We start from the raw sequence: 60,948 nt of genomic DNA, 5'->3' as shown, positions 1-60,948 counted from the left end.
TCTAGCTCCGACCTCTCCGTTCATGGCAGTGGATTGGGTTGTGGTGGTTCAAGTGGTACCTAGTTGCTCTGGCTTGTTATAGGAGTGACCAGTTTGGTAGTCGTTAGTCAAGGCGCGTTGTTTGGGTAAATTAAAAACTACTAAACCCACTTCGATGGCTTCCCATCTCTGGCATCCTCCCTTCCTCCTCTGTTCCTCTCTACTCCTTTCGGTGTCCTCTCTTTCTTTCCTCTATTTACCCTCTCTTTTTTTTCTTTTTCTTCTCTCATCCTCTTCATTCTCTCTTTCTCTCGCCTCTCCGTTTGTTAGGGTTTGGTTCTCAAACCAGTTTCAGAAACAAAAGAGAGGGGGAAGGAACAAGAAAAAAAGAAAAGAAAAAAAAAAGATGCCAAAACGACGTCGTTTTGACACATTCAAACCATTCGGGGTAGCCCATTTTCGAGCTACCTAGCAGAACTATATTCTAAGTTCGATTTACGCAGACATCAAATTTAATTTAATCATTTCAAATCTGTCTATCTAATTTAGTTATCATTTGGTTAGGACTTTTTTGAGTTGAGACTTTTTTAACTTTGGGATTAAAAAATTTGTTTGGATTGACTTTTTTAATTTTTTATGAGAGAAAAAAATGAAATAATTATAATTTGAATATAATATTTTATCTTATTAACTTAGCATATCTTGCCTTTTAAACTTATTTAGACAAAAAAAACCCTACTCAATAGACGTGAATTTTTCTTTTCGAAAGATCATATAGATTATTTTAAAAATTATTTAAATTTAGAACATTAACAAAATTCAATGGTAAAAGTAATATATTATTTTAACAAATATTTTAATTTAAGTCATAGAAAAAATATATAACATTTTCACATGCTTTTTATATATATTTTTCTTTTAATTTTTTAAATATTTTTTCAAATTCATAAATCAACTACAACTTAAACAAATTTTTTTTTGTCAACCTCCAAAAATATCAGAATGAATTGGATGGGCCATGCATGGGGTCAAATCCTTGCATTTATTTGCTATCTTCAATTTCAGTTTTGTTTCCACACATTTTTATTTATTAGTCATAAATAAATTCTTCATAAAATTATACTACATTCTTAACCTCCCTCTCTTTCTCTCTGCTCATAAACATCACATACCATTGCAATAACGCCTACAATCCCTTCTATATCTATAGATCCATTAGAATTTCTCCCTAATTTCCACTCTTCTGGTGATTCTCTCTCTCTCTCTCTCTCTCTCTCTCTTTCTCCCTCCATTTATATGTATCAAAAATAGCAGATCTAGGGTTCAGAAATACTCAATTTTTTGCGCAAATTTTCTTCTTCTTCATTGTCTTCTCATATCGCATTTTTAATTTAATGTTGGTTATGCATGCAGTTGAGCTGGTTCGCGCGTTAATTTTGATACATTTCGGAATGAGGTTCGGTTTCTGTGATCAATTATTTGTTTTGCTATGTGTTTTTTTTTTTTTTTGGTATTGAATTATGCGAATTGATAGTGGATTTGGTATTTTTATGGTAGATTGTGGGAGAGATATTGAAGAGAGGGCAATTAGATAAGGGTGTGAAGATGAGTGAGGGTAAGCGGTTTCAGCTGGGGACCATTGGTGCTCTGAGCTTGTCTGTGGTTTCGTCCGTGTCGATTGTGATTTGCAACAAGGTGCTTATTAGCACACTTGGTTTCACTTTTGGTGAGTCATAAATCTTTTCAGCATTATAAATTATTTAGTATTAGTATTAGGCTTATGCTTATCTTTTTATTGTATTGTGTGGTTAATTTGGTTGTTGATCTGGTTTTGTTTGTTTTTCACTTTACATTGGCATTCTACACTTTGTGCAGATAGTTCAGTGTTCCAATTACATCCATATTTCTTTTGTGGCACTTCCATGTCCAGTTAAACAAAAATTTGTGGTTATCAATAAATATATTATACTTGTATGAGCATATTTTTATGTTGATCAATAAGGGATGCCACAGACGATTTTGCCCTTACCAATATGAAATTAATTGACAAATAAAGAAACTCATTTAATGTAAGGGGTATTAGTTTCTGTTATGTACAGTGTTGTTAACAAAATTAACAGAAATAAAAACAAAAGAAATAGGGGAGAAAAGACCCACTTCGAGGGAAAAGACCTCCAACCTGACCTTCTGTTCTTCACAATTGAAGAGTTCTGATAATATTTTTCCTCCGTTCTTTCATTAATAGATATGCTTTATACACAAGGAAACTATAATGCACTAAACCCATGATTGTATAATGTAGGATAACTACCCACTAGTCCACTTTCCCATGACCCCATGACCCCTACCACTAACTACAATAAAATAAAATAAAAAATATTTTTAATAAAATAACATAGGTTTTTGTTGTAAAAAGTTAAAAAAATCTGATGTACGCGTGAAACAGAGGGGACAATTAGCAATTGTGGTCAAGCAGGAGAATTTATGACTAAGGAATAAGGACACACCCAACCTCATGTGGCTGATGATACGAAGACTAGTCTAATTTAGGAGTTTACATTTGAACGTTGATCATACTAGTGAATGCTCTGTTGAGGAGTTAAAAGAGCTTGCTTCCATCATGTGTTTACTTGGTAATGTTTGGTCAAAAGATATTTAATGCTCCTAATTAATATGGAGTCTCACTGAAACTAAGCCTCCAGCTCATCTTTGTTTCCATAAATGAGCTTCAGTAGTTGTTCTCCTTGCATGAGACCATGAGCTTGTTTAGTCTCAAATAGAGTATTTTCAGCATGATATTGATCTTTACAACCTTGAGATACTGCCCTCTCTCTCTCTCTCAATCATATAAGGGGCATTTCATTTTACATTCAACTTCTCTACTACTCCAGCATACAACAATTTTATAGCAATAGAATATCACATTATAGGGGAGATACTGTCAGTGGGGGAATAGTAGATAATTCTCTGTTCACCCACTTCTCTTTTTATAATGGTAGTGCGTCTGTCATGTTGAATTTTACCACTGGCAACATATTGGTGTTTTCTATCATTGTAAACGGGTAGATCCCTTCATTCAATATCATCAGGCATTGAGATAGGAGGGAGAGGGCAACTAACTACCCAATTCCCATCGATGTAGTTGATTTGGTTACCTTCTTTTACACCATGTGGAAAAAATATGATATTTGCTTTCCTCAGGTCCAGTCAACTGAGGCTGCTTATCTAAGGTTATACACATGCAAATTTAATGCTATTTTTTATTCATCCAAACATATACGTTATGTTGTCTTATTATCGACCGGATTGATGATTAGCGCAACTCCCAATAGTGTAGACAAGAGGTGTCCTTGTGATTATACTGTGTACAGTATGTATCTTTATTTATGTTTAACAATTTCTTGAACACAAATTACCATAAAAATATTTTTTTGGCGGGAAAATAAATAATATTACCATAAAAACATAAAAGAAAAAATAACATTACCATAAATTTTTTTTTGACAAAAATGCATGAAACACTTGATACTGTATCATCTAGGGAAAACGAGGTGGACTCTTTATAAGTGATCAAGCTATAGCCAAGTTTGACTGAAGAGGGATGTCATATCCCCAAGTCCTATGTCTTGTAGGTTTAATGTTGACTCACCACTAGCCAATGAAGATTAGACTATTGGTAAATACTATTTTTAAAGGGAAATGATATTCACACTTATGAATATCATTGTCTTTTCGGAATCTAAAAATATTATTAATCAAGGATTTCATTGCATATATGTAGGAACTTTATGTCAATCTAATTTCATCAATGCTTTGTGAAAGCAGAAAGCCTATCAAATTCGCTACCATCCTTAATTATATTTCCCTGTCACCACCCCAATATATGGTTTACATTACACAAGTCAAGGATTTAATGATATTTCTAGCATTTACTTTTGAAGGGTTTTAGCATATTGTGGGCCAATTGTGTGGGACCCCCAGTAACCCTACATCCCTTTCACACAGCATGTGCATTCATATGAAATATATCTTGTGATGTTTGCTAATAGAAATAATATAATAACAGAGTCATGAATCTTAATAGTTTTAGTATAAGCTAGCAAATAAGGAAAGATTTGACAAATTAAATTGGCATATGTCGTACCCATCCAATAGGTTATAGGGTAAGGAAAGGGAATCCTGCAATAGCCACCATGCCATCTTAAAATGGTTATTGAGCATGTGGAATCTTTTGGATCTGTTTTAAAGAAAATTCTGATGGATTCTTGGTTCAAATTGCAGTGGGTGAGTTGAAATGGTTAATCACTTAATTAAATGGTTACTTCACCACTGATTAAAAGTAAAATATAAATATGGATTCAAACCATATTTCACTATTTCGATGTGGGAAAACTTGAAAGCATTGAATGCCGTAATTTTCTAGTTTTTTCTTTTTTCTGTTTTTTTTTTTTTATATTTTTATTGGCAACAACGAAAATTTCATTAAAAAGAAAAAGGATCATGTACAACAAGAGAAGGGGACAGGAGGTCCGCCAAGAAAAATAATAAACAGAGAGGAAGACACATGCTCACATTCTACAAATGATTCTCCAATCCCTAGAAAAAAAAAATTAAAAAAGAGGAACCCCTTTAAGGGAGGAGCCACTGACACCCAAAAAGATGCCAAAAAACAGATCCTCTCCAAAATGCATTAAAGATTGTCTTCCCTAGCTTCAAAATTTCTAGCCATAAAATCTATAGAATTGCACAAACCACACATTTCCAAAGAGCCTGTGCCTTTGTTTGAATGAAAAACTCTAAAGTCAATGCATAGCAAATGCTTACAAGAGGATGGAACAACCCAATCAACCTCCGCCAAATACAAAACTCTCCACCATAAAGAAAGATCTAGATTTTCATCTAGAGAGATTACATTTTGTAAGGGATGATTTCCTTTAAATAGCATTATGAAACCTCATAGTGCCTTTGATTATCCAAAATCATTGATAGATTATACTTTGGATTTAGGAAATCAGCCAATTCATTTGAGGTAATTGCTTCCAGACTTTTTTTAATCCTACAATACAACCTTTTAGATTACAGAGGTCATTCCATCAGGACCCAATTTCTGATGATTTGTTGACATGGGCATGAATCTTTCATTATAACTTCCTTCTTTGATGCTTCAGCTTCAACTTTGACAAGCTGGCATCTTCTGGTCACATTTTGTTCCCTCCATGTGGCTTTATGGATGAAATTATTTGAGCACAAGCCTTTTGATCCAAGAGCCGTGATGGCATTTGGCATCCTGAATGGGAGTTCCATTGGACTTCTGAATCTTAGCTTGGGCTTCAACTCTGTTGGTTTTTACCAGGTAAAGTTATCACTTGAAATTTTGTTTTTATTGTTGTACTCATTGATTATTAGATGGTGTTATAACCTGAATTTTTGCTGGACAACAATTACTGTTTTAATGTCTTTTTGGATTTCATAGCATTGGTGACTATATTTGCTATACAGAAACTATTTTTACTACTAGATTTGAGAAAGGCATAACATGTGCTAGATGTTATTCTGAATCACATGAACTATTCTGTGTTGTTTGAATGGTTACTGCTGATAGTGAAAGATCATTGATGTTAGGCTAATCATCTAGTTGAGATTTTGCAGTTCAGGATTACAACAAAAAATCAAATCATGCATAAAAGCTGTCTTGGATACGTTGCCATTAGATCTTTTTCTGTTCGGATTGTATTCGGTCATGTTCAATTTCATATCCTTCAAGCCTGTGGTTCATCTGTTAAAATTTCTATTTGAAGTGTTAGTTTCTGAAACTCTCTTGGTTTTTTATTTTAGATGACAAAACTGGCAATTATCCCCTGTACAGTTCTCTTGGAGACCATTTTCTACAGGAAGAAATTCAGGTAAGTTTTAGTTACACTCTCCCTAAATATGTCACTATGCTTCTTTTTTCCAGTTTCTTTTGTTCTTAAAGAAGAATTCTGTCTATATAAGCGAAGCACTGTGTATCCTTGAGTTTGGAAACTGTTTCTTATTTGTTGGTCCCAAGTGACAATAATGCTTGCAACTGTGAAGGGCTTCCATCGAATAAGCTGTGTCTATCTTTGCAACTAATGAGGATCCTATCCATTTTTTTTTGTAACTTCTCCATATTAGCCTGCATTCTATAAAATGCCTGTTCCGATGTAATCTAAAACTAGTAACAGGAAGTGCTACTTTTGACTTATTTATACTAGTGCTTCAGATCAAGTTCCTGTTCATAGTGAATTTGAGAACTGGAATTGAAATGAAGGACAAGGGGTGAACAAAGATGTTTCAGCTTGATTGCATTGACCACTAAAAGTGCTAGCACAAGGAAAATGGTAATTAATTATCTTCAGTTATTCCTACAAGCTGCTAAATGAGTGACGGAATGAGATTACTATAATGTAAGAACATAAAGGAGAAATTATTTCTGGAAACCTTTAGGTGAAGGCCTTTAGATACACAAAAGCATGCATTTAGCAGCTTCTTTGGCGATGAAAAGATTCCTTTCACCCCTCCCCACAAAAAGCCACGAATATAATTGTAGGGAGTTTCTCAGTTCCAAGCCAGCACATCAATCGTGAGCTTGTCATGCTTTCTTGGTGAGGAGAGATGGTTCTGTTAATATTCATGTGTCGTCAATACTCCGAATTTTGAATATCTTCAGTTATGATCTCCCATGGTTCTTGATTTTATTGGTCACTCATGCATGGGCCAGCTAGAGAACTCTAGACCTTTCATTTCAGTACTTTTTTTTTCTCACTTACCTATCAACTCTATGTGAACCAACAATTTTTGTGCCTTTTAGTTAAACCTGCAATTCTTTGTTTGGGCTTTATATTAGTCTGTTGGATTTCATTCAGAAGTACAATATAAATTACAATTTTAAATTTGTAATTTTGATTTTTTTTGGGGCCTTTCCTTGGTCATAAATTTGTACATTCAATTACAAGTTTGTGTTCTAATACTTTGTTAACAATGATGCACAGTCAGAATGTCCAGTTTTCACTTGTCATCCTTCTTGTGGGTGTTGGGATTGCAACTGTGACTGATCTGCAGCTAAATCTCCTGGGATGTGTCTTGTCTCTGCTTGCAATTGTTACAACTTGTGTTGCTCAGATTGTATCCTGAACTGCCTTTATTATGTCTTGTGCATGTTTTCTTTTTTTGCATGTGTCCTGTTAAATTAAAGCAAATTTAAATTGATCTTAAAAAATAGCAAAAAGCTTGCTTTCCATTTTGCTTGGAGGGCAACTATGCAAAAATTGGTGAGGTATTGCAGTACCATGTTGTTCTCGTTATTAAAATCTCTCTTCTTGTTTTGAGACCTTATCAGTTACTTCTAGATGACCAATACTATTCAGAAAAAGTTCAAAGTTTCTTCAACCCAACTCTTGTATCAATCTTGCCCCTATCAGGCAATCACTTTATTCATCACTGGCCCATTTGTTGACGGACTTTTGACAAATCAGAATGTCTTTGCTTTCAAATATACCCCACAAGTGCTGGTGAGAATTGAACGACTGATACCCCACACACCCTCATCAGTTATTGTCTAAACTGCTATTTACTCTCATTCTGTCTCTGATTGCAGGCGGTCATAGTTCTGTCCTGCCTTATATCAGTCTCTGTGAACTTCAGTACCTTTCTTGTAATAGGAAAGACATCTCCAGTTACCTACCAGGTCCTAGGGCATCTTAAAACATGCCTAGTTTTGGCCTTTGGCTATTGTCTGCTCCATGACCCATTTAGCTGGCGAAACATTCTAGGAATTCTCATTGCCATCGTTGGGATGGTACTCTATTCTTATTGTTGTTCTCTTGAGAGCCAACAAAAGGCCAGTGAAACATCATCACAACTGTCTCAGGTACTTCACATTCTTTCCTTTTCTCCCTAAATGTATTTTCATAACTCATTTACTGATAAGGTTAATTTCACTTTTACCCCCTGAACTATACCTACGTTTTTTTTTTTTTTTTAATTTTTTTTAATTTCATCCTTAAACTATTAATTTTATTTATTTAGTCCTTAAAGTTTATAATTCCCGTAAATTTGGTCCAATTGGAGATGGTTGTCCAAATCAGTAACTGTTAAAGTCTAATTTGATAGGCAAAAAGATCATTTCAAAATTTGAATTTAAACCATACAACCAAACACTCAATTTTCTTATGAACTGTCTTAAAATGAGGGGTAGATAAGAAGATGGGTGTTTGGTTGCAGGGTGTAAGTTATCTAATGTAGTGTTAATAAGAAGATGGATGTTCGGTTATGATTTAGGTTGTTTGAATTGTAAAATCATGTTCTTGCCCATTAGTTTAGGTTTCCGCCATTACTGATTTGAAAAGACTTGTCTCCAACTGGACCAAGTGAGCTGAAATTAGAATCTTTTGGGACTAAGAAGTAGATGAACTTGATAGTTTAGGAATGAAATAGGAAAAATAACGTGGTTTAGGAAATAAAAGTGAAATTAACCCATTTTATATAATTATCACTGCTAAATGGCATAGAGGTGTATCTTTTCCCCTAGCATCTCTCTCTTTATATTCATATTCACTTTTGCGTTTTTTAATCATTCAAGGCCAAGGAAAGTGAATCTGATCCTCTAATAAGCGTGGAAAATGGAGGTAGCATTTTAACCGATGGTATTGCTCAAAAAGCCCCCACGTGGAATTCAAATAAGGACCTGCAAGCATGAAGCTTCCTCAAATAAAATATATTTCACTCTAGTTCAAAATTGATACACAGAAAATGTGCCACAGCGATGAAATTGTCACTTCTAGGATCTCCACGTATTGAATAGCTTGGGGTTGGTCTTTTTTGAGGAGTTGACAAATTATGTTCTAGTAGTAACCTGAGTTAAAAGGAAATGTCATATGTTGCAGCAGTTTTGGTTATTAGAGTTTTGTAAGAGAGTTGGGTATGCAATAGAATGGGTATATTGCCAATGGGCTATTTGTTCTCAAATACATATAATGACTATCCCCTTTAACCACTCCTTTTGTCGATATTGTTTTGTTTCTGTGAAGAAAATGAAGACATGCAGTCTTGATCATGAAGATCAAGTTCCATCCATTTTTATCAGAAATTGTTCCATCTAGATATATCTTTCATAGATGTAAATGGACTTGGCTTGCAGCATTCTTCTGTGCAACCAAATAGTCCTGCCGCTTTATTCCAATTCACTCACAATCATTGGATCATATGAAAATCTCAAAATGTGAAAATCTCAAGACATATCTAATGAATGGTTGTGAGTGAATTGGGACAGAGAGACAGAATTATTTGGAGACAGAGGATCCTTGCACCATTCCTCTCTCTCTCATTGGTTTGATGGCTAAGAGTAAGGGATCTGAGATGTCTGACTTGTCTAGGTAGAGGCGTGCGTGTCTTCATATCAACTTTCCAATCCAAAGAGAGAATAATCTTATCTATAAGTAGTCAACTAACCTCCTTCAACAAGTACACCATTCCTCAATTCTAACAAACTGACATCACCATTCTATTGCCCCAACTATCATTTTATAAAATCTCAGCATGGGGCAGAGGAGGTTCGGAACCCTTATCGCTTCATGTTCACGTGGATATCCACGAAGGATACTTAAGGATGGTCAGAAGCAATCAATCAAAGTGATTCTTTTCAGGATACTTAAGGATGGTCAGAAGCAATCAATCAAAGTGATTCTTTTCCTTACTGATTCTTTTCCTTGCTAATTCTGATTTCTATCAGCTTTTTCATTTGATGGGACTTAAGGCTTTGGTTTGATTTGGTTTAGAATCGGTCATATTTGGTCTATTTTTAACAAGAATTGGTCGGTGTAATTTTTTAGTTTGATTTTTTCGGTTGTCTATTCAATATTAGTTCTAGCATTTTATGCATTGTATTAAATTAAAACCGATCGCTTCAATATATATTGTATTTATAATATATATATATACATATAATTTACTAATATAATAATATTAACAAGTAAATAAATTATAAATTTGGCTTATCTCAAGTTGGTCATCTTAACTTGAGAGTGTGTTTGGAGTTGGTAGGCTCATATTGGGATCGATTTCGATGATTCAAACAAATTTTGTTGTCCATTTTTTAAAAATAAATATGGTTCAAACATATAATTATTGATGTCTAACAATCTCAAATTTTTGCCTAAATATTTTCTTTAATGAGTCTTAAAAAGTGATTGATTCGGATCATCGAAATTGATCCTAATATAGGCGTACCAAGTCCAAATCTCTCAAGTTGGTCATCTCAATTTGTGAGTGTTTGAGCTTGATCGATTTCGGTGATCCAAACCATTCACTTGTTAGAACTCGTTAAGTAGAATATTCATGTAAAAAATCGAAATGATTGGATATCGATAATTATATATTTATATTAGATTTATATTACAAAAAATAAATAATTATTTTTAAAATTATATTTATCATTTATTTTTTAACAATAAATATGATTCAACCAAACACTCTACCTTGTTGATTTTTATTTTTATTTTTTATATATTTTTAACAAATGTAACATGCCCAATGGTTAAAAAAATAAACTGGCTCGAAGGGTTGCACAATAGTGGATTGTGATGAAGACCAACCACAACAATCTCATCAATCTCGTGTTTCACTTATTTTGACAACAAATAAGCACACTTTTTCATGTTTTTGTTTTGTGTGTTTAAATTTTTTTTGAAAACAAATTTTTTTTATATATTTTTAACAAATTTTTTTTTTGAAGTTTAAAAGCAATTACTCAACAAATAAATGAAAAAAGACATGGTGGCGAGCTCGGCCTCCCAGAGAAGTTCTAGAAAATGACTTAAAAAGGTAGATCAAAAATATATATTTGAAATTGTTATTGTGAGTTCATAGCATGAATGAATTTTGACTATTGATAAAAAAATTATGGGTAATGTATACCAGAAAATGACTTAGAAAGATAGATCAAAGGTATATATTTGAAGTTGTTATTGTGAGTTCATAGTATGAATGAATCTTCGCCATTGATTGAAAATTATGAGTAATATTTTGGTTTTTTTTTTTTAGACCAACTGCCGCCTCCAAAGAAGGAACAAACATTGAGTGCAATGATAATATCATTTTATTTGGTATCACTACTCTAACAAAGAAAGAAAAGAAAAAGAATAATAAATGAGATTACATGGATACCCTTTGTCTCTCATTAATTCAGTCATATAATCTCTAATATTGTAATGTGAAATTCCTCATTAATATATCATTATGTAATATCATCATTATACTTAATATTTAAGTGCAGATATATGAGAACATGTAGTGCTGTTATGCTATGTGGGCGGAGGCAGACCTGTAGTGGGACTTGGGGGGTGCCATGGCCACCCCCAGGTTTTGAAAAATTACACTACCACTTTTGCATTTTTAAGTGTTTGTAAAATGTATCATTGGATTGCCGCTTAATTTTTTAAAAATCATTTTATTAATTCTATATTTCATTAATTTTTCACAATGTATAATGAATTGATTTCTTACTATTTCATATGCTACTTAGCATCAATAAGATCTACACAAATTTATTTATACAATAGGTGTATGTCACTTGTTTTTATTTACTAGATATTGTCAATTAATAAAATGGTTTCATTAATATTTCATGACTTTAACATCTCTAAAAAGTGTGAATCATATTTAATGTACAAAATTTAGTATTTTATTTTCAAAAATATTAGAGGTCCAAATTTGTCTACCCAAATTTTGTATCCCTAATATTATTTTTATTATGGAGCCCGTCTTTCACTTTGCAAAAAAAAGATATCACTTTATAGTTGAACCAACTCAATAAAATAATCACATACCAAAAACAAAAAAGGAAAAAGAAAAAAGAAAACCATGTTACTTTCTATACCATGCGCTGTGGTTTTGTCCGGCGGTAACACGTAGAAAATCCTCACGACTTTCCAATTAGACCAGCTGAGAATCAAACCCGGGTTCGTGTCCACAGCTAGTTCCTTATTTACCACAAAACCAAAGGTGTTAGCTGCAAATAATTCCTCACTTTTTAATATTTTCTTAATTAAGGTCGTATTCCCCCCCCCCCCCCTCTCAAGGTTTCTCTCACCTCTTCAAGGTTTCTCTCACCTCTTCAATTTGGTTTGAATAAAATAATTGGCAAAAAAAAAAAACTCAAAGCTGTCCGATTCAAACCAAATAGTTTGGTTTACTTTTCTTAATCTACTATTCAATCAGGAATTTTTTAATTACCGATTCGGTTTTTGGATTCGAATTAGACCATTTGAAAAAATACATATATATATATATAATTTGTACGGGGAGCAAATATTCGTCACTGTTCATACTCCTTGTGTCCAAACTTTGCTTCACTTTGAATAATTTGAGAACACAACGACAGTGAGCTGCTCGGCCGGTGTGATGCCGGAGAGCCCTCCGATGATCAAGTTAGCACCATTTTAGAGAGAGAAAGAGAGAGAAGACAAAAGAGAGATAGAGCTCTGGGTAGCCATAAATTCAGACCTGTTGTATGGAGGCGCCGCTCAATCTATATAGCCTCTGTGCGCGCTATTTTACTCGTTTTTTCCTGGACACGTGGCTGTACTGCCCTCTCTATTCTTTACACTTGTACCCGTTAATACTGCCAAACAACATTGGCCAAACTGTCAAACGGTATTCACGCACACGATTGGCGGATTTCTCTTTTCACACTCCAATTGGACCACCTGGCAATTTCCATTGAGCTGGGCATAGCCAGGTCAGTTTCAGCCTCAATTTCGGCCGACCTTTAGGGTGGAGCTCAATAACTAGCTCAGTTTGTTCAACTCCTTGGACCATCGCTTCACCTAGCTCGGCTTAGCCCGGTCTAACTTCCGGACCTTGGGCTAACTTAGGCGCATGATCTAAAACCTTGGCTAAACTGCTCTCGGCTATGCCAACTCGATCGCGTAATCCAACGGCAAGGCCCAAGTCACAACTAATTTGGCTTGTTTGCTTGGCACAAACTCCCCTCTCATAATTTATTGAAAAAATTTATGAGATATGTTATGATATTTATGATCTTTGGTTATGACCTATTATTGTATTAGTTATGACTTATTGTAATATTTGTTATGCAATTATTTTTGTTATGACCCAAGAGTTCTTTGATTATACTTTATATGGTTTTTGGTTATAATTTGACTCATTTTTTATTTTTTAGTTAGGACTCCCATATGATTGAGTTATGACATTTATGCTAATCAAACTTACAAATGTCATAATTTGCATGTGGTACACACACTTTTGAGTGTGTACCATAGCATTACCCAAAACTGTGATGACTATTGTATGAATGATGATAAAGTTATCAAAAATTATAGTTTCAAAATGAACTGAATCATCTTTTATTAGTTCAATTTGATTAATTAGTTCCAAAATTTTCATGATTTGGTTTAGTTCCAAATTCATAGATTGGTAATAATGGTTTAGTCATTGATTCTAAACCAAACCTATCTAAACTAGGTTGACCCTTATCCTCAATCATCCATGTAAGTGATATGAGTTCTTTTTCTCTCTTTATAAGGTAAAATCCATGATACTCCCCTCAACTATTTTTTTTTAATCACTTTACTGTTTAAATTAAAAGTTGCAAAACTTACCCCCTTCGTATAATAATTTTTTCAATATGAACCTTTATAACAAAAATACTCTTCAACTATAGGATAAATTACACTTTTTACTCTCTTGAATTATCACTCAATATCACTTTACGTCCCTCAACTAATTAAAAAATACTACATTTTACCATCTTAAACTATGAATTTGTATTAATGTAAACCTTCTATTAAAAAATTCATAAACAGATGAAAATTTTATATATGACTTACACATGACATCTTAAATATTATAAAAAAATATATTATAAAATACCTAAAATAACATTATTATTTTTTTTCATTCATTTCTTTTACTCAAGGTAGCAAGAATGGTAACCATAGCATAGACCGCTGTGGTTGTTGATATGGGCAGGGCAAATACTGGGGGAGAAGGTATTTTTAAACAATTTACAAAATTTGAGATATTATGTGCAAGTCACATATCAATTTCATTCATTAATGTAATAAATCCTTAATGAAAGGTTTATATTAATATAAATTGATAGTTTCAAGTGAGAAAGTATACCACTTTTTAGTTAGAGGGTATAGTGATATTGAATGATAGTTCAAAAAGGTAAGGTATAATTTGCCTTTAAAGCTTAAAAGGTATTTTTCATCATTAAGTTCTAAATTGAAAAAAAAAATTAATAGCTAAGAGAGGTTAAGTGTGATAATTTTTATTTTAAGAGAATAAAGTGATATAAAACAATAATTGAAAAAAATAAAATATACTTTAACCATTTTTTATATTAAACTCTTCAATCCAAACATGGTAAGTTTAGCACTCCCAATAATTCAATTTTGCAAAGAAAATGGTGGTGTGGTTTATTGTTGTGGTTTGCCGGAATTTTGTTCTCCTTGGTAAAAATCAATGTTCTCTATTATCTTTTACATCTCCAATTTGCTATAGTGGTTCTGCAGTAGGTTTAAAGGTGTAAGATATAGGGATGGAGTTGATAGAGTAGTAATAAACATCTTTTTGTTATAAGTTAACTTTTCTATTAACACCTAACATTTTACTTTGTGAAAAAAAGAAAAAGAAAAAAAATTGAGTGAGAATGCCAAATCTTTTACGTGGCAAGTGATATAACTAAATTCAAAAGTGATTTGTATATAACAAATATATCTAAAATGATAGTATAAATTTAAATTTAAATTCAAAAGTGATGGTATAAATTTAAATTTAAACTATCTAATTAATAAAAACAAAATACAATTTGTTCATATATTTATCAATATATGATTAAAGTAATTTTTTGTACAAATGATATTCACTGTGAAATTTACGCAATAAACGGTTCAAATTATCATTGTTAATCTAAAATAAAACTCACAAAATGAAGTATAAAGGAATATAACAAGGATAATAGTATGAAGAGCCATCATTCTCCCTCTTCTTTTTTTTTTTTTTGACTGCTTATTTGTTCCGTATTTTAGGATTTGTGTTATTTTCAATTATTTTCAGGGTAAAGTAATAATAAATCTCAAAATATAATTTTATATACTGTTTAGTCTTTTTTTTTTTTTCTTCTTCTTATGCACCTAAAGGTCCCATTAAAGTAAAAATTATACAAAATGATAGTCACTATACGTTTGGATTTAATTTTTAGGAATAAAAATGAATTTTTCTAAATGTGAAATTACATATTTAAGCAATCCACACTATAGAGGTTTTGGATTTTCCCTCATTTGGTAACAAATCCCACATTATAAACAAAAACGTAATACTCAATAAACTAAAAAACTTATTAATGTACTTTTATCAAACGTAACAATGTAGCACTCTAAAAAAATTCCTTAATATACTTTTTCTCAAACGTAACATTCCAATGTAACATACAAAAAAATTTCTTAGTATATTTTTTCTAAACACAACACTTCAATCGATATAATTTCAAACGTAACACTTCAATGTAACAAACACAAAAACATTAAAAAAAACTTTTTAATGTATTTTTTTCAAACATAACATTTATAGTTTGAAATTATACATTTATTCAAAACTTACTGAGGAATTTTTTTACTCCTTTTGGAATGATTTGACGAATCCCACATCATTTTTTTATAATGCTACATTTGGAAAAAAATACCCTAAGGAGTTTTTTTGTGTATTACACTAAAAAGTTTTTTTGGAGTGTTTAGTTTGAGAAAAGTACATTAATGAGTTTTTTTGGAGTGTTACGTTATTGCAGTGTTACAATTTGAAATTATACTTTTGCCCAAACCTTATTAAGGTATTTTTGTACTCATTTTGAAATGTTTTACAAATAAAAAAAATAGCCATATAAAAATTTATCCCAAATTTGATTATCATAGATTGTGTATCTTACCATTCTAGCACAAAAGAAAAAAGAAAAAAAAAAAGAGAAGAAAAAGAAGTAAACATAATAGAAGTAAGAAAAATGTTTGAGGGCCACAAAAACAGTAGCTCAAATGGCTCAAAACTCGTTTTGACAGTTTTGAGCCATTTGAGCTACTGTTTTTGTGGCCCTCTACCATTACTGTAGAAATAAGGGTATAATCACAAATATAATTTCTAAATAATATATTAAATCTACTTTTCCAAAATCAATGGGACTAATTAATCTATGAGAAAATCATTGGGACTAAATGAATCACCATTCCTCAAGATATAATTTATAGGTAAATTTTCTTATTTTTAGGGTAAATTACACTTTGTCCATTTTATGTTTGATCACTTTCTCACTTTCATTCTTAAATTTTTTTTTTTTTTTAACCTTCGGCCCTTTATGTTTCAAATTTTTCATATTTTACTTCTAAAGCTAATTTCTATTCAAAATTAGACATGAAATGCCATAAGAACTATCTCATAACATAAAAAATCTATTATTATATTAGAATTTAAATTTATGGAGTATTAGATATGTGAACAATATAAAATAAAATATTTTTATACCATGTGATTGTTAATTTATCATTTTCTGGTTAATTTTTAACATAAATTAATTTTAAGAGTAAATTTGAAAAAATTTAAAACATTAAGGGCTAAAGAGAGAAAATGTAAATGTTAAGAACCAAAGTTAGAAAATGATCAAACAATGGGACAAAGTGTAATTTATCCCTTTTTTTATATCGAATTCCTTTCTTCTTAAAAATCAAAAAGAAAACAAAAAAATTTGAGAGCTCAGATGCGCTATGATTTCGTCCGATTTAATATCAGACGGTTGTGAAGGACCCATCCATCACAGTGGGCGCAGATGATTCGTCACTGCTCTCAGAGTATTGCACCAGCCGGGAATCGAACCCGGGTCTGTACCGTGGCAGGGTACTATTCTACCACTAGACCACTGGTGCTTTTTGTTTTCTCATCTCACAATATATGATATATCTCTGATTCTAATGCCTTTCACTACATTATTAATAAGTACGTATTAGAGGACTTGTTTTGTGCACTTCACTATAAGTTAAAAATTAATAATAAAAAAATAATTAATTTTTATTTATTTATTTAAGTTGTTTATACTTCATAAGTTACAAACAAAAGCGCCATCAATTAGTTTGATACAAACTCACGTGATAACAAATGAGAAATATTATAGAGTGTGTACCATATGTAAGTTATGTTATTTGTAAGTTTGATTATCACAAATGACGCAATTCAATATTATAAGATTCATAATTAAAAAAAAATTGAGTTATAACTAAACATCACATAAGGTACAATTAAACAACTTTTACATCATAATCAAAATTTTGTCATAACTAACATCACAACATATCATAATTAATAACATGATAAATTATAACCATTAACTCAAAAGCCGTAACTAAAGTTAGATGTGATACACACAAAATTTCTCATGAAATATATATACACATATATATTATAAACACTTCAAATAAGCTATAACAAAATTCAACTATAACTGTTGCATTTTACATTCTAACCTATTCAACTACATTCCTTCACATTGGTAAAAATATGACAATGTCGTGATTTTTTGTTTTCTTGTTTTTGTTGAAAGTGTTTTAATCCCACCTTAGAGCATTTGCAGTGGATATGTTAGTGGGGAAGTTAGTGTCAGATGTTAAATTTTTAGCTAATTGAGGTTAAAAAATTGGCCCAATGAAATTGTTAATGTATTAGTTAAGACTGTCTAATATTAATCAATTGATTAAGCCTCCGTTTGGGAAGTGGGTTGGCTTTTTAGCTTTTTGGTTTTTTTGGCTATTTTAGCCTGGGCTTAAAAACTTGGTTTGGGAAGGGCTTTTTGACTTTTTGGCTTTTTTGAGTTTTTTTGTGAGAGAAGAATGTAATGATTATGGGTTGGATGTGATGTTTTGTTTGTTATGGCTAAAATAGCCTATTTTGTCTTTTGTGGCTAAAATAGCCAAAAAAGCCTCTAATCCACCTTCCCAAACGGTGCCTAACTATGACTGGTCACTTAACAAACAAAATAAGGGGGGGGAGAGAAAGGGCAAATATAGGAGAGGAGTAGGAGTGTAAAAATGACCTACGGTTCGTAGGTGATTCGAAGTTCACCTGTGGCTTGGGATAGGCTTGGCCCGATTAGGCCCAGACCCGAGCCCAGCTCGAGACCCTGGGCTGGCCTGTGACCGTTCAAGACCCACTCCAAACACTATCTGAAAGGCGTGAATATTCTCTAGGTTTGTGCCTAATTTTCTAGCCTACATATTTTTAAATTAACAAACTTTTAATACATATTTTTAAATTTCACTTTTATTATTTTTTGTGATATGCCACATTTTAAAACATAATTTTACTCAATACTCTTATTGTTTCCAGTGTAATTATTTCACCATCCCAACCAAGTGAGTATTTCACATCAACTCAATTGTTGTTTAAGCAACCACAATCTTTATCATCAAACAAGTCCTACGAAAAAAATAATAAATAAACAAATAAATTATAAATATACCTTTTGAAGTTTAATTAAAATACGAATTTCCTTTCATAGTTCTAAAAATTACATTCAAACTTTGAGATTTCTAATTTCATAAAAAATCGTCATTTTTATTAATAAATTATCAAGTCATTTAAGAGTTTTTAATGATATTAGAAATATGTTTCAATTAGTAATTTAGATAATTTTATTATTGAGCAGTTATGAATTTCTTTTTTTAGTTAATTTTGTTAAATAAAAAATTCTGATAAGTGGGTACTATAATTTTCCAAATCATAAGAGATAATTTGTATTTTAAATAATTTTTATAAGATATATTTGTAATTTATTCTAAAATGAAAAAAATAAAATAAAATTGTGAGTTATAACACATATATTTTTTAAATTATATAAATAAAATAGTAAATGATTTAAATATTTTTTAGTACACCCAACTGGATATTAGATTACATATTGTGTATGAGGTGTTAGTGGCACCAAGGATCCTCTAGAGTGTTTTTTTCCTAAAATTTCCTAAAGTGGTGTATTGTATGGTTGAGATTTAATGCTGAAAAATTGATGTGACTTGTCATTAAATCTCAACCACACAATGCACCACTCTAGGAAACTTTAAGAAAAAAAAACTCTAGAGGATCCTTGCTCTGTTAGTGGATGTCCAAAATTGTCATCCACAGAATAGTTTGCTTTAAAAAAGGTGAAAGCAAAATGTTAAGGGTGAGCACCATCTGGTTTGATTTGGATTGGGATGAAATCAAAATTAATTTATTATTTATAATTTTATAAAAATTAGAATTAAATTAACCTATTTTAATTATGGAGTCAATCTGAATTAAACTATTTAAACATAGTTCGGCTTAATTTGAAATTACAATTTCACATAATTTGTTCATAAGAAAAATCATATAATATTTTTTAAAAAAAGTATAAAACTCTCATCAAATATAACATTTTCAACTTAAACACATATATTGTTTCATCATTAATTTAAATAAAGATAATGTCTACTAAATAAACATATTGTTCAACATATAGAAAACATAAAACTTCCATCAAACAAATATTTTGTCTTGGAAAACAACAATTATGGTAAGATTGTATGCATTAGGGTGTATAGTAGGTATATGATTTAAGTTACAAACAGTGCGATTCGATTCCAATCTAGAATCGTGGAGTTAAATCCAAAACTGATTTGTGGAGATCGGTTTTTAAATTTTCCAAACCAAGATCAAACCAAATCTATCAAATTGGATTGTATCGGCTCAGTTTGCAAATTTTTTGATTTTTTTTGCCCTACAAAAGATAATATAAAACAAGTTCTGAATCATTTTTATAGTTGAGAGAGTACAATAATATTTGCTAATAATTTGATATAAATAATCCAAAATTTAATGCAAACACCATACGAATAAGGCCGGGTAAACGGGTCAGGCGAGTTACCGCCTCGTGTTGATCCCAGGGACAATGTATCGGATTATAGGGTTTCAAACGGCCCCTATATAAGGTCTCCCACATTCTCATTTCACTCTCTGCAAAACCCTAGAGAGCGGAAGAGCCGTCGGGCCAGCCTTTGAAGCAAGGGTGTCACCAGAGAATCAGAAGCTATTCATCAAGATGGTACATCTCTTGAATCTTATTTTTCAATTTGATTCATATTTATCATTAGTTCTCATCGATCGATCAAATCCCTGAATCTATGTGTATTCTGTTCAGACTTTCAAGCGAAGGAACGGGGGTCGCAACAAGCATGGCCGTGGCCATGTCAAGTTCATCCGCTGCTCCAACTGCGGCAAATGCTGTCCCAAGGTCCTCTCTCTCTCGCTAAAATGTTTGTGAATCGATGAATATATATATATATATATATATATGTTTAGATCTTTACGAAATGCGATTGATCTGAGTTTCTGTGTCCGTTAGAAAGTTTATTCGATGTTTCTCTAATTGTGGGTTTGATTGTAAAGTATGAAGCTATTTGAAAGATCCATTTCTCTATGTGCATTATGTGCCCTATGGATTAGATTTGTTGGGATTGTTATTTGTATAGCAAACATGTTAGGAGTCTGGCTCCAAACCCTTTGTGTCCTCCTTGCCCAATGTAGTTTGCCTCTTGTATCAATTTCGTCATGGTAGTTCTAATTGCGTCTATTTTACCTTTTGAAATTTCACTTTTTGTCAATTTAGTTCAATTGACAATTACCCTTTTCTAATTGGACTCAAATTAATGGACAAAATAATCTATTCACTTTCAAAGTAATTCAGGTGGGGTTGTCTAATTTTAAATAGGCCTTTCCCTCCTAAATGGATTATTTTGCCCTTGAATTTTGATCAATTTTTAGTGGAATGTAAAAAAAAAAATAAAAAATTAATGGGAAAACTTGATACAATTTAAACTACATGGATCAAATTGACAAAAGAGACAAATTACAGACTAAAATTATGCCAAAAGTCTGATCTTTGCTTTCTTTTTTTAATTAAGCCCCTAGACTAATTTTGGTTCAGTTAAACCCTCTAACTTCTCAAATTAATTAAATTTTGTTATATTTTGGTCACTTTTTGACATTAAATACATAGATAAGTTGGTAAAATTAATCATAAATTCATTTTCCTAATATTTTTTGAGGTTGATAATGGATATGTTTTATACATAACAGAGGGTTTTCGGGTTAATTTTATAAATTTATCTTTTAGGTTTGTCTTATACGATATCCTTAATTGGCAAAAGTGAACAGAATGTAATAGTAAGGGCTAAATTGGACTGATTTAGAAAGTTGAAGGGCTTATTTAAACCAAATTTTAGTTTTGGGGCTTAATCGGAAAAAGTTGCAAACTTTGGGGATTCATGTATAATTTACTCGTCTTGTCTAATCTGCTAAATGGTTTGGAATACTTCTATTATTCAATTAATTTAGGTTGATATGAAGTTATTAACACTAAATGGTGTTCCTTGATTTCAGAAATAAAAATGTGGCTATGCATGTTTGCCCTTGAGTTGGTTGATAGAAACCTTTGGTTTTATTTTGTTTAATCTTGGTCTCTCTTAGGACAAAGCCATCAAGAGGTTTCTTGTGAGGAACATTGTTGAGCAAGCTGCTGTTAGGGATGTCCAAGAAGCTTGTGCTTTTGACAGTAATACTTCTATTTTTCTCTATTTGGCTTTCTAATTTAGAAGTTCATATTATTTTACTGTTTGTTGTGATTATTTACTTGGACAGACAATCATGATTATGATTAATGACTTTTTGTTTTGCCTCTGATTAAGGTTACACATTACCCAAGCTGTATGTGAAGATGCAGTACTGTGTGTCGTGTGCTATTCACTCCAAAGTTGTCAGGGTTCGCTCTCGCACTGATAGGAGGAACCGTGAGCCTCCACAGCGCTTCAGGCGCAGGGTATGTTAACCTTGAGTTGTTATGTACTCTTGCCTTTGTTGGTTTGACTTATTTTCCATTTACACCATTGTTCTTTCTGTAATCCTTATAGTCTGTTACATTTCATTAATTTTGTGTAATATCATATTGCTGTATGAGTTAACTTTGTAAATGATAACTGGCTTGGGATCCTTGTGCATATTGCCTTCGATTTGTATTCAACATAATTCTATTATTCTGCCCCAACATACAACTAAGGTTGGGTATGAGTTGGATTTGAAGTGATGTGGTAGAGAGATAATGTGACTTAAATAAGATGATGTGATTTAAATAGGATAATGATTTTTTGACTTTTTTTGATTATGCCAAACCAAGCCTAAACATGACCTATTTTGCACCAGAACTTGACAGGTTTTGTCTGATTGCCCAACCTTTTTTTTTTGTTTCCATTAAAATTTGACATCATATGCATGGTCTTTTTGGTGAGCTTCATCTTTCATGTTACACAACCAATTTTTAATAGCTTAGGATGTAGTGTAGTTGCATTTTTGGCATACAATGTATTTGTTTAGGTAGAATGTGGGTCATCTTTTACGGTGTCCTTTCTTTGGAATTATATGTATTGGTTACTTGTTTCTCTAGAGCCTACTTATTTCAGTTTGGGATATTAAACTTGGTTTCTCACCCAATAAGGTGGTCCACTCACACTTGAGTGAGCCAATAGGCTCTTCTCTACACATTCATAGTATGGTACATGTCTGTTGTGATCATCCTTGTGCTACTTAATATGCAGTACCTATGTATTTTACCCTTCACTGTCTCCACCGATGCTTTCTAATTAGTCTTGCTCTGATTTAGTAATCACTATTGCTTTTCAACTTTCTTCTGCATCATCTGCTGACTTTGTCTTAGTTGTCTTGGTTTCTCACTTGTGTAGTTGAAAGTGTTGAGTTTTTTTTTTCTCTATATACTGCATTTCTTCTTTGTAATTTTCTTCTTTTTGTTGTGTCAGGATGATATGCCAAAGCCAGGTCAAGCACCACGCCCTGCTGGTGGAGCACCAGCTCCTCCTCGTACCTAAAAAACCACTGCTTGTTTTGGTCTAGTACTGAGCTTTGGTTATATTTAGGTGGAGTTTCATTATGGCTTTTATATGAGAACCTTTTGATCTTAAGCATTACTTTTGTTTTAGTTGTATCTCGGTTAATACCATGCTAAATTCAATGGGATCCACAGTTTTTGCATTTTTAGTGAAATTTTGTCTTTGTTTGTGACTTCCATTCGAATTTATTTGTACAAGCATCATTTCATTGTGAGACCTTGCTTTTTGTGTAATTGGAAGAGTTGGAAAAATTAATAATTTTTGTCGAGTTAGGTTATTTTTGGTTGTTGGCTCATAATCGTTTGGCAAAATACGAGCAATGGAAAGGGTTTGTTCTACAAATGTGTATTTTTTTTGTAATATTTTTTTTTTGGCAGATAGACCATTCACTTTCACAACTTGTTTTTTTTTTCCTTTTTTTTTTTATTTCTTTTGTTTTGTGGTGCAACATTGGCTAAATACTGCAGCTTGGTGTCATGTTTATGTTGTGTTCTGGATTTGTTTGTGCATTCGTGCCTTTTTATAGCAATAATTTAGGGAGGGTTACTCCCCTTCATTTTGCAATATGTAATTTCTCTTTTAATATTCGAATTTTTAAGTCGATATTTCACCATTTATGACACCTGTTTGTTGTTAATTGAACAATAACCATTCTTATAACACCTGTTTGTCGTTAATTGAATAATAACCATTTTCATAATAGACTAACTTGCATTGACAATTCATAGGGAAAAGAAACCACGCTGACAGATTGTCATTACCATCTAACTTTCAATTATAAACATTTGGCATTGGGTATGGAAAAGAGGGAATATTTTATCAACCTTAATACTCTTTTGTTTGTATCTTAACCTCAACTGAGAAAATAAATTAGGCAAAGTAAGTTTAATACAACTGAAATCACTTGTTGAAACAATTTCAACAACATCAGTTTTTATATTGTAACTTTCATTTAAAACTTGAACATTATAAATAAAAATACATAAATTAATGTTCTAAACTGTTTTAAAGTACATTTGACTCCTTAACGTAATTTTGTATTCTTTTTCACTAACAGTAGTAACCACTAAATATATGACACCCTTTTGAATACTTTCAACATTTCCTAATAGTGTATCTTTGTAGTCTGTTCAAATATCAACTGGGAAGAACCGGTTTACAACTTTTATCCCGTGACGAACGTACTCTTTGTCTTTGCCCTCAACAAGCTTGAATCTCATTTTCTTTAGCATTCAAAACTGGTCGGAGTGGTCAGGATCAACAATTCAAGTCTCAGGATTACCCTCGTCAACTTCAATAAATATCTTGTCAGGTGTGGGGACAGAATTTGACGGACTATTATCATTTATGACGAAAAATAATACGTAGTGGGCCATAGTTTCGTCTTTAGCATCTTGTCTCAATTGAACATTCCCAATTAATTTTATACCCTTAACCACGATCTTGTTTGATTGACGATCACATTTCTTATTACCCAACTCAATACCATTAAGTAATCTCGCCATACCTTTATTATCAAATTTAACGTCACTTTATTGTTCATTGTATAGTTATAACTTCCTTACTCTCCTCTTAGTCTTCTCAATATATTGGGGAATATTTTGAACATACCGTCGGCAAATGTACACTGCCTTAAAAGGTGCACGACCACGGTAACTACGCTTATATCCACTGGCTGTCGGTGTCCTTGACCGATGGTACGTAAGGGGAGTTCAATACTGGCTGCTCATATCTCATTCTATTTTTTCTAAAAACATTCCAAATCTTTTATCCTACAAATTCTGTAGATTCTCTTACCTCTACTAACCTTTCTGTTCGGATACCTTAGCTTTGATATTTTTTCCCTCTGCTCCTCGTATCCACGAACAAACTTCGCTGGAGCTGACCGCTGCCTTCTTTCCCACAATCCTATTTGCTACGTCAAAAAATGATTTATACACATCTGAGTGAACTGCTCTTAATTCTAGGGATACTTTTCTAAGGAGTACAACATTGTATACCAAAACAATCAACAAAAGAAAAAAGACTGAAAAAGAGGGACGATACAAGGTACCAAAAAGTAATTTCACCACAATAGCTATCCCACTGCAAAAGTATATTCCTCTCTGCCATAAAATGTGTTATGATACCAAATATATAGCAAAATTGGCCCGCGTGTAAGGACGAAGATTCCCCATTCAAAATAATTCAAACACATTTATTTTCCCGCCTTTGCTTTATGTCTATCATTCTGCAAGAATAATTACTTTACAACCACGCAAACCACCAGAAAGTGACACGTGTATAGCACTTTCTGGCAAAGGAATCAAAAGTAATCACACCATTTACACCTGGGCCCGAGTGTGACTTCCTTTTAACCACATCCATACACGTGTCCATAAGTACAACAATGGACGGCCCAGATCAGCAGGAAGGGGGCTGCTGGTAATATTAATACAGCGCCCCCTCCAGTCACACCACTCATACCAGATTTTTTAACTAATAGGGCGGCCTTGTACGGCTGGTGTGAGTTCATTGTTTACCACTACAAAATGCCTCGCCAAGCTTCTTTCCGTTTCTATGCCAAGAATGTTTGGAGGGAAGACAACCGGATTAGCTTAGGGATACACAAAAATAATATCAACAATTTATATACTGACGAAGAACTCTCATCCTCCTCTGATAACAGGAACCAAAACAGCGGCCCATCCGTCTTATCTCCCTCTACCTCGAAGGATCCTCAAGAATAGGCAAAACTGCATGGGCCAGAAGTCTCAGATGACACAATTATTTCTCCGACAGAATAAGCTTCAAGGATTACGACCAAGACGCCATCTACAACGTCATAGACGACATCAAATACTCGACAGTCTCTACCGAATTAATGAAAAATTTAGTAGGCTGCCAGAGAGATTTCCATGTATTTGTTAAATTTCAACCAGATCTCACTATTAGAGGTGGAATTTTTTATATTATATTAACTAATGGGGACAGTAGTTGGTTAGATGCAATGTTCCCAAAAATGAGAAAATGGTTTGATGTTAATATAACCACTGTCATGATTAATGAAAAATTTTATTAATTTTATTTATAAAACCACTCAAAATTTTATTTACTTACTACATTTCCTTTATCATCAATTATTACATCTTGAGTCACATCATTATTTTTTACACTAATGATTATATTTCATAAAATATTAGAAAATTCTGCTGGATCCATAACCACTGATCTTGTACGATCAATTTGTTCTTTGCTAACACCAACCTCCAAAATCGGTAGACCAGGATCAATATCACTAGTTCCATCACCACCTCTGCGTACATTAATCTCAGACAAACTCAGACGACCTCTGCGTTCATGAATAACTGAACCACTTTCCCCAAAACCTCCTAACAACAAATCTCTTTGCCTCTCCGGTAAACCTATAAAATTAGTCCGTTTCAGAATCAGAATGGCCTTTGTTGGAGCACAATGCCAAACATCAACATTTTCATTAGTATATTTTTTAGATAATATAACAATAGATGGGGCCTTCATTTGCGAATCTTCTGGCATGTCACTCGTAGAATACTTCAGATACCCCTTCATTTTACAATATGTAATCCCCCTTTTAATATTCGAATTTTCAAGTCGATACTTCACCATCCATGGCACCTGTTTGTCGTTAATTGAACAAAAACCATTCCCATAATAGACTAACTCGCATTGACAATCCACAGGGAAAAAAAACCATGCCTGTAGACTGTCATTACCATCTAACCTCCAGTCATAAACATTTACTCTAACCAACCCACGGGCATTGGGTGCGCAAAGCGGAGAATATTTTATCAATATTTTATCAACCTTAATATACTTTTGTTTGTATCTTAACCTCAACTGAGAAAATAAACTAGGCAACACAAGTTTAATACAATTGAAATCACTTGCTGAAACACTTTCAACAACACCGGTTTTTATATCGTCCACCTCTTTTCAAAACCTAAACATTACAAATAAAAATACATAAATTATAATTCTAAACAGTTTTAAATTACATTTGATTCCTTAACGTAATTTTGCATTCTTTTCCACTAACAGTAGCAGCTGCTAAATATATGGCACCCTTCTCAATACTTTTAACATTTCCCAACAGAGTATCTTTGTAGTCCGTCCAAACATTAACTGGGAAGAACCGGTCCACAACTTCTATCTCGTGACGAACGTATTCTTTGTTCTTGCTACTAACGAGCTTGAATCTCATTTTATTTAGCAATCGAAACCGGTCGGACTGGTTAGGATCAACAATCCAGGTCTCAGGATTACTCTCGCCAACTCCAATAAATATCTTGTTAGGTGTGGGGACAGAATCTGACAGACTATCATCACTTATAACCAAAAACAATACGTGGTGGACCACAGCTTCGTCTTTAGCATCTTGTCCCAATTGAACATTCCCAATTAATTTTATTTCCTTAACCACAATTTTGTCTGATTGACGATCACATTTCTTAATACCCAACTCAATACCATTAAGCAATCTCGTCACACCTTTATTATCAAATTTAACGTCCCTTAATTGTTCATCGTATAGTTGTAACTTCCTTACTCTTCTCTTAGTCTTCTTAATATATCGAGGAATATTCTGAACATACCGTCTGCGAATGTACGCCGCCTTAAAAGGTGTACGACCACGGTAACTCCGCTTATATCCATCGGCCGTCAGCGTCCTTGACTGGCGGTACGCAAGGGGAGTCCGATACTGGCTGCTCATACCTCATTCCATTGTTTTACAGAGGGACTTTTCCCCTTGGATGAAAATTCTCCCCATTCTACGATGTCACCTCCTTTCTGTGTATATTGTCGAGTTACTGTTGGAGAATGGAGTTTTTCTATATTTGGATAATAAATCCTCCCGTTCGTTCGGGTGAGATCGAAAAATCTTGGGTTGGAGGTTTGGATCTTCTTTGTGCATTGAACCATGGCATGAAGATGAGGGTTTCCATCTTCGTGGAGCTCCCTTGCAACAAGTGTGTAGTATGGCTGACATGTTAGTTGGAGAAGGGATTGAAGGAGTTCTAAGAGTTGTTTTTGTGGTTATGGGCATTGTGGGTAGGTGAGGAAAACATTCTTGGCATAGAAACGGAAAGAGGCTTGGCGAGGCATTTGTAGTGGTAAACAGTGAACTCACACTAGCCGTACAAGGCCTCCTTATTAGTTACAAAACTTGGTATGAATGGTGTGAGTGGTGTGACTAGGGGGGGCGTTGTATTAATATTACCAGCGCCCCCCTCCCGTTGATCTGGGCCGCCTATTGTTGTACTTATGGACACGTGTATGGATGAGGTTAAAAGGAAGTCACACCCGGGCCCAGGTGTGAGTACTTTTCATTCCTTTGCTAGATAGTGCTATACACGTGTCGCTTTTCTAGTGGTTTGCGTGGTTGTAAAGTAAATATTCTTACAGAATGATAGACATAAAGCAAATGAGGGAAAATAAATGTGTTTGAATTGTTTTGAATGGGGAATCTTCGTCCTTATAATCGGGCCACTTTGGCTATTTATTTGGTACCAGAAAACATTTTATGGCAGAGAGGAATATGCTTTTGCAATGGGATAGCTATTGTGGTGAAGTTGTTTTCTGGTACCTTGTTTTGTCCCTCCTTTTTAGTCTTTTTTTGTTGTTGATTGTTTTGGTATACAATGTTGTACTCCTTGGAAGAGTATCCCGAGAATTACAGGCAGTTCACTCAAATGTGTGTAGATCATTTTTTGACATGGCAAATAGGACTGTGGCAAGAGAGGCGGCGGTCAGCTCCGGCAAAGTTTGTTCGAGGGTACAAGGAACAGAATGAAAAAATATCAAAGCTAAGGTGTCTGAACAGAAGAGTTAGCAGAGGTAAGAGAATCTGCAGAATTTTTAGGATAAAAGAATTTGAATGTTTTATAAAAAATGGAAGGAGGTATGAGCAGCCAGTATCGGACTCCCCTTGCGTACCGCCGGTCAAGGACACCGGTGGTCAGTGGATATAAGCGGAGTTATCGTGGTCGTGCACTTTTCAAGACGGTGTACATTCGTAGACGGTATGTTCAGAATATTCTCCGATATATTAAGCAGACTAAGAGGGGAGTAAGGAAGTTACAACTGTACGATGAACAATTAAGGGATGCTAAATTTGATAATAAAGGTGTGGCGAGATTACTTAATGGTATTGAGTTGGGTAATAAGAGATGTGATCGTCAATCAGACAAGATCGTGGTTAAGGTTAATTGAGAATGTTCAGAATAGAAACGGATGGTTACATATCGTAGAGGAAAACATATCAAGGCAAACAGGGTTGATAGTTCACTCAAATTTGCTAACAAGATTGCTCTTGATATGTTTTCCTCTACGATCAACTTCCTCTTTACGAATACCAACCTCCGAAATCGACGGGCTAGGATCAGCATCACTAGTGTCATCACCACCTCACCGTACATTAATCTTAGACAAACTCAGACGACCTCTGCGTTCATAAATAACTGAACCACTTTCCCCAAAACCTCCTAACAACAAATCTCTTCGCCTCTCCGGTAAGCCCATAGACTTAGTCCATGTCAGAATCGGAATGGCCTTCGTTAGAGGATAATGCCAAACATTAACATTTTCATTAGTATATTTTTTAGATAACACTACAATAGAGGGGGCCCTCATTTGCGAATCTTCTGGCATATCACTCGTAGAATACTTCAGATACCCCTTCATTTTACAATACGTAATCCCCCTTTTAATATTTGAATTTTCAAGTCGATACTTCACCATCCATGGCACCTGTTTGTCGTTAATTGAACAAAAATCATTCCCATAATAGACTAACTCGCATTGACAATCCACAGGGAAAAGAAACCAGGCCTGCAGACTGTCATTACCATCTAACCTCTGATTATAAACATTTACTCTAACAAACCCACTGGCATTGAGTGCGCAAATGGGGAAATATTTTATCAATATTTTATTAATCTAAATACTCTTTTGTTTGTATCCCAACCTCAACTGAGAAAATAAATTAGGTAAAGCAAGTTCAATACAACTGAAATCACTTGCTGAAACACTTTCAATAACACCAATTTTTTATATCGTCCACCTCCATTAATTTGAACATTACAAATGAAAATACATAAAATTACAATTCTAAATAGTTTTAAAGTACATTTGACTCCTTAAAGTAATTTTACATTATTTTCCACTAACAGTAGCAGCCACTAAATATATGGCACCCTTTAAATACTTCCAACATTTCCCAACAATGTATCTTTGTAATCCGTCCAAACATCAACTGGGAAGAACTGGTCCACAACTTCTATCCCGTGACGAACGTACTCTTTGTCTTTGCCATCAATGAGCTTGAATCTCATTTTCTTTAGAATCCGAAACTGGTCAGACTGGTCAAGATCAACAATCCAGGTCTCAGGATTACCCTCGCCAACTCCAATAAATATCTTGTCAAGTGTACAAGGAATTCTAGCGTTGTATAAATATCAACAAGTGGAGCTCCCTTGCGACAAGTATGTAGTATGGCTGACAAGCTAGTTGGAGAAGGGATTGGAAGAGTTCTAAAAGTTATTTTTTTGGGTATGGGCATTGTGGATAGGTGAGGAAAACATTCTCGGCATAGAAATGGAAAGAGGCTTTGCGAGACATTTTGTAGTGGTAAACAGTGAACTCACACCAGCCGTACAAGGCCTCCATATTAGTTAAAAAAACCCAGTGTGAATGCTGTGAGTGGCGTAACTGGGGGGGCGCTGTATTAATATTATCAGTGCCTCCCCTCTTGCTGATCTGGGTCGTCCATTGTTGCACTTATGGACACGTGTATGGATGAGGTTAAAAGAAAGTCACACCTAGGCCTAGGTGTGAGTACTTTTGATTCCTTTGCCAGATAGTGTTATACACATGTCGCTTTTCTGGTGGTTTGGGTGGTTGTAAAGTAAATATTCTTGCAGAATGATAGACATAAAGTAAAGGCAGGAAAATAAATGTGTTTGAATTATTTTGAATGAGGAGTCTTTGTCCTCATACGCGGGCCACTTTGGCTATTTATTTGGTACCAGAAAACATTTTATGGCAAAGAGGAATATGCTTTTGCAGTGGGATAGCTATTGTGGTGAAGTTATTTTCTAGCACCTTGTTTCGTCCCTCATTTTCAATCTTTTTTTTTGTTGATTGTTTTGGTATACAATGTTGTACTCCTTAGAAGAGTGTCTCGAGAATTACGGGCAGTTCACTCAAATGTGTGTAGATCATTTTTTGACATGGCAAATAGGACTGTGGGAAGAGAGGCGGTGGTCAGCTTCGGCGAAGTTTGTTCGTGGGTACGAGGAGCAGAGGGAAAAAAATATCAAAGCTAAGGTGTCTGAACAGAAGGGTTAGTAGAGGTAAGAGAATTTGCAGAAGTTATAGGATAAAAGATTTGGAGTGTTTTATAAAAAATGGAAGGAGATATGAGCAGCCAGTATCGGGCTCTCCTTGCGTATCGCCGGTCAAGGACACTGGCGGGCAGTGGATATAAGCTGAGTTACCGTAGTCGTGCACCTTTTAAGGTGGCGTACATTCGCAGACGGTATGTTCAGAATATTCCCCGATATATAAAGAAGACTAAGAGGGGAGTAAGGAAGTTACAACTGTACGATGAACAATTAAGGGACGTAAATTTGATAATAAAGGTTTGGCGAGATTGCTTAATGGTATTGAGTTGGGTAATAAGAGATGTGATCGTCAATCAAACAAGATTGTGATTAAGGGTATAAAATTAATTGGGAATGTTCAATTGGGACAAGATTCTAAAGACGAAGCTGTGGTCCACCACGTATTGTTTTTCGTCATAAGTGATAATAGTTTGTTAGATTCCGTCCCCACACCTAACAAGATATTTATTGGAGTTGGCAAGGGTAATCCTAAGACCTGGATTGTTGATCCTGACCAGTCCGACCAGTTTTGGATGCTAAAGAAAATGGGATTCAAGCTCGTTGGTGGCAAGGACAAAGAATACGTTCGTCACGAGATAGAAGTTGTGGATTGGTTCTTTCCGTTTGATATTTGGACGGACTACAAATATATGCTGTTGGGAAATGTTGGAAATATTCAGAAAGGTGCCATATATTTAGCGACTGCTATTGTTAGTGAAAAAGAATGCAAAATTACGTTAAGGAGTCAAATGTACTTTAAGACTATTTAGAATTATAATTTATGTATTTTTATTTGTAATGTTCAGGTTTTGAATGGAGGTGAACGATATAAAAACTGGTGTTGTTGAAGGTGTTTCAACAAGTGATTTCAGTTGTATTGAATTTACGTTGCCTAATTTATTTTCTCAGTTGAGGTTAAGATACAAATAAAAGAGTATTAAGATTGATAAAATATTGATAAAATATTCCCCCCTTTGCGTGGTTGTAAGGGTATAAAATATATGGCACCTTCTGAATACTTCCAACATTTCCTAATAGCGTATCTTTGTAGTCCATCCAAACATCAACTAGGAAGAACCGGTTCACAACTTCTATCTCGTGGTGAACGTACTCTTTGTCCTTGCTGCCAACGATCTTGAATCTTATTTTCTTTAGCAGCCGAAACCGGTCGGACTGGTCAGGTTCAACAATCCGGGTCTCAAGATTACCCTCGCTAACTCCAATAAATATCTTGTCAGGTGTGGGGATGGAATCTGACGGATTATTATCACTTATGACGAAAACAATACGCAGTGGACCGCAGTTTCCTCTTTAGCATCTTGTTCTAATTGAACATTCTTAATTAATTTTATACCCTTAACCATGATCTTGTCTGATTGACGATCACATCTCTTATTACCCGACTCAATACCATTAAGCAATCTCGCCACACCTTTATTATCAAATTTAACGTCACTTAATTGTTCATCGTACAGTTGTAACTTCCTTACTCCCCTCTTAGTCTTCTTAATATATCGGGGAATATTTTGAACATACCGTCTGCGAATGTACGTCGCCTTAAAAGGTGCACGACCACGGTAACATCGCTTATATCCACTGGCCGCCGGTGTCCTTGATCGTCGGTACGTAAGGGGAGTCCGATACTGGCTGCATATCTCCTTCCATTTTTTATAAAACACTTCAAATCTTTTATCCTACAAATTCTGCATATTCTCTTACCTCTGCTAACCCTCTGTTCAGACATCTTAGCTTTGATATTTTTTCCCTCTGCTCCTCGTACCTATGAACAAACTTCGTCGGAGCTGACCGCCGCCTCTCTTCCCACAACCCTATTTGTCACGTGAAAAAATGATCTACACACATTTGAGTGAACTGCCCATAATTCTCGAGATACTCTTCTAAAGAGTACAACATTGTATACCAAAACAATCAAAAAAAAAAAAAAAGACTGAAAAGGAGGGACGAAACAAGGTAACAAAAAACAACTTCACCATAATAGTTGTCCCACTGCAAAAGCATATTTCTCTAAACCATAAAATGTTTTCTGGTACCAAATAAATAGCCAAAGTGGCCAGCGTATAAGGAGGAAGATTCCCCATTCAAAATAATTCAAACACATTTATTTTCCCACCTTTACTTTATGTTTATCATTCTGCAAGAATATTTACCTTACAACTACGTAAACCACCAGAAAAGCGACACGTGTATAGTACTATCTGGCAAAGGAATCAAAAGTACTCATACCACACCTGGGCCTAGGTGTGACTTGCTTTTAACTTCATCCATACATGTGTCTATAAGTACAACAATGGACAGCCTAGATCAGCGGGAAGGGGGGCGCTAGTTATATTAATACAGCGCCCCTCCAGTCACACCACTCACATCATTCACACTGGGTTTTTTAACTAATAAGAAGACCTTATACGACTGGTGTGGGTTCACTGTTTACCACTACAAAATGCCTCGCCAAGCCTCTTTTCGTTTCTATGCCTAGAATGTTTTCCTTACCTACCCACAATGCCCATGCCCAAAAGAACAACTCTTAGAACTCCTATAATCCCTTCTCCAACTAGCATGTTAGCCATACTACATACTTGTCGCTAGGGAGCTCCACGAAGATGGAAACCCTCATCTTCATGCCATGGTTCAATGCACAAAGATCCCAACCTCTAACTCAAGATTTTTTGATCTCACTGGATCCAATGGGAGGATCTATCATCCAAATATAGAAAAACTGCATTCTCCAACAGCAAGTCGACAGTATATACAGAAAGGGGGCGACATTGTGGAATGAGAGAAATTTTCATCGAAGGGGAAAAGTCCCTCGAAGAACATAGACGAACTCTGGCGGGAAATACTTGCAGAGGCAGAAACGGAGGAACAATTCTTTGCACTCTACAAAGAAAGATGTCCCACCGATTACGTCACAAAATACCCCCAATTAAAAACATTTTCGAGGGCTAATTACAAAAGAGTGAGGTCCCCATATACTAGCCCCTTTAATTCATTTCCTTTTTTAAATGATGAAGTAAAAAAATGGGTAGAAAATAATATTTTGTTTGTAAGTCGAAATTTCGTTCAATACGAGTTATGTCAAAATTGTTGTCTCTCCGTGTGGAGGGAAAATGACTGGATTAGATTAGGGATACACAAAAATAATCTTAACAATTTATATACTGACGAAGAATTCTCCTCCTCCTCTAATAATAGGAACCAGAATAGCAGCCCATCCGTCCAATCTCCCTCTACCTCGAAGGACCCTCAAGAACAGGCAAAATCGCCTGGGCTAGAAGTCTCGAATGACACAATTACTTCTTCGGCAGAATAAGCTTCAAGGACTACGACCAAGATGCTGTCTACAACGTCATGGGCAATATCAAATACTTGACAGTCTCTATTGAATTAATGAAAAATTTAGTAGGCTGCCAGAGAGATTTTCATGTATTTGTTAAATTCCAACCAGATCTCTCTATTAGAGGTGGAATTCCTTGTATTATATTAACTAATGGGGACAGTAGTTGGTTAGATGTAATGTCCCCAAAAATGAGAGAATGGTTTGATGTTAATGTAACCACTATCATGATTAATGAAATATTTTATTAATTTTGTTTATGAAACCACTCAAAGTTTTATTTACTTATTACATTTCCTTTATCATCAACTATTACATCTTGAGTCACATCATTATTTTTTACACTAATGATTACATTTCGTAAAATATTAGAAAATTCTGCTGGATTCATAACAACTGATCTTCTGCGATCAACTTCTTCTCTGCTAACACCAACCTTTGAAATCGACGGACCAAGATCAATATCACTAGTTCCATCACCACTTCTGCGTACATTAATCTCAGACAAACTCAGACGACCTTTGTGTTCATGAATAACTGAATCACTTTCCCCAAAACCTCCTAACAACAAATCTCTTCGCCTCTCCAGTAAACCCACAGACTTAGTCCATGTCAGAATTGAAATGGCCTTCGTTGGAGGACAATGCCAAACATTAAAATTTTCATCAGTATATTTTTTAGATAACACAACAATTGACGGGGCCCTCATTTGTGAATCTTCTGGCATGCACTCGTAGAATACTTCAAATACTCCTTCATTTTACAATACGTAATCCCCATTTTAATATTTGAATTTTCAAGTCGATACTTCATCATCCATGGCACCTGTTTGTCCTTAATTGAACAATAACCACTTCCATAATAGACTAACTCGCATTGACCCTCGAGAACATGCAATACCATTAAGCAATCTTGGTTCAGCCGCTGTTCTGGTTCCTGTTATCAGAGGAGGAAGAGAGTTCTTCGTCAGTATATAAATTGTTGATATTATTTTTGTGTATCCCTAATCTAATCCAGTCGTCTTCCCTCCAAACGGAGAGAACAATTTTGACATAACTCGTATTGAACGAAATTTCGACTTACAAACCAAATATTATTTTCTGCCCATTTTTTTACTTCATCATTTAAGAAAAGAAATGAATTAAAGGGGCTAGTATTAATTTTATTTATGAAACCACTCAAAGTTTTATTTACTTACTACATTTCCCTTATTATCAACTGTTACATCTTGAGTCGCATCACAATTTTTTACACTAATGATTACATTTTGTAAAACATTAGAAAATTCTGTCGGATCCAAAACAACTGATCCTCTATGATCAACTTTTTCTTTGCTAACACCAACCTCCGAAATCGACGGACCAGGATCAATATCACTAGTTCCACCACCACGTCTACGTACATCAATCTCAGACAAATTCAAACGACTTATGCGTTCATGAATAACTGAACCACTTTTTCCAAAACCTCCTAACAACAAATCTCTTCGCCTCTCCGGTAAACCCACAGACTTAGTCACTCTCATTGTTTAGACTATTGTCCAATCAATTGTTACTGTTTAGTATCAACCATCAAATTAATAGTGTTTTTTAGGAGAATTGCCATTGGAAAAAGCCAATTCCCAACTCATAACCACTCTCATTGTTTAGACTAATGTCCAATGAATTGTTACTGTTTAGTATCAACCATAAAATTAATAGTGTTTGCTAGGAGAATTGCCATTGGAAAAAGCCGACGATCTTGTGTAGAAGAGAGGGTGAAGAAGGCGGTGGTAGAGCGAAATGTGGTTAGTTTTTTTTTTTTTTTTTCAAAGAACAGAGAAACATTACTGGAAATTAGGAAAGTTGTTTGTTAACATGTCTAGCGAGATGTGGGTTGGTTGGATTACAAATGTATGAACTAACTTTAGATATAGATGGGAAATGAAAAAAACTACCACAATTTTTAATATCTGATACTGCGGTTGAACTAACTTTAGATATAGATAGGAAATGATAAAAACTACAACAATTTTTAATATCCGATACTATGGTTGTGGCGCTCCAATCTGGTTTAGATAAATCAATTAGGACACTTACCAAAACTGGAGAATCTGTGAAGATGGAGATAGCCAGCAGCCCTTGACATCGAGCCCACAGTAAGGCATCTAAACAAGCTCTGGCCTCAGCAAGAAAATGAGAAGGCAGGTGAAGCCGTTTTACACTGTGAGCTATCTGGTCCTGATCTTCGTTATAGCACACCCATGCAAACCCAGCCTTGCATCCCTCTGCTCTCCAAGAACCATCTATAGCAATAGTCCAAACCTGAAAATCATCATAGTTAGAAATAGAGTTTGATAAAATGCAGCAGGTGGTATATGTCTTTGCATGGTCTTCCAACAAAGCATCAAGGTCTAAATCATGTGGGGCAGTGCGGTTAGACAATGTATTAACCATATCTTAAGCTAGGCTAATAGCAACAATTGTCGTTAGACCAGCGTTCTAAAAATTCATACTACTCCTTTGTTTCCAGATAACCCACAATAATGAGATGGAGCAAAACATCAGGTCTTGATCATGCACCCTTCTCAACCCAATCTCTAACTCAAAACACCAAAACTCACAGAATTACCACAAGTGAAATCCAACCCCAAAGAGCTACCTCTCCAAATTCTTTGAGATTCAGGGCAAGCAAAAAAACTATGTTCCAAAGTCTATAGCATTACCACAACGGTGGTTAGGGTTTAAAGGTTTTGTTTGAAGGCCGAAGGTGACAGTATTCTTTAAATAGTTTGGGTTATATTCTGAGCAAAATATTAAAATTTAATATCAAGTAGGGTATTATGTATTGAGAGAAGAAAATAGAAGCTCCTTGCCTCATATACACAAAGGTTTGTGTAAAGGGCAAATTAAATCTATAGTTATTACATTTTATCACTTGTGTTATTTTGATTCTTACACTTTCAATTGGTTTAATTTTAACTCTCAATTTTAAATTTTGTGTCAATTTGATTCAATTAATAACGCTATTAGTGTTTTTTTTGATAAAAAATGATCACTGAATTGGTTGAGGTAACTCATTAAGTTAAGCAAATTTATAATTTTGCCTCTAAAAGTATGACATATGTCACTTAAATTCATATTTTTTATTAACAAATATAACAATTGTAAGCAATTGAACTAAATTGAGATAAAATGATAAATTTAAAATTAAAATCAAACCAATTAAATTATAATAACCAAAATGAGACAAAATAAAAAATACATAGACTATCGACGTAAGTTGCCCTTTTGTAAAAGACATGGGATTGATTAATTTTATTTCAATACATTATTTCCGGAGTTTCTTGTGACAGATTGTAATTTATCAACGGAAGGGAAATATTTTGCACATTTATCTATACAATAAAATATGACGGTTTTTAAAAATATCTAAGCGATACAATTGGTTATAATGATGTGGATTGACTTAATTAAAGATTGAACGGTTGAGATTACTTTATTCAAAATAAACATTCCGCCCAAACAATTGTTAACTTTATTTTACACAATCTCACATCGGAAAAAGAAAAAAAAAAGTGATTTATTTATTTATTTATATAATAAAGCGGACTCTTTTTTTTTTTTTTTTCTAAAGATCAGGAAGAAAATCTTCATTGCAAAATCGAAAAAAGATCAAATCAATCTGGTATAGCGGTATTACAAGATCTCAAAAAGAGATAAACAATTTTCATAGAAACAAGGATCTTAGCCTCCATAGAGGAGAAGAAAACGCTCTCACGTGGGAGAGAAACACACAAGAAGAATTATTAACTAAAAATTAAGAAAATCAAACAAAAAAAACCCATATCCAAATCACCAAACTCATCCAAAACTCCATTGCTTCGCAACCTTCAATTTGAAATCTGAAGACCCCACATCCCCTGGTCAAAATAGAATATTGAGGTTGAGGTGGTTGCCTAGTGTAAAACAAACGCGTTCTCCAGCATTAGCTTTTGGACTGTGAGAAGATCTGAAATAATATCTTAAAATTTTGGGCTCGAGGATGGAGAAAGTAAGGCGGTGATGGCTGGACTAGTGAGGTAAATATCAGATCTAGGTTAAGAGGAGGATCTATAGGAGGGAGGGAGATTGGAGAGATGGGGAACCACTGCCGTCTCCCTTTCCCCTAGCTACAAAATCTAGAGAGAAAAGCAAGAGAGATTTAGGGAACCTTATATTCTCATTTAATATTGTAGTGATGTGTATGTTTTAATTCAAGACAGTTTAAATTTTAAAATAAAATTTTTAATTTTTAATTAATTTATTTTTGTGTAAATTGGTTGATCTTTTGACGTAGCCAATTAGGCTAATTCGCTGGTTTAACTGCGATTTTATCAAAATAATAATAAAAATTAAAACTGCTAACCAATATATTTTGAGAAGTTTATTTTGAATAAAACAAATCTAACCAATATATTTTGAAGAGAGACAATAGCTGTTGGTTAGATTTATTTGATTCGAAACAAAATTTTCACTTAAACAATTATTAGCTTTTAGTTTACACAATTCCACATCGGGAAAAAAATGATTGAGTGAATTGTTTCACTTATATAAAATGAATTTTATGCTTCCATTTAATATTGTAGTGCTATTCATATTTCAGTTTAATACATTTTAAATTTTAAAAGTTTCAATTAATTAATTTTTGTATGAGTTAGTTGGTCTTCTAACTCTGCCGGATAGGCTTAATCGTTTTTTATTTGACTTATTTGCTAGTTTAATTGTAATTTTTAGTTGTTTTATCAAAATATATTGGTATTCTTTAGTGTTGAAAATTGGGTCGAGTTTGACCCGGCCTATAACCTATGGAGCGTCCACATGGGTTGTAAATAATTCACACTATTTAATAAATAAAATAATTAAGGAATTATCTAGTGAAGTGTTTGAGTTGTTAAGGAATTAACTCCACTTCTATTTGCAAGATATATATCATATATCTGATATAGAGAAAATATACGTATTATTGTTGTGGGAGTTTACCCAAAAAATCTCTGCAGAATTTCTCTCTGTTCTTCCCTCTTAAGTCACCATTATAGAACCTAGGGATTTGGAGTGTGGATATAACATTGAGAAACTTTGGTAGCTTCTCAATTGATGACGAAGGGTTTTTCGGACAAGGCTCGTAATTCAAGCATCCGATCCAAACCATTTCCTCTTCAGATAATATGATTACCCGCATATTTTCTTTCATTGGTATCAGAGCAATATTGCTTGTTTTAGCCTCATGATTTGCATGTCATAAATTAGATTTATTCATGTTTAATTGAGTATATCATGGCATGTTAAAAAGTTTTTGAAAACCTTAATTCTTATAAAACTCCATTAGAGCAGATATTTTATTTCAAAAATCAGTATAAAAAAATTTGTTTCAGAGACCAAAATTTATAGATTTTAAAAGTACTCTTCGTGAGCTTTTCATCCATATAAAATGGGTTTTGATCAGAGTTAAATTGAAAAAGTTATGGCCTTTCAAAGATTTTTGGGTTAAAATCGCTGTTTTTGAGAAATTTTGAGAAGAAATAGAGATTCTGGAAGTCGGAGTGACGCTAGCATGACGTTAGTGTTGGAAAAATGGTTTAATATAGGCATATTTTTTAGCCCAAAATTGAGTGGGCCCCGAACATCTTTTGGGGCGGGTCCGAAGAGGTGTAGTGTTCCTTGCCACGTGGCAAGTCACACGGTGAAGACGGTACGTCAAAACCATTTATGAGTAAATGGGAAGTTAACGTCGTTTTCGGATCTAACATTAATTTTTTAATAAAATTCATTTGAATTTTTTTAATAAAAATTATTGTGGGAATTTAATTTAATTCTAAATTCAAATTTTGGGTTCCTAAGTGGTTTCCTAAAGTTTGTAATTGTGGGAATTTAATTTAATTCTAAATTCAAATTTTGGGTTCCTAAGTGATTTCCTAAAATTTGTACCTCTCCCTTTATTTATTAAACTATTCGAATAGTTTAATATATATATTCAAATAATTTAATATATATATATATATATATATTTATTCCTAATAGTTTAAATAAATAAAGTTCAAACTGTTCCATGTGCAACGGCTACTTTTCAAATTGTTTGGAAAGAAAACTATTCCATGTGCAACGGCAGAATGTGTTTGAAACAGATTGCATCTATTCAAATTCAATTCACACCTGTTCACTTCCTCAAAGTACCTTTTCGGGTCAGATTTCTTGCCTATATATACCTACTATTCCAGCAGTGTTCGTATCCGAAAAATATTCAGTCTAAAATTTCTTTCTATTTGCTCTCCAAATTATTTTTGTTTGCATTTCTCTACATTCTAGTTTTAGAATTAAAATAAAGAGAGTATAAGAACACAAGGTTTTAGTTCGCCGTACAAATTTGTGTGGAGTGCTACTACAAGTTTGTGAAGATCATTGTATCCTGGGAGATAGACGCCACTCAACTGTAAGAATCGTAGCGGGGCGAATCTGTGTTAAGGACAGAGTGTCACACACTCGACTTGGTCTTTAATTATTGATTCGGTTCAACAAAATAATTTCTGTAAGTTTATTTTATTTTTATTTGAATTATTTTCAGTTTATTTTATATACACAGAAGATTGAACCAACAATCTTAAGACAGATTCGAATTTATTCTGCTTACAGAATTTTTTCGTTTGTTTCATTTTCTCTTTCTTCTTTTAAAAAAATTATTTTCTGTGGATTAACAAAATAATATTCTGGTTGGAAAAACAAATAGTGATTATATACTATTTGACAGATAGTAGTGACATACTGTCTATTTTCTTTGATAACTAGTAGTACGATACTGGTGTCATTAACAATTCAGAATATATTTTTGCGGAATTTTTTCAGAAATTAATTTTGGGTTTTAGAAATTATTTTCTGAGTTTTCATTACTTAAAATTCTGTTTTAATATTTTAATTATTGAAGTGTTACAGAAATTAATTTTCTGTGTGGAACTAATTTGGTTAAATATAATTTTATTTTATTTCCAAATTAATTGAAAAATAAAAGTTATTTTCTTATTTCTTTTATTTTTACAGAATTTAATTTCCTGTGTGAAATTAATTTGGTTGAATAAAATTTTATTTTATTTCCAAATTAATTGAAAAATAAAAGTTATTTTCTTATTTCTTTTATTTTACATAATTTAATTTCCTGTATGGAATTAATTTGGTTGAATAAAATTTTATTTTATTTCCAAATTAATTGAAAAATAAAAGTTACATTCTTGTTTATTTTATTTTTACAGAATTTAATTCTGTGAATTTGGTTTAATTTTCTGTGTAGTGTAAATTCTAATTATAATTTTGTTTTAGAAATTAGAATTGATGGCTACTGAAACTAATGCCCAAACAAGTTCTACTGTGGTGGCTGCAATGACGCTAACCCCTTCTCCTATTGTAACAGTGCTGGTAAATCACGGTGAAAAGCCAGAGAAGTTCTCAGGAACTGTAACGCCCTCAAGATAATAACATTTAAACCCAACAATTTAGACATGCATTGGTATAAAAGATAAATATTCTTCTATTCATCAGAGTAGTTCTTTACAAAAGTATTACATGTTAACAACAAAAGCAAATGCCCTACGGGCTTATAACTTTCCAAGTTAACACTTGGTTACAAAAAAGAAGAGTGCTAACTCAATACATATTAAACCCTTGGCTTGAATTTACATGTAATACATCAAAAAAGCAAATAACGAGCAGTCAGTCTGCCTCTAGCCTCTCAAGCTATGTCCTTGGAGGTGGCATGCTACCTGTACCTGAAAATGATGTCCCATAAGGGTGAGCCACAACCCAGTAGAAATACACTAAACCAGCCATGAGCAATGACTAAAAGGTTAGCAGTTGATACACAGATACATCCACATATATCACATTCCGATTTCATGACATTAAATCCATGTTACATTTCATTTCTCATATCCTTTCCAACTTTGAGTTTGAAAACAAGGCTCAACACCTAGCCAAATAACTTAATGAGATTTAGACTCATCTTTAAAACATTTTCAAAATTCCTGAGGGATACACATTTTAATGCTGTATCAATAACACTTAAACCATTCCTACACTTTGTGAAAGACACATATTTCGGTGCTGTATCAACATAACATAGAATCACTTCTACACTTTACAATTGATAACGATATACATTTTAGTGCTATATCAAATCAATTCAAACACTCCCATAATCAACACTTGATACACATTGTAGTACTGTATCAATGTCACACAAAATCCGGTTTAGAAGTCCATCCCCTATCTTCCCCTAAACCGTGGAGTACATCCCCTATCTTCTCCCACACAACACATGTATATAAACATAAGTCATATACATTCAATCAATACATAGAATTAATGTATTATTCCATTTGCTATATTCAATAGCATACTCAATCGATTAGTTTTAGTTTGCCTAATCATCATGCAGTGTCTACAACAATCAAGACTATCCTCCACCAATAGCCCAAAGCAGTTATTTCTAAACTGAAAATAAATGCACCAAATGGATATATAATCAACATTTCAACTAGGTGAGCTATGAACGAATCAAACTACACCCTTTAATCCCATACACATCCAATTCCAACATTCTCAATTTAATTCTTCTTCCCTTCAAATTAATTATCCCAATTAATTTATCAATGTAATTAGAGCATTTTCCATAATTAACATCACAACCCCAAGGTTCCATTTTTACCAATAAACCAATATTAATCTCATTTCTCTATGCCAAACATGCATACAAGTTTATATAAACAAAACCCCAACTTTTGTAAAAATTACACAAAGGCCCAAACTTTCTCAAAATTACCCAATAACCCCCAACTCATCAAAATGCTAAAATTCAAAGACAAAACTCATGAGAAGGAGTAGGATATCCCTACCTCGAAGTTAGAGCTCAAACGGAGAAGGAGAAGAAAGTGAAAATGCTCCAAACACTACGATTCTCGGATCAACACGAAGCCCTTGACGATCAACACACTTTTTACAAAGGCCGGAGGATAGAGAGACACTCTAACTAGATCAAACCCTAGAGAGAATGGAGTTTCTAGAGAGAGGAGCTCTCAAAATAGCTTTTTAGAAAGTAAGAGAGAGAGAGAGAATGTAAAAAGTGATTTTAAAACGCCCAGCTGCCAACTGATATACGACATTCCTGCTCGAGCGGAGAACACAACGCTCGAGCGTCAAGAACAAGAAACTAGGTACGCTCGAGCGCAAGAAGGCCCGCTCGAGCGCCAAGGCACAAGAATAAAGTACATCCGCTTGAGCGCGAAAACCAGTCCGCTCGAGCGTAGATTTCCCCCTCCCAGAACTTACACCAAAAAGTAATACCCGCTCGAGCGCCACAGCATCCGCTCGAGCGCTACCGATCGAGCGTAAAGAAACCCGCTTGAGCGTAAAAATCACACCTGCAGAAGTTTTGCAGGGACACGAAAAACTGGAAGCGTGCAATCTCCGCTCGAGCGCAACAAGGCTCGCTCGAGCGGAACGACCAAAAACCTGGCAACAAGATTTTAGACCAAGGTTCAACCTACCTGTTCGAAACATGCCCAACATATCCTAGAACTCAAACAAATGGAATTAAAGGATGACAACAAGATAGATACAACTACTAACTCCACGGAACCGAGTCCGGAATACAACAAAACAGTAAAGGGACAACCGGGATCGCTATAAGAACTGACTTTAAAAGATGGCAACAGAAAATGTTGTTCTATCTTACAACTCTGAACCTAGCTCGTTTCCTCCGTAAAGATGCTCCTATCCTGAAAGAGGATGAAACCGATCGGCAAGTGGTTGCTGCGGTTGATGCTTGGAAACATGTCGATTTCCTTTGCCAGAATTACATCTTGAATGGACTTGATAACATATTATACAACGTCTACAGTCCTATCAAGACAGCAAATGAACTTTGGGAGTCTTTGGAGAAAAAGTACAAAATGGAAGATGTCGGCTCAAAGAAATTTGTGGTTGGCAGATTCCTGGATTTTGTAATGGTTGATTCAAAAACTGTGATCAGCAAAGCTCAAGATTTCCAACTCATTCTGCATGACATTCACGCAGAAGGCATGTCTCTCAGTGAATCCTTCCAAGTTCAGCCTTAATTGAAAAATTACCAAAAGGCTGAAAGGAATTCAAGAACTACCTCAAACACAAGCGCAAAGAAATTTCTATGGACGAATTAATTGTGCATTTGAGGATTGAGGAGGACAACCGCAATTCTAAAAAGCGGGCTGGTAAGCATCCGATGGAGTCTAAGGCCAATGTGGTGGAACATGCTTCAAAAACCAAGAAACAAAAGTCTTCTGGAGAAAGTTCATCACAAGGCTCTAAAGGGGGGGATAATAAAAAGTACAAGTTTAATGGCAAATGTTACATCTGTGACAAAGAGGGACATCGGGCCAAAGATTGCCGTAGCAAAGGCAAAAATAAAAGAAGAACAAGCAAGAAGCCTGCTCAAGCCCATATGACCGAAGTGGACAATATTTCCAATAGTGTCGAAGACATTAATCTTTTTGCAGTTGTTTCCGAGGCAAATCTTGTCGAAAATCCTAAAGAGTGGTGGGTGGACATTGGTGCTACTCGCCATATTTGTGCCGGCAAAAAGATGTTCACATCTTATTCTACAGTGGACAATGGTGAACAACTTTTTATGGGCAACTCCTCAACTTCCAAAGTTGAAGGACAAGGAAAGATTGTACTCAAGATGACATCAGGAAAGGAACTCACTCTCAACAATATGCTGCATGTACCGGACATTCGCAAGAATCTTGTTTCCGGATCTTTGTTTAGTAAGAATGGGTTTAGACTAGTATTTGAGAGTGACAAATTTGTACTTACTAAAAATGGGATGTATGTAGGAAAAGGTTACATGTCTGATGTAATGACCGTTGTACCCTCAGTTATTAATAATACTACATCTTCTTCTTACTTGCTTGAGTCTTCAAATTTATGGCATGGTAGACTAGGACATGTTAATTATGGATCTTTGTGTAGATTAATTAATATGGAATGTTTACCTAAATTTGACATTGATTTAAATCATAAATGTGAAATTTGTGTTGAGGCAAAATTATTTAAAACTCCTTTTCATTCAATTGAAAGAAGTACGGAACCACTTGAATTAATTCATAGTGACATTTGTGATTTTAAATCAATACAAACCAGAGGTGGTAAAAAGTATGTAATCACTTTTATAGATGACTATACTAGATATAGTTATATTTATTTAATTCGAACCAATGATGAAACTTTGGAAACTTTCATTCAATATAAGAATGAAGTTAAAAATCAACTTGGTAAGAAAATCAAGAAACTTAGAAGTGATAGAGGTGGTGAATATGAATCACCTTTTGGTGAATTTTGTAAAGAACATGGAATAATTCATCAAACCACCTCTCCTTACTCACCTCAGCAAAATGGAATTGCTGAAAGGAAAAATAGGATTTTAAAAGAAATGATGAATGCCATGTTAATCAATTCTGGATTACCTCAGAACTTGTGGGGGAAACAATACTTTCTACTAATTATATTTTAAATAAAGTATCCCGAAAGAAAATAAATCAAACACCTTATGAATTGTGACATGGAAGAATACCATCCTACAAATACTTAAAAGTGTGGGGGTGTTTGGCAAAAGTGGCTATTCCTAGTCCTAAAAAGACTAAGATAGGTCCTAAGACCATTGATTGCATTTTCATTGGTTATGCTAAGAATAGTAGTGCATATCGGTTTTTGATTCATAAATCAGAACATACCGAAATACATGTAAATACTATTATTGAGTCAAGGAATGCATCATTCTTTGAACATTTATTTCCAAATAAGACTGGACAGGAAACTAGTAACAATAAAAGATCTCATGATGCTATTATTAGTCAGGATCAAGAAAATGATCAAGAATAAGAGTTAGATCAAAATGAGGAAGAGGAACCTAGGCGTAGTAAACGTGCTAGAACCTCAAAATCTTTTGGTCCAGATTTCCTAACATTTTTGTTAGAAAATGAGCCTTTAACTTTTAAAGAGGCTATGTTCAGTCCTGAAGCTCCTTTATGGAAAGAAGCTGTCAATAGTGAAGTTGAATCCATCTTGCAAAATCACACTTGGGAATTGGTGGATTTGCCACCAGGTTGTAAACCTCTTGGGTACACAAGTGGATTTTCAAAAGAAAATTGAAAGCGGATGGATCAATTGAAAAATACAAAGCAAGACTTGTGGTCAAAGGATTTAGACAAAAAGAAGGTCTTGATTACTTTGACACATACTCACCGGTTACTAGAATAACATCCATTAGAGTGCTAATTGCCATTGCATCTCTATACAATCTAGAAATTCATCAAATGGATGTAAAAACCGTTTTCTTAAATGGTGAGTTAAATGAAGAAATTTACATGGAACAACCAGAAGGTTTTTCTGTTCCAGGAAAAGAAAAGAAAGTGTGTAAATTGGTTAAATCATTATATGGTTTAAAACAAGCGCCAAAGCAATGGCATGAGAAATTTGACAAGGCAATGATGTCAAATGGATTTAAAATTAATGAATGTGACAAATGTGTTTATATTAAAAACACTGACAAAGGTTATGCCATTGTATGTCTTTATGTAGATGATATGCTCATCATAGGTAGTAATAATGACATGATTAAAACTACTAAGAAAATGTTGAATAAACATTTTGACATGAAGGATATGGGTATTGCTGATGTAATTCTTGGTATGAAAATTACCAAAACATCAGAAGGATATGCTTTGTCACAATCTCATTACATTGAGAAAATACTTGACAAATTTAGCAAAGATGATGATCATCTTGCTAGAACACCTGTAGATGTTAATTTGTATCTTTCTAAGAATGTACAGAAAAATATTTCTCAATTAGAGTATGCCCAAATTATTGGAAGCTTAATGTACTTGATGAACTGCACTCGCCCGAATATAGCTTATGCAGTAAGTAAATTAAGTAGGTATACGAGTAATCCGGGAGTAGAACACTGGAAAGCAATTATAAGGGTTCTAAGGTATCTCCGATTTACTCGTAATATTGGGCTGAATTATACTAGATATCCAGCAGTACTTGAAGGATACTGTGATGCAAATTGGATATCGGATACTAGAGACTCGAAGTCCACCAGTGGGTATGTCTTTACTCTTGGTGGGGCGGCTGTATCTTGGAAATCTTCCAAACAGACTTGCATTGCTAGGTCTACTATGGAATCATAATTCATAGCTTTAGACAAAGCAGGGGAAGAGGCAGAATGGCTTCGCCATTTCCTTGAAGATATTCCAATTTGGCCAAAATCGGTGCCTGCTATATGCATACATTGTGATAGTCAATCAGCAATTGGTAGAGCACAGAGTCATATGTATAACGGTAAGCCACGACACATTTGTCGTCGACATAACACTGTAAGACAACTACTCTCTAATGGAATTATTTCCATAGAATATGTTAAGTCTAAAGACAACATAGCGGATCCACTAACCAAAGGGTTAGCAAGAGACTTAGTTGAGAATTCATCGAGGGGAATGGGACTTAAGCCTATTAAATAAGAGTTATCACAACGGCAACCCAAGCTAGTTGACTGGAGATCCCAAGATCTAGGTTCAAAGGGACAACCAAGTTGTGATTGACTCAGAAGGATCACTGGGGAGTCAAACTCCTACCCATTTCTATGATGAAATAGTGATGACTGCAGCGTTTGAGGTTAAGTAAAATTTTAATGATTCTTATATCTAGGTAAACCTAGTAGAGTATGGCAGGATACTCTTCATAAGCATTACCTATGTGTGTGTGAACTGGACCGGTTCTGTGAGATTTGTGAAGGGCTACAATTCTCTAGAGCACTCATGAAGACCAGGTTGTTCAGGGCCAAAATGAACACAATAGTGAGAACTAAACTGTGTCTGGGAATATACTGTGTGAGTTCTATTGTCTTGGTTTACACAAACGGTTGAATAGTTCAAGACATCACGTTCACTGGTTAGCTAGTAAATCTGATAGTGTCTCACAAGGGAAGGTTCAAAGCCAAAAGCTACCTATCCTTTGCAGAATATTTCCAATTTCTGTACTCTCTATATTTAGATCATGTTGTTGCATTTTCTCTCCGTCAAATTCCATTCATGTGGGGGATTGTTGGAAAAATAGTTTAATATAGGCATATTTTTTAGCCCAAAATTGAGTGGGCCCCGAACATCTTTTGGGGTGGGTCCGAAGAGGTGTAGTGTTCCTTGCCACATGGCAAGTCACACGGTGAAGACGGTACGTCAAAACCATTTATGAGTGAATGGGAAGTTAACGTCGTTTTCGGGTCTAACATTAATTTTTTAATAAAATTCATTTGAATTTTTTCAATAAAAATTATTGTGAGAATTTAATTTAATTCTAAATTCAAATTTTGGGTTCCTAAGTGGTTTCCTAAAGTTTGTAATTGTGGGAATTTAATTTAATTCTGATGTGTATAAGCCCATAAAGGCCACAAATCACTATGAACAATCCAAGCCCATCACTTGGAGCCCAATGCATAACCCAGCTGGTGAGGTCTAGGACAGTTGGAGTCCAACATGGCATAAAGAGCCAATGACATTCAGACACACGACAGGTGAAGGACGAGCCACATCAGCAGACAAAGATCTGCAAAGTTATTGCCACTGCACATCACCATTAATGCAGCCCATCACAGCATTTATTACGACAGCACCTCTCCATCAGAACAGGACCCCCTTACCCTGAACAAGGTAAGCTACAATATAGACTTTTGGCGAGCAGGGCAGGTCGGAAGGGACATCGAAATGATTACCAAAGGATATAAGCAAACTTTTAAGACAAGAAGAAGGTTAAGCTTTTCTATCTCTAATCTCTCTCTCTACACTCTACTTCTCTCCCTAACTTGCTCGTCGGAGGGTTCACTGGGGGACTACCCAGTTCCCCGTTGAACTTGTTTGCAGGTTATCCTGTGGGCTTGATCATTTGAACGTGGGCTTGAGGAGCTTGGACCAGTCTGATCCATTCACTGGAACAAACAGTATCATTAGTTGGCACCGTCTGTGGGAAGTGGTTCTTATCTGGACGCCAGTTGTGCTCATTGTCGCCAGAGACCTTGTCCTAACAACCTTTTCCTCCTACCCATCCAAGTGTATGGTCACGGCTAGATCCATGGCTTCTCACCATAATGCTGCCAACCATCAAACCGACCCTCCCAATCCAAACAACCCACCACAGTATATCATTGAGCTTACCAACAGCATTAATCGCATGGCCGAACAAAACCAGGCCCTGATAAATGCTTTACTCCAAAGAAACCTTCCGATGCCTCCACCACCACCTCTAGATATTCCACCCAACCAAGAAAGAGCCCCGAGCCATACTGTTCCGTAACCCTATCCACCTAACTTGGAAGGTTTGCAACCTCCTCCCCGCATATAAATCTACCACCTCCACCCCCACACCCTTCGGTCGTGGCACCGGCCCCTGAAGGGGAAGCCAGCAGCGTCCAGCCTCCATTGACTGACCATGGTGACCACATTCCCCTCTAGGACGCTGAACTCCGAGCAATGAAGCTCCAGTTCCAAGGGGTCATGCAAAACATTCAGCATAAACCCTCTACCACGACAAGCTCACCATTTGTTGCCTCTATCCGGGACAAACCTCTGCCCGCCAAGTTCAAGATGCCCACCATTGACTCTTTTGACGGTACGACGGACCCAGTCGACCATCTGGAGACCTACCGTACCCTCATGATCCTCCATGCCTTCCCTGACGAGATCATGTGTCGGGCTTTCCCCGTGACACTGAAGGGGTTAGCTCAACTGTGGTTTAGCCAGTTACCAGCAGACTCTGTCTCCACTTTCTAGCATCTCAACGACTCCTTCCTTAGCTATTTCATTGGAGCCCAGCGCCAACGCCACCCTGCAACCCAACTCCTCAACATTCGTCAGACCGAGGGGGAGTCGCTGTGCAGTTTCGTTACCCGCTTCAACACCGAAGCCCTGCAAGTAGCGGAAAACGATGACAAGGTCATCCTCACGGCTTTCATGGCCGGGCTACGATTGTCCGATTTCCTCTTCTCCCTCTCCAAAAACCCCCCGACCTCCATGGCAGCCCTACTCTCCAAAACCCAAAAATACATGAATGCTGAAGATTCACTAGCCGCTTGGCAGAATCCAATATCTAAAAACCTGACCCCCAGAGAAAAGAGAAAAGACTCAGAACCCAGAAACACCCAGTATAACAGCCAAACACCCCACTATACCGACCAACCTCCTCGCGCTGACCGGTCGGCACTAGCCCGACCGCCTGGTCGGTTCAAGCGGTACACGCCCCTTAATTCTCCCATGGAACAAGTCCTCCACCAGATCCAACGGGACTACCCCTTCAAATGGCCCATACCCTCACGGACCCCTTCCAATCGGAAAGACCAGTCCAAATATTGTCGTTTCCATCAGGACCATGGCCATAACACTGATGACTGCATCAACCTCAAGGATTAGGTTGAGACCCTCATTCGTCAAGGGCGTCTCAGCCGGTTCACGGACACCCGCCCACAGCAGAGGCAAAGAACCGAGCCCCTCAGAAACAACCGCCGGCGTACCCTACCCCGGCAGCCAGCCCAACCTAACCAAGGCCATGATCGCCCCCACAACAACCTCGGCCGCCAGGTAACCCTCTTCCGCCGGTTGGTGAAATCCGAGTCATTTCAGGTGGCCTTGCTTGTGGCGGACCATCCCGCTCTGCTCAGAAGGCAGAACTCAGGAAGATAAGGCAAGGCTCGGACAGAGCAGTTACCATGGTAGACCGACCCTCCAAACAGCCCAAGCAGTGGACAGAGCCCATCACCTTCACGGATGCCGACTGTACAGGCATCCGTTATCCTCATGATGACCCTCTGGTCATTTCTACCCTCCTCTCCAACTATAAGATCAAACGGGTTCTCATCGACAACGACAGTTCTTCAGACATCATATTCCTCAACTGCTTCCGCCAGCTCAAGATTGGGGAGGAAAGCCTGTCTCCCCTCCAAACCCCTTTGGTCGGTTTCACTGGCGACCGGGTGACCTCCATCAGCTCCATCGATCTCCCCCTCACCATCGGCGAATACCCACGGCAGACTACCAAGTTGGTCACTTTCCTTGTGGTCGACTGTCCCTCTGCCTACAATATCATCCTTGGCCGCACCGCCCTCAACGCTTTCCAAGCTATCACTTCAACCTACCACCTCGCCAAAAAGTTCCTTACCGACCTGGGCGTCAGGACAGTAAGGGGAGAGCAGACTGTAGCCAGGGAATATTATGTCGCCTCACTTAAGGAAGTCAAGCTGAAGAAGGCCATGATCATTGAAGGACTTGACGTCCGAGATGAGGACGAGCTGGTTAAAGGAGAACCGGTGGAGGAGCTCGTTGAGGTTCCCATCGATCCCACCAACCCTATGAAGACTACCAAGATCGGCAGCCAAGTATCCCCCCAAGCCAAGGCCAACCTTACCGCCCTTCTAATCGAGCACAATGATGTATTTGCCTGGACCCATTCAGATATGCCGGGCATTGACCCCTCTTTCATAACTCACCGCCTCAGTATCGAACCCCATTTCTGACCTTACCGCCAGAAGCAGTGCATTTTCTATCCAGAGCGCAATACACTTATAGTCGCAGAGGTTGACAAGCTCCTTGAGGCCCAATTCATAAAAAACGTGGATTACCCTAAATGGTTGTCAAACGTGGTCCTAGTCCGCAAGAACAATGGCAAATGGCGACTCTGTGTCGATTACTCTGACCTAAACCGAGCTTGTCCCAAAGACAACTATCCTCTTCCCCGCATAGATCTACTGGTCGACGCCACGGTCGGTCATCAAATGCTTAGCTTCGTGGATGCTTTCTCTGGGTACAACCAAATCCTGATGCACCTGTCCGATCGGGAACATACATCCTTCATTATCGATCGAGGTACCTACCATTACCGCGTGATGCCATTCGGACTGAAGAATGCTGGGGCCACCTACCAACGGTTAGTCAATGCTGTTTTTCATCATCAGATAGGTCGGAATATGGAAGTCTATGTCGACGACATGCTAGTCAAGAGCAAACTCTCTATTGATCATCTGTCCGACCTGCGAGAGACCTTTGCCACCCTACGCAAGTATCAAATGAAGCTCAACCCAGAGAAGTGCGCCTTCGGCGTAGGATCTGGGAAGTTTCTGGGTTTTATGGTCAGTCAGCGGGGCATTGAAGCTAACCCTGAAAAGATCAAGGCTTTGATTGAGATGCAGTCACCCAGAACGGTTAAGGAGGTTCAAAGGCTCACTGGCCGAGTTACGGCCCTCAACCGCTTCATTTCCCGCGCGACAGATAAGTGCCTACCATTCTTCAAAGTTCTTTGGCAAACTTTTGAATGGACAACTGAATCTGAAGAAGCTTTTCAGCAGTTGAAGCAGTTCATGGCAAATCCCCCCTCCTTTCACAAGCAATTACGGGCGAGCCCCTCTTCCTCTATTTAGCCGTCTCAAGCACCGCAGTCAGTGCAGCTCTTATCAGGGAAGACGACTCTGTCCAATGGCCGGTCTACTACATCAGTCGGGCTCTCAGGGGAGCAGAGCAGAATTACCCGCTGTTAGAAAAATTGTCCTTGTCCTTGGTCACCGCCTCCAGACGGCTCTGTCCTTACGTCCAGGCCCATTCCATAGTGGTTCTCACCGACCAACCCTTGAAGAAGGTCATGCAACGACCAGGACTTTCCGGCAGACTCATGCAGTGGTTAGTGGAACTCAGTCAGTTTGACATCTCCTACCGGCCTAAAACAGCAATTAAGGGACAGGCTGTCGTGGATTTCATCCTAGAATTCACTAATCCTACCCCAACCGCTGCGCCCCCACCCCCACCAACCCCTACCGAGCCAGAAGACCTGCATTCATGGACTCTCAACATGGACGGATCATCCCGCAGGGAAGGTAGTGGGGCTGGCCTCATTCTCACCGCCCTTGAGGGCGGCTATTTCAAATGTGCTCTCCGTTTCCTGTTTAATGCCAGTAACAACGAGGCCGAATATGAGGCATTGATAGCAGGACTCCGCCTCGCCAAGGACATTGGAGTCAGCCACATCCGGGTGTTCAGCAACTCCCAGCTGATCGTCGGCCAGATTACGAGGGAATTCGATGCCAAGGAGGACACAATCCGGGCTTACAGGGATATGGCCCTCCCCCTTGTTCGCCTCTTCAATACCTTTCACATCAAGCACATACCTCGGGCGGAAAACTCCAAGGCAGATGAGATGGCTCAGTTGGTCTCTGCAGACCAGTCTGACCTCAGCCACGGTGTCCGCCTCGAATACCTAGCCCACCTGGCCATCTCACCCGACTTACAAGAAGTGCAGTTCCTCCAAAACGAACCCATCCCTTGGGCCTCCGACATCTTCCTATTTTTGACAACGGAGGAACTCCCAGATGACCAACAGCAGGCCGCCAAAGTCAGGGCCCGGTCGTCCAATTACATCCTGGTCAGTGGCGTCTTGTGCAAACGTGGTTTTTTACGCCCATACCTGCGATGCCTCAATTTTGCTCAAGCAACCTATGTAATGCGGGAAATCCATGAGGGAATTTGTGGTAATCATTCGGGCGGCAGGTCTCTGGCCCACAAAATACTCCGTACTGGTTATTTTTGGCCAACTCTCAATCAAGATGCGACTAATTTCGTGCTCAAATGTGATAAGTGTCAACGTTTTGCCAACATCCCCCATGCTCCTCCTACAGAGTTTATCACACTTTGCAGCCCTTATCCGTTCGCCAAATGGGGGATTGACTTGGTCGGTCCACTTCCCACCGGCCGAGGTCAGACCAAGTTCGCGATCGTCGCCATTGATTACTTCACCAAGTGGGTAGAGGCAGAACCCCTTGCCACCATTACCAAACGGAACACAACCAAGTTCATCTGGCAGTCGATCGTTTGCAGATTAGGCATCCCTCAGGCCATCGTCTCCGACAACGGCAAACAATTTGACAACGCCAAGTACAGGAAGTTCTATGCCGACCTCCAGATTCAACCATGTTTCTCTTCCCCCGGTCATCCCCAGGCCAATGGCCAAGTCGAGGTCACCAACCGTTCTCTCCTGAAGATCATCAAAACTAAGCTCGAAGCTGCTAAGGGACTTTGGGCTGAGGAACTACCGAATGTACTCTGGGCTTACCGAACTACAGCTCGGACTCCCATTGGGGAAACCCCTTTCCATTTAACATACGGCACTGAGGCGGTTATTCTAGTAGAAGTCGGTCTGCCTACTCCCAGGGTTTTACATCCGGATCCAGCACAAACCGAAGAGCTCCGTCGGGCAAACCTGGACCTAATCGAAGAACTCAGAGAGACCACCGCTGTCAGACTGGCCTCATACCAACAAAAAATGAGAACACATTACAACCGAAAAGTCCAACCAAGGGAGTTCGCTGTAGGGGACCTTGTCTTGAAAGAAGCAACTCTTGCCACCAAAACTCCGACTGAGGGTAAACTGGCAGCCAAATGGGAGAGACCTTACGTTGTGAAAGCCAGACCACGTCCGGGCACCTACCGACTTCAGGACATGGAAGGTCGAGACCTCCCCCACCCATGGAACGCCGAACACCCAAAACGTTGCTTTCAATAAGCTCTTACTTTTGTATCGCTCAGTTATTGTATTTTCTTTTCGGCAAATTTACACATTCTTGATATCTCCTTACGCAATGTAACTTTTTAATTAACTGGGTTACACTTCCCCTGCCATCAATTATATATCTTAGTTATCTGTATGGTGTCTCAATGACGTTTTGATTGCAGCACTCATGAAAAGCCTCAGCCAGACTGAGCATCATAAAGCCTCAGCCAGAATGAGCATTAAAAAGCTTCATCCAGACCGAGCACTAAAAAGCCTCAGCCAGACTGAGCACCATAAAGCCTCAGCCAGATTGAGCATCAAAAAGCCTCAGCCAGACTGAGCATCATAAGCCAGGCTGAGCACTAAAAAGCCTCAGCCAGACTGAGCATCATAAAGCCTCAGCCAGACTGAGCATGAAGCACTCGGCCAGACCAAGCCTCAGCCAGCCTAAGCATAACAAGTCTCAGCCGGACCGAGCGCCACAATTTCAGGTTCAGACTGAGTTCCTTACGACGTTAGTGAATCATAGCTTGGCCCCAACTGAGCACGTGTGCAGGGCTCGGTCAAAGCCATCTATGCAAACTTCATGCTTGTGGAATTAGTAGACACACTTAGTCATAATTCCAGGTCCAAGTCTTTACACCACTCTTTGCTTAGTCAAATTCCAAAGACGTTCTTACACGTTTTCTTTACAAGTCAGGTTATTTTCTTCTCAATCAAACTCTTACAAGTCAGCCTGTTTCCTTACAAGCCAAGCCTCACTCCAATAAACCACTAATCTACTTCAACAGTGTGGCAAACACAAACTTATAATTTTATTACATTTTAAATTTCAATCTGCATTGAGAAGTTCTTAACTTTACTCTGCATTGAGTCTTTATTACAAGTTCAATTTCACTCTGCATTGAGGAGTTCTTAACTTTACTCTGCATTGAGTCTTTATTACAAGTTCAATTTCACTCTACATTGAGGAGTTCTTAACTTCACTCTGCATTGAGTTTTTATTACAACTTCAACTTCACTCTACACTGAGGAGTTCTTAAATTTAATTCTTATTACAAGTTTAACTTCACTTTGCACTTCACAATGAGTTATACACCCGCTTCACCCACGCCTCATTCATTTCAGCTGCACAAGCACAGACAATCAAACGAAAACATAATTGCAATTTTATTTATTCAGAAATTTGTACATGAGTTCATTACAGCCATTCAAAACAAAAACAAACACAAAAAAAAAAAACTCTTAAGTACAAACTTTCTTCACTTCACTCATTCCTCCTCACTGGAGGCAAGGTCTTCTTCTTCAATACCCTCATCCAGGGGGGTCTGGGCCACATCATCTTCACCAATTGTTAAACAACTGAGGTCTAAGTCTGGGAACAGTTCTTCAGCCCTACGTTTGAACATTTTCCAGCCACTGTCCCAGAACTCAGCCATTTCGTGTTTATAGAAGTCTGACTGCTGGAAGCTCTCAATCACTTTCACTTCAGTTCTGCCCCCAGCAGTCGTCCTCGATGGGCCCACCCCCCCAGACTCCTCCCTCGCCAAGCTGTTGGCGATCGCGGCATCCACTGCCATCTGAAACTCAGTAGACCCCTTGAATTGATCCACTGCTGCCACATACAGATCGGGGTAAGCCGCCCTTTCAGAGGCTGCCTTCGCCCTCTCTTCGTCCAGCTCCTTCTGCAGGGTCGTCGTTTCAGAGGCTGCCTTAGCCCTCTCTTCCTTCTACTCCTTCTTCAGGGACGCCCTTTCAGCAGTTGCCTTGGCCTTCTCTACCTCTAACTCCTTCTTCAAGGTCTCCCTCTCAACAGTCGCCTTGGCTCTCTCTGCCTCCAACTCCTTCTGAAGGCTCTCTCTCTCTTCCAGTGCCTTTGCATGCTCGCCCTCCAGCTCCTTCTGCAGATCGCTAATCTTCACGTCTGCCTCATCCTTCTGCCTGACCAGCTCTTCATTACTGCTCATCATCTCTTCATGTCATTCGACCGCGATCGTGCAGGCTTTTTGGGCCTCATCCAGCCTCTTCTGCTCGCCAGCCAGTTGGAACTCGAGCGACACAACCTGGCGGCGTGTGTTCTCCAGCTCTACCTTGACCGTTTGCAGCTTAGTGTAGGCACTCTCCCAGTTTGAGCTCTCCTTCTTCAACCTTGCAAGTTGAGCCTTGGCCTCATCTGCCTTGAGCTTTGTAGCCCCAGCCTTCCTCAGCAGAGCCCCTGCTAAGGTGGTTACCTCCATTTGAGCGGAGCATAACCCCCTCAGCAGTTCAGCCTCATTGAATCTGGCTGCTGAGCGCAAGGCTGCCTCCTCTACAATCCCACATGGCGGTCTGCCCCTGCCCTGGCTGGGCTTTCTTCTCCCTCCAGCCGTCCAGCCACCGCACGAGCATGGTAGATCGCAGTAGTCAGACTGACTCCCCCTCCTTGGAGTGCAGGAGCCCCCTGGGGCTGTTCTTCCCCCCTTGGCTCAGGGCCAATCGCCCCACCTTCTACTTGCACTTTAGGGGCAACCCTCGCGACCCCCGCGGTGATCGCCGCCACTACTGGAACGACTTCCATGCCCTCTGAGGCAATGTCCACCACTTCTGGAGCAATTACTCTTCCCGGGGTCTCCTTTACTTCCCCTCCTCTGCGCCCTTCGCCATACTGGTCTCTTCTGCCCTCACTTCCCTCTTTCTCTTCTAGACAGGCTCTTCTTCACTCCTCCTCACTTTTCTCTTCTTCTTCACTACGCCCAACACCTCAATCTCTTTTAACGACCTCTCCTTTAAAGGATCTATTAGGGGCGGTTGTGGCACAAATTCACCTAAGTTTTTTTCCCCCAAGGGTTTGGGTCGCGGTTGGATCCTCTCCCTTGCAACCGGCTTTGGCGGTCGGTCTGCCTGAGACTTTTTGAATTTTTGGGCTTTGGCAAGGATGGTCTGATCCTCCGCCTCTTGAGCCTTCCTCCTTGCCTCCAACTCCGTTCGGTCGAGGTCCCCACCACTCGGCTGGGGACCCAACCCCACCTTAAACAAAGCCGACGGCTGAACGAGTTCGTCCCACCTGGCCCCTTCCTTCTCCCTCCATTCTTTTACCCTCTTCACCCTCTCCTTTGCTGCTGCTCCCAGCCTTGGCTCCACAGACTTGGTGGGCACTTTCCAAATGGTGCGCACTCCAACCCCTCCACTAGCAGATACATAGAACCACTGTTGTCTCCACCCCTTGATCGATGACGGCAGCCCCGCCACCAGCCCTTTCCCTGACGCTGCCTGCAGAGTGACCCAAGTCTCTTGTTGCCCTGAGGCCTTGTAACATGCGAAGAATTCATCTACTGTCATGGCCGCCCCTTCCTTCGCCTTCGGCCACGCACTTGCATAGGCCAGTAAGATCTTCCACGCATTGGGCATTAGTTGGCCCGGTGCTACCTCCAAACGATTCAGGATATCTACCACCACTTGCGGCAGGGGCAGCCTTAGTCCTCCCTTCAATGCTTCCTCATAAAGGGCAAACTCCCTTGGCCTGGCGTCGGATGGCCTCTCCATCGACATCGGCAACAACAACTCTATTTCAGCAGGCACCTGGTATTTTTCGCGAATGGCCTCCAAATCCGCTGTAGTAACCGTTGATCTATCTGTCTTTGTATGCTAGTGATCTGGTTCTGCCTGGCTGATTAGCTTTGGAGCTGCTATCATAGTGGAGCCATGGGATCGTACCACCGACTCCCCCACCCTCTCCATCCTATATTGCTGTGCTAACTCTATTGCATCATCATCACCAAGTGGATCCACCCTGACATTCGCAGTTTCTTCTTGGGCCATTTTTGTGGTATGCCTGCGAATCGCTTCGGATGCAGGTGCAAGGAAGTTGAAAAAGTGTTGCAGAGGTGTATCGCGAGCAACAAAGGAATTCACACTTGGAATATTTTGATTTTTCATAAACAAGTAGGTGAATCGAATAATGCCAAAAGGTCACGATTTGCCCGTATTCCAAGGATTCCAATTAATTTTCGCCAGTTTGAAAACTTTTCAAATCATCCGCCAAAACTGTCTTTTCATCACCCATAATGACCTATCGTTTCATTTATGATCTAGCGCCTAATCTCCCCCCCCCCCGCGGGATGTTGCCACGTGTACGACCACGATCCACTGTCTCTTCCCCTTACCCTGTCTTTTCCACTTCAAATCACCACGTGACACGCCGCCTCTCGAGCCCCACGCCCCTCCCACTCGGCCAACCTCCGCGGTCGGTCCCCTTCGCGGTTGGCCCTCATCGTGGTCGACCCTCCCACTCGGCCAACCTCCGCTGTCGGCCCCCTTCACGGTCGGCTCTCCTCATGGTCGACCCTTCCACTCGGCCAACCTTTGCGGTCGGTCCTCCCCGTGATCGGCCCTTCCACTCGGTCACCCTGCACGGTCGGACCACCTCTGGGTCGGTTCACCCCCTCGGTCACCCCTGCCGGTCAACCTCCATCCTGCCAATCCCTAACACCCTCATTTACTTCATTAATATTCCCTTCGTTGGACTAAAGCTGCACTCGGGAATGGGGGACTACTGACGTGTATAAGCCCATAAAGGCCACGAATCACTATGAACAATCCAAGCCCATCACTTGGAGCCCAATGCATAACCCAGCTGGTGAGGTCCAGGACAACTGGAGTCTAACATGGCATAAAGAGCCAATGACATTCAGACACACGGCAGGTAAAGGACGAGCCACATCAGCAGACAAAGATCTGTAAAGTTATCGGCACTGCACATCACCATTAATGCAGCCCATCACAGCATTTATTACGACAACACCTCTCCTTCGGAACAGGACCCCCTTACCCTGAACAAGGTAAGCTACAGCATAGACTTTCGGCGAGGAGGGCAGGTCGGAAGGGACAGCAAAATGATTACCAAAGGATATAAGCAAACGTTGAAGACAAGAAGAAGGTTAAGCTTTTCTATCTCTAATCTCTCTCTTTACACTTTACTTCTCTCCCTAACTTGCTCGTCCGAGGGTTCACTGGGGGACTACCCAGTTCCCCGTTGAACTTGTTTGCAGGTTATCCGGTGGGCTTGATCATTTGGACGTGGGCTTGAGGAGCTTGGACCAGTCTGATCCATTCACTGGAACAAAAAGTATCATCAAATTCTAAATTCAAATTTTGGGTTCCTAAGTGATTTCCTAAAATTTGTACCTCTCCCTTTATTTATTAAACTATTCGAATAGTTTTATATATATATATTCAAATAGTTTAATATATATATATATATATATATATTTCTAATAGTTTAAATAAATAAAGTTCAAACTGTTCCATGTGCAATGGCTACTTTTCAAATTGTTTGGAAAGAAAATTATTCCATGTGCAATGGCAGAATGTGTTTGAAATAGATTGCATCTGTTCAAATTCAATTCACACCTGTTCACTTCCTCAAAGTACCTTTTCGGGTTAGATTTCTTGCCTATATATACCTACTATTCCTGCAGTGTTCGTATTCAAAAAATATTCAGTCTAAAATTTATTTCTATTTGCTCTCCAAATTATTTTTGTTTGCATTTCTCTACATTCTAGTTTTAGAATTAAAATAAAGAGAGTATAAGAACACAAGGTTTTAGTTCGCTGTACAAATTTGTATG

The 60,948-nt window shown here is 37.2% G+C and overlaps 2 protein-coding genes and 2 non-coding genes across 4 annotated transcripts; 2 read left to right on the top strand and 2 right to left on the bottom strand.

Moving 5' to 3' along the window:
• Nucleotides 1-959: 959 nt before the first annotated feature.
• On the top strand, nt 960-8,995 carry LOC114260665 (UDP-xylose transporter 3). Its single transcript, XM_028200816.2, has 9 exons — nt 960-1,225; nt 1,393-1,435; nt 1,537-1,705; nt 5,148-5,332; nt 5,815-5,882; nt 6,993-7,125; nt 7,350-7,511; nt 7,598-7,870; nt 8,582-8,995. The coding sequence occupies exons 3-9, from the start codon at nt 1,585-1,587 to the stop codon at nt 8,696-8,698; spliced, it is 1,059 nt and encodes a 352-aa protein (XP_028056617.1). The 5' UTR covers nt 960-1,225; nt 1,393-1,435; nt 1,537-1,584; the 3' UTR covers nt 8,699-8,995.
• Nucleotides 8,996-16,757: 7,762 nt separating this feature from the next.
• Nucleotides 16,758-16,851, bottom strand: LOC114260684 (small nucleolar RNA snoR114). The gene has a single exon (XR_003628714.2). It is a non-coding gene; the product is annotated as a small nucleolar RNA snoR114 (small nucleolar RNA).
• Nucleotides 16,852-16,860: 9 nt separating this feature from the next.
• On the bottom strand, nt 16,861-16,931 carry TRNAG-GCC (transfer RNA glycine (anticodon GCC)). Its single transcript has one exon. It is a non-coding gene; the product is annotated as a tRNA-Gly (tRNA).
• A 2,970-nt stretch (nt 16,932-19,901) lies between these two features.
• Nucleotides 19,902-23,228, top strand: LOC114260664 (small ribosomal subunit protein eS26x). Its single transcript, XM_082920047.1, has 5 exons — nt 19,902-20,116; nt 20,213-20,305; nt 21,541-21,625; nt 21,759-21,889; nt 22,881-23,228. The coding sequence occupies exons 1-5, from the start codon at nt 20,114-20,116 to the stop codon at nt 22,947-22,949; spliced, it is 381 nt and encodes a 126-aa protein (XP_082776173.1). The 5' UTR covers nt 19,902-20,113; the 3' UTR covers nt 22,950-23,228.
• Nucleotides 23,229-60,948: the final 37,720 nt, after the last annotated feature.

The sequence above is a fragment of the Camellia sinensis genome, chromosome 3, assembly GCF_055761805.1.
Source record: "Camellia sinensis isolate YWXY chromosome 3, ASM5576180v1, whole genome shotgun sequence".
NCBI lineage: Eukaryota > Viridiplantae > Streptophyta > Magnoliopsida > Ericales > Theaceae > Camellia > Camellia sinensis.
The sequence above is the reverse complement of the archived record's forward strand: the minus strand, read 5'-3'. Positions and strand labels throughout refer to the sequence as shown.

Excerpts from the sequence above, each read along its gene's own strand:
- LOC114260665 (XM_028200816.2), top strand. The coding sequence starts at position 1,585 with ATGAGTGAGGGTAAGCGGTTTCAGCTGGGGACCATTGGTGCTCTGAGC. Across the intron at positions 1,706-5,147 it reads CACACTTGGTTTCACTTTTG|CTTCAACTTTGACAAGCTGG; the intron begins GTGAGTCATAAA and ends TTGATGCTTCAG. Across the intron at positions 5,883-6,992 it reads TTCTACAGGAAGAAATTCAG|TCAGAATGTCCAGTTTTCAC; the intron begins GTAAGTTTTAGT and ends AATGATGCACAG.
- LOC114260664 (XM_082920047.1), top strand. Across the intron at positions 21,626-21,758 it reads AGAAGCTTGTGCTTTTGACA|GTTACACATTACCCAAGCTG; the intron begins GTAATACTTCTA and ends CCTCTGATTAAG. Across the intron at positions 21,890-22,880 it reads CACAGCGCTTCAGGCGCAGG|GATGATATGCCAAAGCCAGG; the intron begins GTATGTTAACCT and ends TTGTTGTGTCAG.